This window comes from Gordionus sp. m RMFG-2023, chromosome 2 (genome assembly GCF_954871325.1).
Source record: "Gordionus sp. m RMFG-2023 chromosome 2, tfGorSpeb1-WG-v2, whole genome shotgun sequence".
In the NCBI taxonomy this organism is placed as follows: domain Eukaryota; kingdom Metazoa; phylum Nematomorpha; class Gordioida; order Chordodea; family Parachordodidae; genus Gordionus; species Gordionus sp. m RMFG-2023.
This window is the reverse complement of record NC_088776.1, coordinates 33,460,791-33,532,879: the sequence shown is the minus strand read 5'-3', so window position 1 is coordinate 33,532,879 and position 72,089 is coordinate 33,460,791. Positions and strand designations below refer to the sequence as shown.

The 72,089-nt window shown below is 27.3% G+C and overlaps 3 protein-coding genes across 4 annotated transcripts; 2 read left to right on the top strand and 1 right to left on the bottom strand.

Annotated features, from left to right (window-relative positions):
- Nucleotides 1-12,215: 12,215 nt before the first annotated feature.
- LOC135924273 (uncharacterized) lies at nucleotides 12,216-13,043 on the top strand. The gene has a single exon (XM_065459327.1). The coding sequence runs from the start codon at nucleotides 12,216-12,218 to the stop codon at nucleotides 13,041-13,043; it is 828 nt and encodes a 275-aa protein (XP_065315399.1).
- An 11,612-nt stretch (nucleotides 13,044-24,655) lies between these two features.
- Nucleotides 24,656-45,090, top strand: LOC135925594 (ras-related C3 botulinum toxin substrate 1-like). Of its 2 annotated transcripts, none has more exons than XM_065461006.1 (6): nucleotides 24,656-24,801; nucleotides 32,870-33,025; nucleotides 35,849-35,963; nucleotides 41,370-41,487; nucleotides 42,810-42,970; nucleotides 44,484-45,087. In XM_065461006.1, the coding sequence occupies exons 1-6, from the start codon at nucleotides 24,758-24,760 to the stop codon at nucleotides 44,562-44,564; spliced, it is 675 nt and encodes a 224-aa protein (XP_065317078.1). In that variant the 5' UTR covers nucleotides 24,656-24,757; the 3' UTR covers nucleotides 44,565-45,087. The 2 variants fall into 2 exon arrangements, with proteins under 2 accessions (XP_065317078.1, XP_065317079.1); XM_065461007.1 differs by lacking the exon at nucleotides 24,656-24,801 and adding an exon at nucleotides 29,571-29,675 and having other exon boundaries at nucleotides 44,484-45,090.
- A 459-nt stretch (nucleotides 45,091-45,549) lies between these two features.
- On the bottom strand, nucleotides 45,550-58,802 carry LOC135924272 (uncharacterized). Its single transcript, XM_065459326.1, has 3 exons — nucleotides 58,788-58,802; nucleotides 49,380-49,633; nucleotides 45,550-46,339 (listed from the first exon to the last, which is right to left on the bottom strand). Exons 1-3 carry the CDS (start codon nucleotides 58,800-58,802, stop codon nucleotides 45,595-45,597), a joined length of 1,014 nt encoding a protein of 337 aa, XP_065315398.1. The 3' UTR covers nucleotides 45,550-45,594.
- Between the last annotated feature and the right edge of the window lie 13,287 nt (nucleotides 58,803-72,089).

Genomic DNA, 72,089 nt, shown 5'->3' with positions numbered 1-72,089 from the left:
TTTTGTTAAAATAATATACCTTTCTTAATTAAGCGAGATATTTTGTCCTAAATAGTAAGTATGTTAAATAAAAGATAAATTTTTAAGAACTAGTATTCAATGCTTGCAGAGTCTTGCTAAGACTTTTCGAGGCCTGCGTGAAAATTTATTGGCTCTAGATATTTCTTATACCCCACCCATACTCTTTTGCATGGACCTGAGTGTTTATTTACAACAAAACTGTATACTCCTATTGATTGATTAACTAGTAGATTTGTGCTCAATAATAGTATTTTTGATTAATTCCTCTAAAAAAATCACATCACTCAAAATCAAAATTGTTTCTCAAATTAGTTTAGAATTTAGATCAATAGGCTTTCAAATTAAACAAGGTATAATGTAGTTAATATCTGGCTGAGCACATAAAGGAGATTAATTTATGATAATTAGTTGAAATGACACTGCATGAAACTGATTATTATTGATGATTTAATAATCCGTTTCAATAGGTCACTTTATTGGAATATTTAATTATATATATATATAAACCTTCGCTTTCAGCTATTGAAGCAGAGTCAGGGGTCTTAGTAGGGGTCCTACCACCTTTAGTAGGAGTTCTAACTTTGGAAGTTCTAGATTTAGTAGGACTTGATGATTTAGGGATTTTTATAGATGAACGATCCTCTTTTATAGATGTCTTATTTTCGATAGGCGGAGTAGGAGAGCCGGAGGTTAGGAGAATAGAACTTTCAGAGTTCTCCTGGTTTAGGCCTTCTGTGGGCAGGGGCGTGTTAGCTTTGGTGTGCGGAGTTGCTACCTCTGTAGGGTCAGGTGTTGCATGTAGTTGGGAAGTGGGTGCTTCGACAGGTGGGACAATTCCAGCAGGAGCAACGGGTGCTATCGGTTCTACGGCTGCAGGAGGTGCAATTGGTGCGATGGGGGCTACGGCTGCAGTAGGTATAACGGGTGCAGTAGATGTTGTGCCTGCCATAGGAGAAACTGGTAGAGTAGCTGGTGCAGGCGGAATATCTGCTCCTATTTTTTCTGCATGAGGTTGAAGAGAGGAAGGGATAGGAGCATCGTAACGTTTATGATCCTCGGGTACGGCGTTATTGAGTAAGGTTTTACCGTTGTCGCTAGCCTTGACACCTTCTTTGTCAACGCAAAGGGCTTGTAAGTGAGGCATACCCATCGCTTGTCCTGCCGCCCAAAGTCTTTCGGCGTTAGAAGAATTTATATCCACATCGAGAGTGTAGATAAATTTTAACAAAAGAGTAAAAATATCGGCGGTTAAAGCTGTGTGGGGACCTAAGATGATTTCCTCATCCATCGTATCCTTATCTTGCCAAAAGGTTTCGGCTAACGATGGCCTCAGTATAGCATCGGGTCCTTTATAAGTATCACTGTTGGATAACAATGTATGGAAAAATTTTGAATGGCACGCCAATACAAATTTGTGGGCCTTATATTTGGTGTTGTCCTTACTTAAATGTATTACAATATCATACCCTGGTGTGCAATCATTTTTATACAGGTGTTTTAAAAAATTTGGAAAATTTTTTTTGTTCTCCACCAAATCTTGCGGTGTGTACCATTTATCCGCAGCCATATTTGAAAAGAGAAAATGATGAGGAATTAAGAGTTTTTAGAGAGAAAATTAAACGAAAATGAATTATAAAAGAATAAATATAATGTAAGAAATACGAAATCTTGATTATATCAAAGTTGATAACCAATTTACGTAATATATGATTAGAATTGATGTCATATGAATCGCTTAAAACGAATAGAAAATGTCTCATTGATACGATAGCTTCATTAGTAAGTTTTAAATGATATATTTTTTGACAACTCTGGGCATGCCAAAAATAATTAAAGAGTGGGCAAGAAAACTAGCTGAAATATAAAAAATTAAAAAACCAAATCTACTCACTATTACCTACTACTCTCCTCTGATCTTGCTTTATAACCCCCCCCCCCCACCACCACCCCCGGTTGCTGGTTCAAATCTTGTCTAAATTTTGAGATCCCCATCAACTTTTTGAAAAAATATTTTTAAAAAATTGGTTTCTTAACATTTTTAGATTTTAAGTGCCCATTGAGTCCCTACAAAATAAAAGGTCAAGTGGCATCTGGCTGAGTACGCTTTCTACTTCCCTAGCAACTGCAAGTTGTCATGGATGTATCATGCCAATCCAACTTCTTGCATGATTAATTTCAATATAAAATTTTATTTTGTCTTAACAATTATATTTGTTTTATATCAAAACTTCTAATTCACAATGAGTATTGCTAAATTATATATTTTAAAAAGGAATTACAAAACAATTTCTGAAGGAAACCCCCTATTTATTATTGAATCAAATTTTACTACTTTAATTAGTTTAATTTATAGTGTAAAGTGATTATCAATTAAAATGATGTATCAAATCTAATTATATTGTATAAGATCTTTTTTGATTAATTATTCATTATTCCATTAACTATTTAATGCTATTTAAAAACCACTTTAAAAAAATATAACTAAATATAAGTTCATTTTAACAAAACTTCTTAGTAAATGGATTTAGGCGTGATCATGAAACATAAATAATTTATAATAGTTTATCTAAATTCGTAGAAATTCATAATGTGCTACGTATGAAAAATATATGCAAATTCACATAATATAATTAAAGGTTATATTTGTGCTTTTTTATATTATAATGTTAACTTTTAAATTATGATTTAATTTTTTTCGGTTTAATTTTGTTATATAAATATCACTCTATTTATCATCTACTAAAAAAGAGGGTATTTTATAACTCCCTATTCTAATCAAATTTATCAATAATGTCAGAAGTCTGGGTGTGTCCCAGAGATAAATCTCAGAAATTATGTTTCAACGATTTCCTAAAATATTTATGGAAAATGGACCGGAAACCAGTAAACGACATCATAGTCTATTTGTGGAAAGATGGTGCCAAATTTGAAGCCCACAAGGTTATATTAGCTTGCCACTCTAAATATTTTGAGCGAGCTTTTGCTATGGAACTAGGAAAGTCAGAAAAAGAATTAATGGCGAATCAAGAGTTAGTGCAGTTAAGAAAACCTCATCTAGCTGAATTCTTCTGGATTAATAACACTAATGAGGCCGACGGAATCATTCTTGGAGAGCACACTGGATTGACTACTGATTCTTTCTCTAAAATCTTAAAGTTCATGTACACCATAGATTTAGAAGGAGCAATAACAACGGATACTTCATGGGCGCGATTATGGGCTGGAGCCACTGCATTAGAAATGCCACACTTGGCCAAACTCTGCTTAGAACGAGACCCTAAAGCTGAAACGGATGGTGGAGAATTGCTTAAAAACTGTGTTCCAGTCGATAAAAAGACTTACGTTGTAATACCTCCTAAAGTTCCTACCCCTCCTCCACCACCACCAGTTGCTCCACCAGCTGCCCCTGTTACCGCTGAAGCACCTCCAGTTCCTCCACCACCTCCTGCTACTACTGAGGCACCTCCTATAACAGCCCCACCTCCACCCCCACCTCCGGATCAACCAGCGCCTACCCTTCAGGCCCCTGCCCCATCTCCTAAGCCATCAGCTTCACCTAAACCTCCAGCTTCACCTAAACCTCCAGCTTCCCCTAAACCACCGAGTTCTCCTATGCCCAAATCCCCCAAACCTGGTACTCCTGCCACAGAAGAATCAGTAGATGATACTGTCTCTGTAACCACTACTGAAACGGCGGAAACTAGCGAAGCAGAAGTCAAGACGGAGACTAAAGCTGGAAAAAAAGGAGCGGCCAAAAAAGATACTAAGGACACCAAGAAAAAAGATTCAGATGGCGCCAAAAAGGATGCAGCTGGAGCGAAAAAGGATGCAGGTAAAAAAGAGCCAGCTGCAGGCAAAAAAGATGAGGCTGCTAAAAAAGATGATGGTGGCAAAAAAGAAGGAGCTGCTAAAAAGGAAAAAGCAGGAGCAGCAGACAAAAAAGGAGCTGACAAAGAAAAGGCGGGTGCTAAGAAAAAGAAAAAATAAATGAACAAAAATTTATTGTATAAATATATACTATTTTAATTTTTACTAATATTTGTTTCTTATAATGATTTTAGATATTGCAAATAAATTATTATTTTTATTTTATTCCTATTATGTTAAACACATTTGAAGCATGCAAAGTTGTATCTTTTTTGATAATTTTATTATTTATTTTTTAAGCAAAAAAATTTAGGTGCCAAATTAAAAAATGTTAGTTTTTCTACTTTTGAAAAGTAATTATATATTTTTTTTACATTCTTAAAAAGGTAATTGGTTACACTTACTAGTTACATTATTTTAAAAGTAACTAGTTATTAGTTTCAGTTAATTTATAAATAAATTATATAACACATCATTTTTAGTATTTTGTTTTATAAAATTTTTACAAATTTTAATCAAAGAAAATCAATTAAAAACACAATTTTGACGGTATAATAAGTGATTGACCCGTAGAGGTTGTTAAGGCTTGAGCATAATGAAAAATTGATGATTGAGCAGTGATTCTAAATATATTTTTTTATTTAATTAAAATTTGTATATATTGTTGGGAAAACCTGATAAGCAAGGATTCAAAATAGATTTTTTATTAAATCATAATAATTTGTAAAAATTATTTTATTAATCTAGAATCGAAGTATATAAAAATTTTATATAATTAAAAATAATAATGTTGTTAAATAATAAATAAAGGTTTATAAGATAATATGGTAAGTTAATCAAGTAAAAGTTATATAAACGAAATTAAATCATTTAATTTGTAATTAATTAACTTAAATCTAAATTTTGAATTGAAATATATTTATATATGTTAAATGACAATATGTATAAAATTGTTTCCTTATTGTAACTAAAATCCATATGTTGCATTATTGGATAAATCAATGTTTCTGATATTAGTAGTGTTGTTAAACAGCTCTTTTTGAGCTAATTTTTAAAAACGACTAACTCAATATTTTATCCAGAAAAATATTGGGCAAGCCTTAATTTTTTGCTTATAGACGGCACATAATTTTGTATGTCTATTAACAAAATCTCCTGAATCGAATCATTAAACCAATAAAACCGGTATTTTTTATCTAACCTAAACCGAATCTAAACCACTAAAAAATTTTCAATCGAACCTGATCCGAACCGCTAAAATTCTCCTAAACCGGTTCGAGCCTCATGATTTTATGCTTATAAAATAATGAGTAAGTTATTGTATGTTGCTTAATTATGTTCGAAGTGTTTGAAAGATTATTATCAATCACATATAAGTGATAAGTGTCAGTCATAATTTTTATAAACTTTAGTATATTGCTATTTTACAACATTTTTTAAATATCTTTAGCTTATAAATTATAATGCCAAGAGAAAAATTAAATCAAATACATATATAAATTTTTTACATATAGTATTATAAATGACACATCAAAACGTAATAATACTGATTATCAAATAAACATGAAAGGCCATCATGGAGCAAATCTCGAGCGTCACATAAAAGAGACCACCCTCTAGAATTCAATAAAATTAACAAAATATCAGAACAAAATCCTAATAAAATAAGTAAGTTTAAGATGTCATCAAGCCATCAGACGTTAGAAAAGCATTAAAAGAATAAACAATATCATTAAAACTAAATAAAAATAATAATAATCGATGCTTTTACTGAATTGATCACTTTTAATAGCAGACCATTCAAATTAATCGATGATAGCAGTTTTAAAAAAATTATTGATCCTATATTAGAAGGCATGGGTAATATTAAAATTAATTGTCAAAATATTCAATCAAATATGCAGAATTAGCCTTAAGTATTCGGCAAAATATAATCAAAGAAATAAATGGTATGTTATTATCTTTACAAATTGACTGTGTTACTCGTATAGACAGGTCCATTATTGGGATTAATCTTCAGTATATTCAAAAAGCAAAAATTGTTCTGAGAACACTAGCAATGAAAGAAAATTTTGAACGGCCCACTGCAGAAATTTAAAAATACTTTTAATAAAAGTATTAAACGATTATGAAATCAAAACATCACAAATATACACTATAACAATTGACAATGGGGCCAATCTTATTAAAATGGTAAAATTATTTATGGAGGATAGTGATGATGAGATGTCTGAAAATGATGAAGAACAAATACAAAATATAGATAATCTGAATGATATTTTTACTACTTTCACAAATGTACCTGATGAATTGAAAATCATTCTTAATGATTCTCAATATAATATTATAAATATAAGATGTGCTTCTCATACCTTACAACTTGTGGTATATCATGCATTAAAAAATTGCTCAGTTTCTTATATTATTATTAAAGTCGTACTGACTGCAAGAAGCTAAGGACAAAATCGATATCAATCATATTAAAATAAACTTAAAAAAACTTGTATTGGATTATCACAGATGGTTATCAACCTATGTATGACATGAGAGAGATTGAATAAATTAAAAAATATGTGTGAGGAATTATAAGTATCATACAGTGAACTTTACAACTTTGGGACAGGAAGCAATTATAGGGTGATCCTAAAACCAATTAAAGTAGCTACCAAGAACTTACAACTTGAGCAGCTAACTTTAGGGAATATGGCATATGGTTAAAAGCAAAATAAGAAATTTCTATTTTTACTTCACCCTTTGCTGGTTCAATAATAGATGCTATTATTTTTAGAGAGAAACGAATTTTAAATAACAATGCCTTTTTGTCATACCTAGAGAACTGCACGGGCTGTCCGTAGCCCGACCCGAGCCTCGGGCTTGGGTTCGGACATCAAAAAAAAATTTCTCAGGTTCGGGCTCGGGTCGAGTTGTAAAAGTCCGACCCGAAAACCCGACCCGAAAATAAATAATAATATTAATATCTTAAATAGTCAGTATAATTTATAATATTAATTATAAAATCATATTATTTAATATTTATCACATTTTAGGTTTAAAATGTCAATCATATTAACATGTCATGTCATTATTAATTATTATTTTATAAACCTAACAACCGGATACCAAACTATTTTATCACTAAATTGTGTGTTTCCCGTGAATTACAAGATAAGACATATTTTATGTACTAAAGATAAGTTTTATTCATTATTTATCTAGCCTATACATTGTCTTTTTTAACATTTGTTTTAAAAAATTTCCATATAAAATTTAAGATTGGGATTTGATTCAGGGGAACTTATTTCTATAATTTAAATTTCACTACCATAAATGTTAATCATCCTAGAAATTAAAAAATATTATATAAAATTGGTAATGATATTCTAAGTTACATTTATATATAAAATATAATCTTTACTTATTTCGTTTTGGTATTATTATTTTTTTATCTATCTACCTTAATATGAGTTGTAAATTTTCCAGCTAATTTTGATTGTCAATATTTTAAAATATGGCAGAAAAAAATTAGGAAATTAATACAAGATTTTCAAAAAAAATAAGATGTATACTGTGATATGTAAAATTTAAAACATGAATATTAAAAAGAATCTGTATCTGTATCTTTTGTCAAGAAAATGAAAAGGACACAAGATTCTTTTCAGAATTAAGGATCTTAGATACAGATATTAGTATCTTATTAAAAATGTCAAAATATACTGAGTACAAGATATAAAGGGATCTTGTATCATGTATCTTAGATACAAGTATTCGCAGTACTGCCCAACTCTGTTTATTTCAATCTAATTGATTAAAGTCATTTTAAATATTTTTTTTAGATTTTAGACACAGCCATATTAAAAAAATTATCTCAATGGATGCAAAACTAAAAAGAATTGGTGAAAAAATTAAGACAAAAGAGTATGAAGTAAGGGAGAATCTTAATGAAAAATCTGATGTATGGAAGAAATTTTCATTTATATATGATGAAAATAAAGAAAAGCTTAATTATGTCATTTGTATTATATGAAAATTTATTTATGTATATAATTCAATAACAACAGGTTAGATATTTATATATAAAATATGATCTTATTAAATTATTTTAGGCACAAATCAACTTAAAAGACATAAATGTGTATATACAAATACAAGTACAACAGCAGAGAGTAAAAAGACAAAGTCTTTTTGGTAATGATCCGAAAAAACTCAAAAGTTGTACAAAATTGAAAAAAGAGTGGACAAAGGTGCTTACTATGTTTTTTGGACGTGATTTGAGATCATTTGATACAATTCATGGGGAAGGCTTTGTTGATTGTTGCCAATATTTTGCCAAAATTGGTTCAATATATGGAAATATTGATGTTAAAAGCATCATTCCAAATCCTACGACAATTTCTAGAAATTTAGTAGATACTGCTGATGGTATCCGCAATAAATTATTTCCTATATTAAACTCATATATGAAAAGGGTCGATGTGCTGGTAACAAATTTATGAAAATATGGTTAAATTATTAATAATTTTTTATAGCCACGACAGACCTTTGGACAGATGATTATAAAAAAATATCATATGTAACTCTAACAATTCATTTTATAAATGATTCCTGGAAACTAAATAAAATTGTATTGTTTACATGCAAATTTGAAGAAGAAAAAAAGACAGGGGAAAATATAAAAAAAAAATTATTAGAAATTTCACCTTGTTAGGTATTGATTTCATTAAAAATATTTATAAAAATCCATGTATTCTTTGTATCAGGATAGAGCAGGGCCTATTTATCGGAAATTCCAATTATTACCGACCAAGGAGCTAATATGATTAAAGCTTTTGAAAATCATAAGCGTTTAAATTGTGCTTCTCATCTATTAAATACAGTATTGAGAAATACTTTTGATAACAAAAATATTGAATCTTGTTCGGAGATAAATCAATGTTTTAATGATTGTAAAAGTTTAGTAACGTATATGAAACAGAGTGGGTATGTTAAATTAACTTTTTATTAAAATATATCATTACATTTTAGATTAGTTAATCGCCTCGATAAAACTCTCCACATGTGTGTTGAGACTAGGTGGAATAGTAGGTTGAATATGATTGAATCGATCTTAAATCAATTTAATGACATATTGGAAATCCTCAATTTCAGAGGAGAGTCGATTAGACTTGAAAATATTGATTTTGAAATGATGAGGGATCTGATCAAGTTTCTGACGCCTTTTAAAATTGCGAGTGATGAACTTGAGAGTGATTTAAAACCTACTATTCACAAAGTTATTTTATGTTATCATAAAATATTGAGTTTTTTAGCTAATCCTAGCTTAAACTATCAGCTAAACCAGCTTTCATTAAGATCCCGGTATTGGTGGATAAATTTAAAATAGATTTATTCCACCAAATTTCGACGTTTTTGTGCCTAAAATTTCAAATTTTATCCCGGGAACATTATAAAGATTTGTGTCAACATATCAACACGTTGATTAATGCAGAGAAAATCAACAGAGATGTGATTGAGCAAAAGTCTTTATACAACTCACCATCTAACTCGTGCTCAACCGATAGAGTAGTAAATAAAGGTTTATTAAATTTATAATAAAATTATTTATTAAAAAATAATAAAGTAAATATATATCAATATTATTAATCAATATTTTTTTCTTAAGAAACTACAGAGGTGGTAGATACGTTTTTGGACTTCTCTTTATGGGAGGCTGACAATGCGTATTCTGATGCTAGCGCCGAAGTTGACGAGCTAAAAAAAATACCTAGATCCGAAATTATGTATTGATGACGATAATATTTTAAAATGGTGGAAAACAAACCATTATGAGTTTCCAAATTTAAGTATTTTAGCTCTTAAATTCCTGGCTATCCCTGCTTCGTCGGCTAGCAGTGAAAGGGCGTTTTCAGCTGCTGGTAGGGCCTTTGAGGAGAGAAGGACTCGTTTAAAGCCAGATAAACTGGACGCCTCTTTATTTATATATCGTAATTATTCACTTTGTGATAATTTTGATAATGATATTGATGAGGTCAATATAATATAATATGTTCATTATATTTTTTATATATTTATTAACTTTTATATCATATCTATATTCGCATAAATGATGCTTATTGTATTATATAATCGTTATAATTTTTAAATTCGCTTGTATATTAATCGTTTTATAATATTTTTTACAAATTTAATAAAATGCAACTTAATATATATCTTGAATAGATTATGGCCGTCACATAAACTTTTATTTAAGGTGGCTGAACTGAATAAATACAGGTTAATGATGCTTGGTACCTTTTGCAAAATTTTATTCGGGTCGGGCTCGGGTCGGGTTGGACTAAAAAATGTGTGCTCGGGCTCGGGTCGGGCTCGGACAAAATAATTTTTAAATTCGGGCTCGGGTTGCGAAAAATTACTTTGCAGTTCTCTAGTCATACCTATATCTAGATTTAAGGTATGTTTTAAATATTATATTATATCTTATATAAATTTAATTAATAATTTTATTTTACTTTATATTTTTTTTCCATTCATAAAAAAATAATAAAATTTTTCTAATGATATTTTTAATTTTTATTATATCAAGCAGGGTTGGCATGTCGGTCAAATACGGTCAAATACTCTAAAATATTAATGGCGAATAAATATTTTGATATAATTAACTAGTATGCATTAAAAGCATGTTTATCAATCTTATTAGGTTACAATTATTTAAAAAATTATTTGTATCATGAATTGTTAAAAACAAAAGAATTTTTTTATTGTTAAAATATAAATATGTAATTTTTCTAAATATAGTAATATTTTTAGTTATTTTTTTGCCTAATCATTGCCGTTTCTCGCCTTCTTTATTTTTTTCAATTCATTTTTCTTAAAAAAAATAAAAATACCCGATTTATTATAATCATAATATAATTTTTTCATTCTTATTTTTTAATAAATTTAAATTTTATTTAATATTTAGCCGAGTATAAATTATATTAATTCTCATTTGTTTTACTTACACTTGCTATATTTGGTTTTTAAAATTAATTTTCATTTTAATTGTTCTGGTCAGATTTACGGAATATTATTCAATTCTGGTAAAAAGTCATATATATTATATTATATTTATAATATTAAGAAATTATTGGAATAATTGGTCGATAATTATAAAATAGTTAAGATTGATTAACTTTACAATAATCAAAATCATTTTTTGTTAAATTTTAATATATTAGGGATTATGGTCAAACCAAAGCATCATGTTTGGAAACATTTTCAAGAAGTACGCGATGGTAAATCAGTTAAAGCGGTGTGCAAGTTTTGCAAGATGTCCTATATCACCCACGTTGATAGAATGGTCAAACATTTATTAAGCAGCTGTACTATGTGCCCTGTTATAATTAAGGAAAAATTTTATTCAAATTCCAAAATATCAACCTCTACAAAAAATATCACAAATGTAACTTGTAATACTTCTAAGTCTAACTCTAATGAAGAATTGGGTGAAATTAGTGAGAATGATTATCAAATGAACAATATTTTGTCTTGTGACTCAGGAGAATTTGATTCCATTATTTCTAATCAATCTACAAGCAAGGCGATTAAATATAAATCTCAATCTTGTATAACCGGTTTCATAGATAGAATTAAAGAAAAAAATGAGCTGGATCAATTGTTTGCAAAGGCTGTATATGCGAGCAATTTACCTTTCCACATCACTGAAAATCCCTACATCCAAGAATTTTTTTAAAAAATACATCCTATTTACACATTACCCAGGAGAAGGCACTGGCTGGATATCTTCTAGATAAAGCGTCAGGTGATATGGAGGTGAGAGTTGCAGATATAATAGATAAAGCTCCTTACTTATCAATTGTATCAGATGGCTGGAGCAACATTAGAAACGAGAGTATTATTAATTTTATGGTGATGACGCCTGTTCCAGTGTTCTACAAATTTCTAAATACTGAGGAAAATCGCCATACGGCAGATTATATTGCCCAGGAATTTAAAAATGTAATTCATGAATTAAATCCGGTAAAAGTATATTCTTTAGTTACTGATATAAGCCGCTAACATGAAAGCAGCCTGGAGAATTCTAAAATCTGAATCTATTTATAATCATATAAAATGTTATGGTTGTGCAGCGCATACATTACAGTTATTCTTTCACGATTTTAAACGATTGAACGCCTTCAGTGACCATATTTCAATAATTAAAAAAATTGTTAAATTTTTCAAGAATAAACACATACCAGCTGCAGTATTTTCCCGTAATAAGAATCTTCATGGCATACCATCTACATTAAGTACAATTAGCCAAACAAGATGGGTCGTCAATAAAACGTATGGAGCAAATTCAAATATGCAAGAAAGCTCTAAAAGCATCAGTTGTTGAAGAAGCTGTTTGTGATATTTGTCCCATAGAAATTACCAATAATATATTAAACGAAGAATTTTGGACGAAAAATTTAAAATTTTTAGCTATACTCCAACCTTTAGCTACCTCATTGTTGAAAGTGCAAGGGGATAAATGTACTTTGGCCCAAGTAAAAAACGAGATGCTTAATTGGGAAAAACACATAATACAATCATGCCATGATTCTATATTTTCTCCATCTCAAGAAAAAAAAATTAAGGCTATGTTTGAAATGAGAAAAACTGATCTAAATACATGTGCTCACAATGCTGCTTATTTATTGGACCCCCAATATCAAGGGGAGCATCTTACTAATACTGAATTTGATGAAGCATGTAATATAATACAAGAATTGGGTATTTTACAAGGTGGTGATAATCAAAATATTTTGAGTAATATAGTAAATTTCAGAAGCAAAAGCGGTATATTTAATAGCCATAATATGTGGAAAGTTGTAACTTCCATAAGAAACAATCAAATTTCGGCCTCAAGTTGGTGGAATGCATTTTGCCCACCTTGCCCATTAAGAGAAGTCGCTAATATTTTACTAACATTTCCTAGTTCGACTTCTTCTTCTGAAAGAAATTGGTCGGTTTGGGGCAATATTCACACGAAAAACAGAAATAGATTAAAGGCTTCTACAGCAGGAAAATTAGTAAGAGTGTATCATAATTTAAGATTGATTAAAAATATTAAAGAAAATAATGATATTGAATATGAATCGGAACAAGACTCTGGCACGGAGGTGGAACATTGACTATAGAATGAATTAAAAAATATTATGATATTTATTATTATACATAGATTTATTATAATATTATATAAATGCAAAATAAAGTTAATATTGGTGTAAAAAACATTTATTTGAATTTGACCATATTTGACCGGTCAAATATCGGTCAATTGACCGAATTGTATTTGACCGGTCAAATGCACAACCCTGATATCAAGTGCTTTTGACTGAAGAAGAAAAAACTAAAGCTAGAAAACATATTATTAAAATATGTCATAACATAGAATTAAACTCTGTTATAAGAGTGGAGGATTATAGCGAAGGTGAATCAATCCGGTTAATGTATCTTTAAATGAAGAGGATTTAGTAAAAAGTCTTCTTTAAAAAAAGATGGTAACAAACAAAATCTGTTAACAAACAAAATCTCTTACAAAATTCGGAGAATACCTCTAAAACCTGGTTTGAACATTTTTTTAATCAACCCTACATTCGAACTATGTATAGAGAAGAATATTTTTTATTTCATCATTAAAATAAAAAACATAAACATTAACATAAAACCTTCAATTTTATTAATTGCACATTATAATAATATTTAATTTATAAATATAGCAAATAAATATCAATGATTAAACTTAATATGAACAATATTTAACTTAATTTACTTAAATTTTTTTTATTAAGCCGCACAATTAATATATTTTCAGAATTCGTCTCACTCAAATTACATCTATAAGGAGATAGTATAAATTTAATTGTTGAGAAACATCTTCACTATAGGTAGCTGGCACTTCTAGTATGATATCAGATTTGATATGTCATTTATAAAACTAGATGTAAATAATTTATATATTGGATTTAATCTTTCCCTTTTAAAAGATGTTGTAAAATGACAATATACTAAAGTTTATAAAAAATATGACTGACACTTATCAAACAAATGTGATTGATAATAATCTTCAAAACAATTCGATTATAATTAAAATGCTTACAATAAGTAATAACTTACACATTATTTTATAAGTATGAAATCATGAGGCTCGAACCGTTTCAGAGGCATTTTAACGGTTCAATTTAGGTTTGGTAAAAAATCCCGGTTCTTAGCGGTTTAATGGTTTGGTTCAGGTTCGGTTGATCCCTGTTTTTGTGCATTAATCTATATTTCTAATTTTTTTTGTATCAAATTTTATATGTTTAAAAAATTTACCCTTTTTACAATGTCCTTTTTAGAGACATTTATTTTCTATGATTCATACGCCGATTATATATCTTTAATATTGTATAATTAATTTATATTTGAATTTGTCTATTAGAAATTGTTAATATTTTACAGAGTTGTTAAAGTATCTAGATATAAAAATGTAGTATCTGTATCTAGATAGATTTTTTAGAGAGGTATCTGTATCTAGATATTTTTTAGAGGCACCTGTATCTGTTTTTAGATACTTTTTAAGATAGATTTTATATACCCCTTTTTTTATTATAAAAAAAATATTTGACTGTAAAATTTATTTTATTTCATATGAGCTTATGAAATAAATAAATATATATATATTATATATTAATATTTATTAATACTATAATAAAGAATTACATATACATAAAATATTAAAACTTATATATAAAAAATATATATAAATATTCATTAATTTAAATATTATGTCCGATTTTATCAATAAACCATACAAATTTTAATATTACAATATGGAAATGGTAAATTTTATTTTATAACTAAATTTTTAAGTTTATATATTTATTTAGATCTATATCGATGAAGAAGAGGAAGCAACAACAAGTTCTATTGCTTTACCATGACCTTTTCACAATATAATATTAATTTAGGTTTATGCAAACCTATAAGAGCATAATAAAAAATGTATCTGTATACAAAAATGTATCTGTATACAGATACATTTAAACATTATATCTATATCTTGATAACTTTTTAGACGCTGTATCTGTATCTGTATCTAGATCCATTTAAAAAGTATCTTTTAACAACTCTGATATTTTATAATTGCTAGTAATCTTGTTGAATGTCTCGATTTGAGCCAATTCTTTAAAACCGTTAACTTAAGATTTTAGCGACAAATATTTTGCCTAAGCCTTGAGATTTCATTAATAGATGTCCAAACCTTTGTGCCATCTATGATCAAAATATTCAGACTTACGTTATATTTTCTTGGATAAAATATTGAGTTCGCCGTAAATCGAGTAGTTCAACAACACTAGTCATTAGTTTTAATAAATCTATGCAACTTAAGTTATTCTTAAATGACTCCTAAAGCAATTTTTATAAATAAATTTAGATACCCCCCCCCCCCCACTTCATCACAGCGAATTCCTGCGTACATGCCTAAATTTGGAAAACAAATGGATAAAAATCTTTAAAAAATGTTTAAAAAATAGTGAACAAAAACAGGGAAGGATAAGGAAAGAAAGAAATCGTACGGAGGCATGAAGGATCGGAGGGGGAAATGAAACTAAAGCATTTTCAAGTATAGCATGAGATTTTTTAGGAAATTATTTTGCCAAGCTTTTTACGGCCTTTCCCAGATTTAGTAAAATATAGTTGCATATAACCCGTCACGTGATTAGCGAATCAGAATTTTCCACTTTATTTTGATTATGGATTTATCGGAACTTTCCTCTTTAGATAAGGTATGAATAAGATATTTCAAATTTTGATAAGAGATGATTCATAAATTTTATTTCAATTTTATAAAGCATGAGCAATATATATATTAAGTAGTGAAGGTCATCGGTATTTTATTCTAGGACAGGACATCGATTGATTGACCGCTTTTTTTTGAGAATCACAGCCCGGATAGGTCTTTTATTAATATAGTTTGCTTTACTTTCAATTAATATAATTTTTTACCTAATTTTCTTTTTATATTTTACTTTGTGTTATTTTATTAGAGAAGTTATTTAGTTTTTGTGAATTTTTGGTTCATTTTTATTTTGCGATATAAACATATATTTGTAAAGAAGCATTTTACTGTCCTAATAAATAAGAATCAAATTAGGTAAAAACAAATATATAAAATTGTTGTAATTGTTGAAAAAGAAGAAATAAATTTAATATAATACATAAAAAGTCAGTTATTTTCTGACAGGGAATTAAGTTTTCCTTGGGAAAAGAGGAAGAGAGGATGATCACGGGGTGTGTTTTATTGTTAGGAAAAACCCCTAGTTGAAGATTGGGAGATATTGGATAAGATGTCAGCTTTGGACCTTTGGGAGATGAAGAAATAGATAATTATGATTGATTATATTATAATATATTTTTCCTAATAGATTAGATTGTTTTATTATGGATAAATATAATTTTGAATAAATGGGTTATGTTAAATATGGATCGTCGTTAATGGTCAATGGTATTTATTTAATATTATTAGAAAGAATTATGTTGGATTGTTAAGTTATATAATTGAAAGTAAAAGCCATTTTTATTATATTTAAGTTAATTGTAATATTGTTGCCAGCTGACCAGGATCGAAAGAGTGGGTTGATTCGGTTTTAACGTAAAACAAAATTTTAGTTGTATACATATTACATAAGAGGAATTTTGACAAGACAATGTACTAAAAACTATACAAGAAGGGGTAGGTATAAGGATTTCTATACTTTTATATATTTAGGTTACAAAGATCACGATAGAGAGAAGGTAATAGGTATTAGGCAAGAATATGGAAATAAGATCAGGAATTTAAGACAGTAATATTTGGTATATTATCTTATGTCTAGATGTATATGGTACATCCAATTTTGATCATTATTTGGTATGCCTTAAAACTAATTGAATGGTGTTATAGGTATTCCGTCATAGGAAGCTACTCATGATCAGCAGGACAGAAAGGATTGCTAAATATTTGAAATTTATAAAAATATATATATAAGTGGACTTTTGGAATAGAGTGTATATTACAATTATGCATTTTGGGTTTTTAAAGGGATGGACAGGTGTGGGATAATTTATTAATAATTAATGGTAATATATGGTATCTGTAATTTAATTCCAATTAAGGTTGATATGTTATTAAGGGATCTATTGAGGGTGAGGTAATGTTGTTTATTTTGAAGTAATTAACCATTTTGATGAAATAGGGTGTAATGTGAATTACACATATGATATATTAAATTTTGTTTATTTTGAGGTAATTAAACATTTTTATGAAATAGGGTGTAAGGTGAATTACACATAAGATATATTAAATTATGAATGATAATTTGAAGGAATTGAGGTATGAGGAAGTCAGAATAATATCCATTGTTAGAGGTGGATAGTTATTTTGATTTAGTGTCTACATTTAGTATATATATATAAGTTGGATAAGAATTTATATGATATATTAGATGAGGTATAATATTTTTTTTTCCAAATTATGAAATCTTTATATTTAATATATATTTTGTTTTTAAATTATAAAATTTTATAAAAAGTTATATTGGCAATTATTATATTAGTTTTATGGTATGCAATGATGTGAAGGGAAAATATTTTTACAGATAAGGTCAGCCCGTGTTGATGGGTATGCCTTGAGGTGAGAATATTGTTTAGTTTGCATACTGGAGAAAGTTTTTTTTGGTGTAAATTTTTTTTTGTAAATTTATGCTGCATAATACATTTTCTTATCTTTGTAATAATTTTATAACACATCACATTTTACTATTTATTTATCAACTATTTTTTTTAAAGAAAAGACTCAAATTATTTTATATTGTGAAGGTATTATAAATTCTTTACGTATATACCCTATAGCCCATTATATTCTCAATTTTTGTTATTTGGCATTCTACATTTTTGTGAAATTTGTGCTAATTGTGATGACAGAGTTAGGTAGAAATGGTATATTTTTCTTAGGATACTGAGTAATTCCTAGATGGAGAATATTGTATTTTCTACATATTATATTTGTTCCTTCATATAAAATATTAAATGTATTGGTATATGTATGTATTGTAATTTTATTTATAATCTTTGTTCGGCAAAGTTTCGCAATTATTTTTAATACCTAAAGATGGATTTTTATATTCATTTTAGGAGATATTTATAAAGATGTAGCTTTGTTTTTTTTTCACATGACAGAGGGAAGACTACATGTGTTGAAATTGCATTTCACACACAGACAATATGTTCACATTACATTATTATATGTAAAATTATTATTTCTTAATTACCATGAATCATATCCAAATAATGTGTATTATAGCTCATATTTCCCAGATGTATTAAGATGAATGAAATTTTATGTTTTGCAGATATTACATTGTCCATATTTATGTTCCATAGATTATAAATGCAGATACCCCAATGTACAGGTCATTATTGATAATATGTGTTTTCGCGATTAAATATTGAAAGGTATCGGCGATATTATATTATAAATCATCATAAGGGAAGACGATTCGACAAATTCCCTGAACGTCTTTAAGGCGTCTCGATACAATTCAAAAAGGTGATTCGATACAATTCAAAGAGGTGATTCGATACAATTCAAAGGGGTGATTCGATACAATTCAAAGAGGTGATTGGATACAACACCACCACAGAGAGAGGGACGCTGGGCTTGTGAAGGGTGGGCGTGTTGTAATTGTTGAAAAAGAAGAAATAAATTTAATATAATACATAAAATGTCAGTTATTTTCTGACAGGGAAATAAGTTTTCCTTGGGAAAAGAGGAAGAGAGGATGATCACGGGGTGTGTTTTATTGTTAGGAAAAACCCCTAGTTGAAGATTGGGAGATATTGGATAAGATGTCAGCTTTGGACCTTTGGGAGATGAAGAAATAGATAATTATGATTGATTATATTATATTATATTTTTCCTAATAGATTAGATTGTTTTATTATGGATAAATATAATTTTGAATAAATGGGTTATGTTAAATATGGATCGTCGTTAATGGTCAATGGTATTTATTTAATATTATTAGAAAGAATTATGTTGGATTGTTAAGTTATATAAGTGAGAGTAAAAGCCATTTTTATTATATTTAAGTTAACTTGTAATAAAAATAACAACATAAAAAGACCGGTCTTTGACCAGCCTTATTTTAGGACCATGGTCAGGATCGATTTTTTTAAAAGATGGGGTTCGGTTCGGTCCGAACCTTTAATAATATTAAGTTCTTTCAACTATACTGAAATATTTTATTTAAAAATGGAAAAGATAAAAGATAAAAAAGATAAATATTTTTTGGTAAGTATAGAATTAATACCTGCAATATAGGATGTTACTCTAAAATATTTATCATATTTGGGCCATGGTAATGTTAATTCAACTCATTTTGAATTTTCAGAATCAGATAATCATGATGAAATAATAATATCCATGCTGCTAATCTATTAAATTGAAATATAAACAATAGTATCAAATTAATAAACTATAATGATGTGTTAAAAAAATTAAAGTGTGAAAAGGAAAAACAGTTGATTATATAATATAAGACTTTTTTCTTAAAAAATTCGGATTAATATTAAATTTTTCAAATAAATAAAAATAAAAGGTGTTTTTAAAATGAACTAACGTTAAATTCGAACGCGTTCGTCATAAAAAATAAACGCATTAACGTTTAAAGTTCGTCAAAATAAAAGGAACGCCGTTCACCATTTCCAAAAAAACGAACTTCGTTCACGAACGCGTTCAATAAACACGTTTGTTAACAACACTATAGATTATCAAGAGAAATTAAGAAATGAGTACCATGAAAATTAAGAATTGGGTATATCGCATCCTTTGAATTCCATACCTTTATAATAGTGTAAAAATTTCTAGAGATGTATTTGATAATAATATTATTTTTGTTATTTGATTAGCGATATTTTGGATTGTGAACTTTCATTTGAAGTATTTCTCTTTGATATGAAATAATTTTTTGATAGATTTCTTACAGTTATTTAGTTTTATAATTGATATTTAATTACATCATATCTTTTATAGTTTTATAGTATCATAATGATTTGTACTTTGTGTACTGTTTCCCTTTATATGTATAAAGTTATGGCACGATGTACTAGATTGTGATCAGAGTTTCTTATTTATGGGCTAGAAACTGAATTCGTCGTTTTTGAATGTTATCTTTTTTGGTATATGATTTGACCATAACTAAAGATTGATATTTGAGATGATATTTAGATAGAAGATACCATTTATGATTCGGAGGTAATTATTAATAAAGGATTGGAGTCGTCTATTTTCTGTTTTGTTTATTTCCCATATGTCGCCTCCATAGAGTAATATATGAATTATTGTCGAGTTGAAGATACGTAGTCTGTAGTCTGGTAAATACCAAGATCTCTTTGATTTTCCATTTCATATACATGTAAAAAGCATCTCTCGGTTTTGTATTTCAATTTTTCATTTCTTTTTTGCAACTGGAATGACCCCTAAGTACTAATTTTTATACTATTTATATTGTGTTATCTCCAACCCTAAAATTTTGGAGCAGAGGCGCGTTTGGGGAAGGGAGAATAACTGTTTTGATAAAATTTATTGTTAGCTCAACCTCTATAAGTTAAGGTTTCTAATAGGTAGAGTAAATATTTCGTTTCTTCTATATTTTTAGATATCACAACGATGTCATCTGCATATGATATTGTTCTATCTTCTGAACGTATCGTCTCGTTTGACCCTATATATATCTACTAGATCGGCCGCACCCAGTGCTTTTTTTATGATTCAATATTTTATGATATTAAAAGTGGCGATAGAGTATAACATTGTTTTACACCTTTTTTTTATTCTGAGGGTAGGGGATATTTTATTATTGACTTTGAAGCATACAGACAGTTTGGAATAGCGATTTTTTATGTTAGGTTCTATGCTACATTCTGACAGCTTTTCCCATAGAGCTTCATGATTAGCTTTGTCAAAAGCCCTATGAAATCCACGAATATGAAGTAGGAGGATATTTTATATTTGCTACATTTTTGCATAATTATTTTCAGGGCTAATATTGGCTCTAGTATATTTTTGTTTGGTTTGTACATGTATATGTATATGAGGAAAAAGTAAGGTGTGGATGATATGATTTTATTTTTTAAGATGACCATAAAATCTTTAAAACGCAGGATATGAGGGCTACGGCTAAACAGTAAATTTATGAGAGTCCTTGATTTTAGGAAAATTACATAAGAAGGATTTGTTTTATTCTACTGGAGTATTTCCGCGTTCCCATATTTTATTGACGAGGACTAGTAGGAAGGAAGATATTGTTAAAGGTGCAATTTTTAGATATTCCGCTGTGATATTATCCAGACCTAGAGCTTTGTTTTTTCCGTAGTTTTTAACTACATTTGCTATTTCAGTTATGGAGTAACCTGACGGCGGTGGAGCGGGGTTTATATATATATATATATTAGTAAGGGAAGAATTGCTTTTCGTGAGTTATAGACCATCATAAAATAATCTAGCCATAATGGCATTTGTTCGTCCTGGTCAATGAATACTTTTCCGTTTCCTATGACTATAGAGGGTAGTTTTCTAAAACTTTAAGGTTTACAGAAATATTTAAACTTCTTATAAGCGTCATATATTCTATTTTCCTTTATGTCTTTTCAATATCAAATTCTTTTTTTACTATCCATCTATCACTGGGTAGTAATCTCAGTCGCTTTTTGAGGCATTATTTACTCTTAGTTGATTTAATTCCTAAAAAAAAAACTTATATTAGGCAACATATGATTCTGCAAGATCGCTTTTAAAAAGTTTCCAGCATTCTTATACGTTTCCGTGCATCTCTTTTCCTGTTTAACGCCTGAACAAAATGTTTTACATTTTTAGGTGTTTGCAATTTACTAGTTTACGAGTAAAATTAGTTTTCAAATGCTTTGTACTATGCCTAGTTGAGTTTTATCTAAATCTGTTGTAATAGTCCAATATATATCTAACAGTTATTTTAGCTATAAGCATCCTATGATCGGTAAGATTTATATTAGTTAAGGCCTTAACGTCATCAAACCACCTATGAATATTAGAGATGAAGAAATCAATTTAGAATTTCTGGCGAGTTCTCACGAAGATGTATGTATTTATTTCTCTTTGGCAAAAAAAGGTTTTTTGATAAGTTCTTATTTCTGAAGAAATCAAGAAATTTCTTACTGTCCTCGCTATTTGGTTGTTGTATGGTGGCATACCAGTGACATTACTACGAATTGATTCGGTACTTTCTCCGCTTTTAACGTCTTTAAAAGAACCACTAATTTGTTTTTCATTCCATTTATATTAAGGGATGCAATGTAACTTGTCTGTGAATTTTTTCTCCATTTGATTATATTAACTTGAATCTGGGAAAAATTTTATAAAAATATGTGAGACATTATACGAAATTATATTTAATTAAGATTAGAAGTTTGAAAATAAAAAAAAAGTAAAAAGGAAAATTTAGGTTTTCCGTAGTATAAATAATATTCATTTACTTAAGGTATAAAATAATAACGCAGTAAAATAATAACGTAGTAAAAATAATATTTATTTTTTTAAATATGACATATTTCGTTTAATGTAACATAAAGATTATATTTATTTTATTAAGAATTCTTTTAACCCTTTAAAGTCCTGTGAGCTAATTTGACAACATCAATATTATATTTTCCTGATTATATTTCTCTAGCCTGTATCAGCCCGTATAAATTTAATAATGATATTCTAAATCAATTTTATTTTTAAACCATGTTGCTGCAAAATCAAGCAGGTATGCTATTTTGCTAGGCCGCATGGTTATAAGTAGTGTTGTTAATTGGTTGGTTGTATAGAGCCCAGACCCGAGTTTTGGGTCTAAAATATAGACTAAACCAGCTCTGAGCACGAACCCCGAGCACAGACCTGGGGTTTAGACCCGGGGTCCAGACCCGGAGTTCAGGCCCGGGGTTTAGACCCAAGGTTCAGACTCGGGGTTCAGACCCTAGGTTCAGACCCCTTTTATATATCATACATAATGAAGGTATAATTAAAATTGCTAAATAATGAACTTTGTATAAATATTGTCAAATTTAAACTTGTTATAATATTTAATTTTTATAATAACGCAAAATTTTATTTAATTAAAATTAGGTCATTTGACGTTTATTTATAAAACTTAAAAGATAAACTCATTCATACAATTAGTTATAATCAAAACCTTGTTTTAACATTTTATTTTAACTTGATTTACTATTAATATTATTTATTATTTATATAAAATATAATTTGTTTTGCTAGTTACTTTTAGTTTTTATAAAATATAATATTTATTTTAGTATCAAGTCCCAGCCTACCTTTTCAAAACTCTTTCAGATGATTATTGTCATATATCCTATTTATATTTTATTTATCATATTATATCACTTCACATAAAAAAATTATATTTTTTAGATTTTGAAAATGTTGTTGTATATATATAAAATTTATTATAATAAATGGAATATTATATTATATACATTAATATTTTTAAGTTTATAAATCTTATTTGTATAAATAATATATAAAACAAATTTAGTAGAAATATGTAAATTATCCCTAAAATAAAACAAATTTTTTATTATTCACAATTTATAAAAAATCAAAATAATATGTAAAATCAAAATAATTTGTTGATTATATACTATCAGTTTAATAAGTAATAAACCTTTTCTTGGAAATAATTATAAATATTCATGATAAAAATTAAAATTTCAATAAATATTTATATTCTAACAGGTTGAAGTAAATAATCCTAAAATAAAACAAACAAGCATCAGTTCCATACAAGCTTGAAAAGATATTGGTAAAGCACCGCCAAACTTTTTAGTTTTCAAATTTAACGCAGTTAAGCTAAGATTTGATTGGATTAAAGTTCAACTCTAAATTTTTCCTTACCAATGTAAACATTGTAAAACCAGCCTACATAGCAAGGGTAGAATTTCCTCTATTGGCTTTTGTCGAGGCAGTTTCCCACAGCACACCAAATGTTACGACATCATCTTGCGAACACTTAAATCTGCAGTGATTCTCTTTAGACATAAATCAACTGACTGATTTAGAACCTGTGGAAAATAATCTTATGGGATGTCCTTAATTCCTTGGGAGCCAATTTCTGGGTTAAACTACACCTACACTGACCCAAACGCATCAGCAACCACAACTTCGCAGCCGCCCTTGGAGATATCTGAAAGCTCACCAAATCAGCTCCATCGATCCTTCTTACTCATTTATACCCATCGCCTGCTCCATTAAAGAGTTGGGGAGACATACTTGCACCCTGAGGAATCTCTTTTTTTACAGCATTCGTTTCGTTTTAACTACCTAAGTTTCATTTCATCCATCGAATAATCGTCAATGCCTCACTACATTTTCTTTCTTCCTTTAACTTCCTAGTTTTTGTTTACTATTTTTTAGACATCTTTTATTTAGATTTTATCCTTTTATTCTCCTAAATTATTTATCTATATTTATCGCCTTTATTAATTTTTTCATAGAAAATAGTTATATTCCTTTCCTCCTATATATAATATACTATTTCGTTTTATTTCCTTAAATAAAGAAACAAATGGGGAAAAAAATGTTATAGGGATATAAAGATTTTAAAAAATATTTAAGCACATCTTAGAGAAAAAAAATCAAAATATTTTTTCTAGTTTTTGACGATGATTGACATCGAAGATTTAGGAATTTAGGTAATTTAAGGTTTACCCAAAAAATATGATATCATATGACAAATAATCTATCCATGATACTATTTTTTACTTTTAAAATCTTATCTTATAAATCAATGAGATGAATAATAAAAATGGTTCCTTACAAAAAGATACTCATTTTTTGTAAGTTGATATTTCAACATTTATTGCTAATATAATTTTATTTTTAATGGCAATAATTTTTTATTTTTCTCACCCAAACCCAAAATAACATTCTTAAAACAATTTAACAAAAATGTAGAAAGTTAAAAATAATTGCATGTTATAATTAGAGATATAGTGAATATAATATTGCAACATTTAATAGATATAAGATTTACTCTTTTTCATATATTAGATATAATTTATAATTGTACACTGAAAAGAATTACATATGAAATATATTAATTTCCCTGCTATAAATTCATCCATAATTATATAACAATTTAGGAACTATATTTTATTATCTATAGGATTATAAGCTATTTTTTATAACATTTTGGATAATTTACTCATATCCTGTTAAATAGAAAGAAAGAAAAAAATAACTCCCCCTAATTTTTTTTTATGGAAAATTATCTTCCATTTAATTGAAATTGTTTTTATTATTTTTTTAAGCCATTTAATTTAAAAAAAGATAATATTTTAAAGATAAGAATTATATTTTTATTGTATGATCAGCATTATTGGCCTTTTTAAGTTGAAGAGATTTACCAAAATATAGGAGTACAAAAAGGTAATCCTATCCAAAAGCTTTAAAAATTAATTAATAAAATGATTACACCACATGCACTCTCTCCCTCAAAGACCAATGACTGTTTTTTTTGTCCAAGGCTACCTATGGCAAAAAATTTCAAACCCAGACCTGGATTCTGGCTCATAAGGAAGAATTTTTAAACTCAAAATATTTCTTTAGTTATTGACATGTATTAAATTTAAATAATCAATTATTAAATAACTAAAATAAGGAAGAAAATTAGAGGGTTAGGTTGATTAAAATTTGAATCTAGGTTTGGGAAGAAGATCAACTTTGTTAATTTAAAGATGTTTATAGTTCATTCCATGACAAATATGCCACGATTCAACTAACCCCCTTTATTTAAAATTTGGTAAGCAAAGAAAGGTTAATTTTAACTAAGAATTCATCAAAATTTATTTATCTTAACATTTATATTCTTGGAGATGTTAGGGTTCAAAAAGTGACAAAAATGATATACATTTAAGCTGCCATCATTCAATTAAGAATATCTTAAAATTACATCCTAAATAACAAATTCAATATCAAAATTGCATTATTTTTAGCTAAAAATAATTTTCTTTTGATTATTTCAAGAAAAAAGATTTTTTGGGTTTCAATTTTTATTAGTAGATATTGCCAAATTCTTTCTTTATATTTATAAAAAAAATCGGTTTAGTAAGAGGTTAGCTTCCTTTTCAAAATCAATAAAAATGAGAAAAGTATAAATATTTTCCCAGAAGGGGGTGTCTTTGTATAAAATATATTAATCAGTTTTTAATAGTTTTTCTTGAGCTATGTGATATAATTTAAAGGATTATTCATTCTTTATGTCAAAATAACAATAAATGGGGGTTTCAATCAATTATAGAAATTGTCTATCGATAAAAGAAATTCAATTACATTATATATAATTTATTTAAAATTATTTGCCCATATAACTTATATTTATTGAATATTAATAAATACGTCCAAAAAAATTTTCTGATTCTTAAATATATGAATCAAAATCTTGTGCATTTCATATATGGCGCCCTAAATATTAAAAATAATTGATAAAAATCTAATATATATAACTCACTTTTAAAAGGTTCTAATTTTTCTGTAGCGCATTTACCTCTTGTAACGTCAATGTATAACAATGTCCAGTAGCAGTTAACGGTGAAACTAATGTTGATTTTGGCAAGTAAAGAGTGTCGTCTATACTTGAAAATGTAAATGAATTAGAAGGTCCGGATGGGTGTAAAAACTTTATACATATCTTTCTGCTTTTGATTTTTCCCTAAAACATAGGCTAACCTCCAATTAGAATCGTAAATACACGTTATGTATCCTGATATTTCCAACAAGATTATACTTTCTTCATTATATGATAAATATTTTATAGTGATATCTATTGAATTCGAATACATTTTACTACTAAATAGATGTAGACCTGTCAGAATCACGGTGTGAATTTTTTGTGTTCCAGGTATCGGTCTAGTTTTGATAATCTTTCTCTGAATAATAGTTCTTCATCATAATTTTTTGGGCCATGTATTCAAAATATATGCTATTAATATTACCTTTAACTTGAAACTTGTTCTAGCCGCCAATCTTTTAACAGTGCCACAAATCCCATCAAATACTTTTCCCTTGTGCTGTAGCAAATAATATCATTCCTCCTGTACCCCATCCATTTCATGATGGCAAATATCAATAAAATTTTTACGATTTTTATACTGTGCAGCGGATCCATGATAATAAAATTTTTATTTGGCATACAAAATTTATTAATTAAAAATTTGCCTTTTTTTGGAAATAATGTTTTGCTATTATGTTGTGTTGCAAAGATTCGGATATCATTACAATTTAGGAAACAAATATTGGGAAAATTATCTTTATAATATATAACAAAAGGGTGAACAGTGAAATGGCCTCTATTCCAATGATCACTTTGTATTTCATCTGAAGTTATAATTTTCTGAAAAATCACATAAAATTTATTATTGGCCTTCGTCTAAGTTAAATTTTAGATGGTTTTAATACAACGATTGTGGTGTTGAGATAAAAGAATAAGGGTAATAAAGATTCAATTTTTTTCAAAAAAGGCATTGATATATTTATCTACTGGCTTGGTGATTGTTTCAAAAGTAGATCAATCTACGGATAGTGATTGTTTTAAGAGTAGTTCTATCTACGAATAGCCAATGTTTGTGTGTTATAAATTCAATACTTTTAGAACAAAACAATATTTCTATTTGTTCGCGTAAATGTACAAAACAATATTTCCATTTATTCGCGTAAATGTTTTGACCCTGGACAATGATCACATTTGCCCATATAACAGGATGGTTGAGGCTGATTACAATTTATTAAGGGCAAAATATCATAGCATCTTTGGTTAAATTGGGTAAATTTGATCCAATGATCATTAATTTTAAATTCTGATGGTAGTACAAACATATACATTATGTGTACCATTACCTCCTACTAGTATACATTTTTTTAGGCGAATGCTTGCAAATTTCCAAAAACCCATTTAACATTTTGGCGCCATATTTGAAATACACAAGAATTTATATATTCAAGAACTCATATGGGCAAATTTTATAATAAAATATAAATAATGTAATAAATTGAATTTCTTTTATCGATAAACAATTTCTATAATTGATTGGAACTCCCCATTTATTATTTTCGCTTACAAGATGAATAATATTTTTTTTATCTAAAAATCTTTTTTCCAATTATTTATTTTTTTACCTCGCTCTTTTTTTTTGTCAAAAAGTATAATGAATGTAACTTAAACATGAAAATTTAAATATAATATCATAATTAATTATAATTTTTATGATTCATTATTTAATATTGAAATTTATATTTTCAATTTGTATTTTTTATTATAAACTAAATCATCTGGTATAAATTATTTAAAATGCCATCACAAATGGGTATCAAAATTGATGTAATTGAGTCTTTTTTATTTTGAAGAATGTTCATGCCAGCAATTTTAAAGAGATATAAAAACATCTTAATAATTTTGGTATAGGAGACTACATCCAAAAAAAAATCCAATTCAATTCAAACTAAATTGCTTAATAATATAATATTTCTCAAAAACTGGTTGATAAAGTCAATGTCGATTTTATAATTGATACAGTTTAGACATATCATTAGCTGATAATCCATCATTTACCATGGTGATTAAAACTATCCCTGGTACAACTTATTGTCGCCAGACATGGATGATTAATATGCACATAACTTTGAAGTAATGAAAGATGCTAAAGATCAACATAATAGGCTCATGGTAAAGCTGAATAATCTACAAAGATCCTTAGTTAGAACCACAAAAACGACGTCAACTGATAATTTTTTTAAAATAAAGGATAATAGAATCCTATTTTTGATAATTTTTCTTATATTAAAAATATGTATATGAAATAAAATATGCCGTAAGTGTTAGCTAGTGTTGAGAGATTATTTAGTAAGGCGAAACTTATACTTTCTGATCGTCGCTCTAGACTTGAGGATGACAGATTTTATTATTAAAATGCAACAAAATTAATAAAAAAAATGAATATTACCATTAAATAGTTATTTTTATTACATTAATTTTAGGCACTTAACATTAAATTTTTTATAATCAATAACTAAACAAATTATTTCTAAATTTTTTTTATAAAAAGTAGCCGACGCTACTTTAAAAAAATAGTAGCTAATAGCGCGCTACCCTTTTTGATGGGTAGGGATAGCAAGAGCGCGCTGTCTTTTTTGACAAATAGCATTAGCAGTAGCGCGCTACATTTAAAAGTAGGGATTAACAACTCTGTTTAAAAGTATAATCCTTATATGTAATTTTGATATTAAAGTTGGTACTTAACAATTATGTTTGAACTCTCTTCAAAAATAGAAATGTTAAGAGGCTAAAATTTTTAACTATTTTTTTAATTACACTAACATTTATTTGCTTACCAATTTAAAAAAAAATCTAAAGGGGTCGACCGAAAATCTCATTTTTTTGCTCATTTGACATGGAATGACCCTTATATATTTATTTAAAATACTTTAAAAAAATAAAAAGTAAATATTTCCATATCTTCTTATTTTTAAAACTTTTCTTATTTTTTTTAAATTCATTTTATAATTGTGAAATTAAAGGACAAAAGCTCCAAGTTTGGATGATATACTTTTGGTTTTGGCTACAAATCGCGAATTAGCCTTTTTAAAAATCGGCGAAATCAAGCGTTTAACACACTAGCTATTTAAATTTTCCAAAATAATAGTGCTACAAATGAAAGTCTGCTTATATTTATTAGTATATTTATTTGCATTGGTATAAATTAATTAGATACTCAAATTAAATAAGTGATATCAAAAAGCCAATATTGCAATTCGTTTGAGATGATATATTCTGCGCCTTGTTTTTTTTATAATCTGCATAAAGCATATCTTGACTTAGTTTTTTATTTAAAGTTTTATCTGTTACTTTTTAAATTCATACATTTATTTTTAAATGTCATATTTAATAAAGAAATAAAATTTAACAAGCAATAATAATCATCCCATCACTCATTTTCTTTCACCAATAAGAGTATAAGTTTTTTATTACACAAGACAAGAATTAGTTCATCCTTGTAACACCTCTAAAAGTAACAACCTTATCCAAAAAAAAGTCAAATTAGCAAATCCCTAAATATTATTATACTTTTTCAATAATAACTTCACTACTCGCTGGTTCATATTGCTTAAGAATACTAGTTTTATCAAATGGCTTCATTTAGCCAATATATAAAAAGAGCTAAATTAAGATTTTAGACGAGTCCACCAATAGATGTCCAACCCTTTCTGCCATCTAGTAGAGAAATTTTCAGGCCTGGATAATATTTTTCAATCTTTTGTTAGCCGTTTTAAAAAATCGGCAAAATTTGACAACACTAAGGGTTACTAAAAAGTTAACCTCCTAATATTGATTTTGGAGTTCTCTAACGCGTCTCTCAAATCGGAAAATCATTAAGCGTTTTCTAATTAAATCTCAGGCGTTTTAATCATACTCTTACCCTTTGCTACGACGCCACCCAATTTTTATTTATTTAGTGTATTTGATATTTTTTTATATAATATACCCCATTATAATCTAAAAGAGTAACCTTTTTGTCATATGAAAGAAATGCAATTTATTGGAAAATTTTCAATAATAAAAATAAAGTATATGCTATTGGTTAAATTATTTAAATTTTACAAGGGCAGTCACGTCCAAATATAATTGGGTAATGCCTAAATGTCAATTAATTCGGCTCAATTTCTTACCCGTGCCGGAGAAAATCCGTTAACATTAGGCGTTTTAATTTATATTCGTTTCTTTCAAATTTGGCCGCTATATTTTAAGGAAAATCATTAGGCCAAAGTGATAGTTTTCGGTTATAAACTAGGTTTCGCTGACTAAGAATTGGCTTAAACGGCAAAAAATATAGTAATTACCCAACTATACAGCCAAATCATTTAATTAATATTAACTGGCTTGTACATTAGTTTTGATTATTTCTTTAAAAAATAGATCGATTTCCATTATTTGTATCATTTTTAGGTTATAAATAAAAATTAAATATTTTCGTTTAATCATAAGGTTAGGTTAAATAAATATGAAATAACATCCGGTTGCTAGCCATAACCATAGATATCAGCAAGCGAAAATATTTTTTAAAAAGTTTCCTCAATTTTTTTAAAAATTCCCAATGCTTATACACCATTCATTTATGCAGGCATCACATACTATTTTATTAACATAAACATATTGTATAAATTATAGAGTGGGAGTGCATTATTTATATTAAAACCGATCAAGTTACAAATATGAATAATTTTAAAAAACGAAAGAGTATTTATTATAAATGTTATTTTAATAATTACGTAGGTAATTTAAATATTAAAAATGGTGTCTTGTCTTATACTATAAAAAAAATAGAGTTAAATACGCATTTTTAATTGAGGAGCCTGACCCTTTTCAAAAATATTAATCATAATATTTATTTTTGTAAAATGGCTTTCTAATATATCTTGCTAGCAATTTTATTTGTAAAGTATAGGCTTATTTTTTTTATGATATTAACTAAGTCTGAACCGTTATATAAAAAGTTACTGTTCGGGTACGGTTTTATTCAGGAAAGCCCTTAGTAAATTCCTCAGAGAAAAATAAAATACCTCAATTTTCAAAAAAAAATTGTTTTAAATATATAGAAATTTGCTAGTAAATTATAACGGCTCGGTTAACTCCCCTATATATCCATTTATAATTAGTTTTCAAATTCTTTTCTATTTAGGAATTATTTCGAAATTAAAAGATTAAATCGTAACCTAGAATAATGCAAACGGCTCCGAATTTAAGAAAATTCGGCCTAAATTTTTTAAAAATTGGGCAGGGATCGGGCTTGTAACAGTAATTTTTTCATTTAACTTAATAAAAAGCATTAATTGAGATTTTTGGGCTTAATATCGATATAAAATATAAGGAAATAAAATATGTTTGCAGATTGATTATACTATACAATATAAGTCTTAAATTATAAAAGTATTTATTAACAACTTACAATTATGCAATATGCCAAATATGATTGGTTTTTTATTATTATAATTAAATTTTATGGGGTAGGCTAATTTTGTTCCCGAACCAGGAGAAGGAGAAATAACTTATGAATATCAGACTTGTTAAAAGACACTTTTCAAATGTATTTAGACCCAAATAAATAACAAGTTTTTTCAAGATATAATTAAGATACATTTTTTTATTATAATCATATAAGTTGAGCATACTTGTCAAAATTAAAAATCTATTATTAAAACTCAAATTGTGTAGTGAACTAAACATTCTTTATTCAGTTTAATATTATATTTATATTTTATAATTAGATCATTATAAAATATTATTGTTAACTTTTTTATTATTAAAAATTCTCAAAGTTTTTATCACTGAGACATAGCTATCCATCTACACATTTTTAGTTACGCTAAAAAGCTTTTCATGAATAATACCTTGTCAGGCGCCTAGCCAGGAATTTTCTAAGGAGGGGAGGGGCTGTAATATTATGAATATTGAAATAACAATTTTTGGAACATTAAAAATTTATAAGTTCTAATCATATTTTAAAAAATAAAAATTTCCCACACAAATGATAAAATATTGGAAATGCAAAATATTTGAGAGCGAATATTTAAGAAATATTATAGCTTTCTAACACGGTATGTTAAGAACAATAAAATATAGAATTTTTAAAAAAATTAAGCAAAATATCATTGATAAATAGAGATTTAATCTTCTTTGCGATTACGCCAATTTTTCAGTAATTTATTTTGTAACTGAGGATTAAATCTCTATGTAATATATATATAAAGCTAATCCATTCAAGCGATTAGGACTAATTTTAATTTACTTTTTTTTTTTTACTATTTCATTTACTATAATTCTTTAAAATAAAAATTGATCAATGATTTTTCTAGAAGGAAAGGTGACAAGCTAGACAATAACAAAATAACCGTCATGCATACTGGACGACCCATCAAATGCGTCGTGGTCGGGGACGGAACGGTCGGCAAAACATGTATGCTAATATCCTATACCACCGATAGTTTCCCGTTGGAATACGTACCTACCGTGTAAATATAAATCGTGTTTCTTATAAATATATATGAGTTTATTCATACATGAGTGTTGGTTTAATCATCAAAGCGCTATTATTTTAAAATTTTTAAGATAGCAAAATATAAAATCGATAAAAGGTATTTATATTTAGTAGGCTTTGTAAATTGTTTGCCAAAATAAGAGGGTTATAAATTATAATTATTTGTCATTGGGTCGTCTACGGTTAGATTTAAATTTTTGCAAAATTCTCCCGTAAAACTCGGATCGGGGATAAAAAATTTGATGATTAAAAAAACGGATGGGACCCGATAAGATGGATAAAATAATTTTTAGAAAACTATGAAATTTTTTTCTTTATGATTTTTCAGGGCTATAAGCTAATTTAATAACAAATTTTAAACATGTTTCTAATTTTGTTTGGCTACAATAAAAAATTTAATTTATTTATACATAAATATAAAAAACATCTATATAAATTTTCACCTTCGTTTTATTTTGTCCTAGAGAAATGACATGGAACTTTTATGTTCCATAAATTTCTGTGAATTTTCATATGATTATACCATAAAGTGACCGAATTAGAGGTCTGCAATAGGCGGGCGAGCTAAAAGATTTTAAACATTGGTGGGTGAGCGGGCGGTTTAAAAAAAAATTTTTGAATTTAGAATATTTTTCGGGCCAAATGAGTAATCATTTTTTTTATTTCATAATTTTGCATATTATAAGTTTGTAAAAATACATTTAAATAAATAAAGAGCCAAACCAACCATTAAAATATTTTTTAAACAACAGACCGGTGAGTTAAACAAAGTTTTTTAAATAAATAGGCTTGCGGATAGTTTAAAAAAACATTTTCGTGAGGGACGAGCTGGTTAATTTAAACAATAGGCGGGCAGGCGCTCGAGATAAAACCCGCTCATTGCAGACTGAATCACGGACAGAAGTGTCTTTAACAAAAATATATGGAATGCTGGACACAAATATTTCAATTTTTAAGCATTTAAACAAATTTTAAAATTGGGGTATTTTTGTCCGTGATTCAAATGGGCAACCTTGTCCCACATTTCAAATATTTTTGTAGAAATGATTAAATTTATGATTTTTATTTATAATTTTTAAAAACGATGATATATTTATGTATAAATTATACTTACCATAAATTTAACGAATCTTACCTAGCATTGTTAAATCACTAGACCAACTCCATTACTAGGCTTTTGGTCTAAAAAACGACTTCACACTCTAAGTTGAAATTCAACCTAAAAAGGGGGACGAATTATTTAGCAAATAAAAACTTATCCAAGCGGTTTCGAATTTGACTATAGATAAGTGATTTAACAAAACTTAAAATAAATGTTAGCGTCATATCAGATCTCATATCACTGCTTAACCTAGTTACTTATAAATAAATAAAATAACATCTTTCTTTGGCAATTTTTGGTATTTGGAATATACAGATTTACTTTTGTCAGATCGAAGATAATTATTAAGTTATATAATATTTGACATTACCCTAGCTTAATTATTTCCCGAGAAATTTAAATTCAAACCTTCAAAATGAGAGTTTTTCGCATTGCCTTTGTTTTTAAGTAAAGAATTTAAAGATATCTCGTCCCTTCTGAGAAATTTATTAATTCAAATATTTGTGGAATTTTTATATGAATGTTATTTAAATTAGAATCAAAACTTTCTCTGCATCATTGCAATTGCAAAATCGGCTCATCCTCGAGGCTCTGACCTAAATAAATCTGCTAAGTCAAGTCTTAAAGCATCGAATTGTTTTTGCCTTAATCCTTAAGATTGAGCCATTTTTCAAGTTATAACTTGAAGTTGATCTATTTTGGAGTCGGTTTAAATTTAATGAGCTATCGATAACATCAGTATGAACAACGCTATACCATTTGAAATGCATTATTTATAATCAAACGAAACGCAAAAAAATTTTATTTTATATATTCAATAATCAATTTTAAAATGATCATTATTTTTTCGAATAATTTAAAAACAAAACTCTGCTTTTTGTTTTTTTTAATATTTTTCCAGCAAAAAGTATAAAATCTTGGATAAAATAAATATTCATTAAAACTTCATGGAATAAATATTTGATGATGGGACTTTAATTTTTTTAATATATAAATTTTTATTTACACACCAATAGTTAGATAAAAATTTATATTATTTTCAATCGAAATTCCGTTAATATTTTTTATCGATTTTCAAAGAATTTTATTTATATAGCGTTAATGTTAATACATGAGAAATATGAGAATAAATATTTTTGAATTGGTAATCTAATTTTGCCATTAATATAAAAATATATTATATTATATTGTTATTCAGAAAAAGGAAGGAAGGAAGGAAGGAAGGAAAAAAAGAAAGAATATAATACAATAACCAATTATTTTTAACAAGCTGATTGTATTTATATAGTGATTTGCATTGGGCCTAATTTTTCAAGCCTCAATTCTGAACAAATTTTTTTTCTTTGCTCCGAAACCCCCAACCGAAATAAAAATTATTTGTCGGCGCTGCCACTGTTTATAATAAATTAATTATTTTTTTCAATATAGTTTTTTATTTTTACATTAAACATGTAGATATAATTTATTGGTTAAAAGATTATATCACAAAATGTTTAGTAGCTGGAAATAAGATAATATATAAGGATTGAAAAAATATTTGCTGGATAAAGTTTTTACACTTAGAAAGCTCTTATATTTAAATTATTAAGCAAATTGTGATGCATAAGCTTCTATTTTAATAGGTAGTCACATACTTCTTCAGTTATGTAGATCAATTTTTTATTTGTATAATTTATCATATAATAAATACATAAGATTTGACAATTATACAGCCGCCATGATCGTCGGAGGCGTTCCGGTAAACTTAGGTTTATGGGACACGGCCGGACAAGAAGATTACGATAGACTACGGCCTTTATCATATCCCCAAGTAATAGATATTTTTTTATATTTTTCCCAATATCGATCCTGTAAGGTTGTATTTTGCCGATATAAATTTGATATAAGCCGCACTGTTAACATATTTATTTTTTAATAGCATTGTGAAAAAATGTCAAGTGAAATAAATCAAAAAGGGTAAAATAAGTATAAACAGGTATATAAACAATGTATTATCCCAACATTTTAGCATTGTATTATACACAATTATTAGCCGGTAATCCCATATTCTATAAGAAAAATGAATTGACCCCATCCTGTTATTATTTAATATAAATAAAATTGATATAATATATTATTATCACCAAGGTTCAATTGTAAGGACTTTTTATATTTATTGAGATCGGCGATTCCCGCATGATCGACTAACTTACCCTCTAAAAAGATAATTCTGATTGAATGGGGCTTAATGTACAGTTAAAATGTTAAATTGACTCTCCCCTCATTGGTTTAATTATATCCTCAATAAAGTGAACGCATCTTTTTACTGATATAGTTAGTAGAGAGGCCAACGGAAACGTTTAATTTATTGAACAGGTGGCGAAATAAATCCTGATTAATAATAACCCTTACCTAAATCCTGATTAATAATAACCCTTACCTCTTTGGACTCAACATATCATCATCCATTTTAAGAGCAAGTTGATTGTCATACTTCTTACTGTCCGATTTTTTGGGTGTCTAATGAACCTCATATCGGGTTTTTTATATTGACGAACTCATATTACGTCCTTTTTACCTTTTTTGGGACGAAGGAATCTTTGTATTTTTCTGCGATATTTATTTCAACAAACTGTGGTTGAATTATCAATATCTTGGCGGTTGATTCTTATATAAACCACAACTATTTTAAAAGGTTCCATGTCAATTCAGCTAAACTTATCGCAAATCCATAATAGCGAATACAATATCGTGAATTTTTTATAGCGAAGTTATTATCGCGAATACAATATAGCGACAATTATTTCGCCAAACATATATTGCGAATAAATTATTGCTAATTTAATATCGCGATAATTGCTAATAATTACTAATTTATTTTGAAACATTTTTTTTATAATTCACGGCCCGGCCCGGATTAAAATATTTTCGGCCCGGCCCGGTTTTTTTCAAAAATTTATTACTGTCCGGCCCGACCCGGGTTTAAAAATTAAAAAAAAAATATTTTTAGGCCCGGCTCGGAATTTTTTAAAATTATATTCGACCTGGTATATACAAAAAATTCACCTATTCCGTATTTTTTCATATTTTTCGGCGAGTATTATTATTTAATAAGCAAGCATATTAGCTAATGTTGTTAAACGGCTCGTTTTGAGTCTATTTATAAAAACGGCTAACTCAATATTTTCCCTAGAAAAATATTGACTAAGCCTCGAAATTTCGATACTATATGTATAGACCTTTGCTCCTTCTATGAGCAAAATTTTCAGGGTTGCACTGAGTTAGCCGTTTTTAAAAATCGGCTCAAAAAGCCGTTTAACAACACTAATTTATTTTTTTTATATTCTAAACAGATATTTAGTATATTACAAATTGATACTATAAAAAATTTGTTTAAATAATAATTTGAGAATATACTATATTAATTGTATTTATAAAAAAAATAAAACTGATATGTTAATTAATAAAAAATATAACATATAGTATTTAATAATGTATTTAATCCTTTGCGTATTAATTCCATGGCAGGAAAACTATAATTATATTATGTAATAGATACTATGAGTGTTAGCTAGTGTTAACTTTCACCAAACATTATATTAATCATTTATAATCATTATAAACATATCTAATTGACGAATATAATAATTCATGTTGTATAAATTGGGTATATTTTAAAATACGGCCCGATCCTGCCGGGTCTGCAGGTCTCTGATAATTATATTAATTGAATAATATTTTTTAAAAAATAGGTGGAAGATTGATTCATGAAAGAGTTTGTAATTTTCTTTTAACCTAAATAAATTTATATAATGATTAATGAACTTAGATCTGGTATATGAAGTTAGTTATTGGAATATACTTTTTTGCGATCCTGTCCTATGCTTTTCTTCGATGTTCATATTTTATAAAAATTGCGCGCAAGGAACTCAGCTTTATCAATATATTAATCATTGAGTTTATTAGTTAAATTGATATCTGAGTACCATTAATGTTTATTGTCTGATGATTTAATATTTATATATTTATCAATCAGTTTTGGCCAGGGTTGGCAAGTCGGTCAATTTACCAGTTAAATGACTGAATTTGACCGGTCAATTGAACGAGGGAATATTTGACCTGGTCAAATATTCTAAAAAATCTGAAGATAAAAATATGTTTGAAAAAGAAAAAACGATATAAATACATGTGATCTGATCACAATTCTGTTATTTATTGAATTCCTAATATTAAAGGGAGCATCTTACTCATAGTGAATTTAATGAAGTATGTGATATAATACAGGAATTAGGCATACAAGGTGGTGATTAAAATATTTCAAGTTATATCATAAATTTAGGAAATAAAAGCGGCACACTTAAATATGGCAGATATGGCCGGGCCTAAAAAATTTTGCAATTACAAAATGAGAAAATTGAATAAGACATATATTTAATCTGGAATTAAAATCATAGCCACTTTTTATAATTATTTTTTATTATCCTTTATTAAATACTCTTGTCAAAATTTAGAAAATATTTTTAACCCCCCCCCCCCCACCCTTGTCGTGACCTAGATCTGAGGTAATGTGACGATTTAGCGCTCAGTTTTAAATTATCTCATTTGATATTTATGCCTATATAGAACTCTTATGCTGAAAGATATTTATAGGCCTGCCCCCTTATCTAACAAAAATAGTGTAAATGTAAGAGTAAATAATTAAACACTTAACTTATTTTGCCCCGGTTTCCCGATATATCTTTATTTACTTGATTTGTAACATTTTCTATTTATTTTCAAAAAATTCTGATTTATTTTAATTCCATTTATTAAAAAAATGAGTAAAAGTGCTTACAAATTACGTAGAAGCGTTTAGCGGTGTTTTCCTAAAAACGCTGTTATTTAAATTGAACTGCAACTGGTATTATTTTTAAAAAATGGTGAAAACTATTTAACGTCTTTTAATTTTTTTATATTGTTTTGTTGGACTTGTGAAATCAGCAAAAATAAATAACTAAAAGAACTGAAGATCAGATGATTTATTTCCATAATTCATAAACATAACAAATTTGTCTAATATTTTTTTTTGATTAATCATAACTTTGCAGTTATTTCTATTTATTGAAATGCGGAAAGAAGAAAAAGGGGAGGTCAACATATTTAAATTTACTTTTAATGACATAAAGCACATTTTAAAAATTTATGTTGGGGGTAGGGGTTAACTTATTCTGGTAAAAACTTAACCCAAAATATCCTCCGTACTTACAACCATGAGTGAGTGAGACCAGAACACATTAGATAATGGTTTCATGCTTACTAAATAAACAATAAGCAAATATTCTTAAAATATTCACGTTATGATTTAAGGAACTTTGGTTGGTAAATTGATATTGAATATATTGTTTTCATTTAAATAAATGAATTTGCAATTTTCGCGGTCATGCGCTCGCTATAATGATTTCGCGCAAATACATTCACGGTAGAAAATTTGCTATAAAGGGTTCGCGATAAAAGCTTCGCTATAACGAGTTCGCGATCAAAGTTTCGCTAAAATGTATTCGCGGGTTAGGTTTCGCGGAAATAAATTCGCGATATTGTCTTCGCTAAAATATATTCTCTATAAAGTATTCGCGGTTAAGGTTTCTCGGAAATAAATTCGCGATAATGAGTTCGCGATATTGTCTTCTGAATTGACCTGATACTATTTTAAAATACTAGGCCTCATCCTAGCTCGATTTAATTGTTATTTTTAATATGGATTTTGACGATATCCCTAAAATATCTTTATAGGTATACTTTTTATAAGTCTACAAGCCCGGTCCTCTTCGGCCAATAGAAATTTTTGCGCAAGTAGTCTAGGGCATGAAATTTTTATTGCGAGGCCCGGCCCGTTATAGTTTTTTAGAAATTTAGCCAGCTAGGTATAAATTTTAGAAAAGTTTGGCTGGCCCCTTAAAGTTTTACGAAAAGTCCGCCCCAACCTTAAATTTTTTGTTCGAATTTTCCGGCCATCACATTTTTGATATCTGTGTATAAATTTTTTCTCAATATAAATTAAGAATCTTATATCTCTCCTCTATGGTTATCTATTTTACAACAACCCTTTTATAAATTAATTGTGATACTATAACATTTATAATTGGATCATCATAAATAACTTGTTTATTTTTTTGTGAATTTGCTATATTATATATAGATTTAGTATTTTAATTTGACAGCTTTTAAAATACAAAGAAATAAGCATAAATTAATTTATTTTCAAATAGTATCAATCAAAATAAATAGCTTACACTATTGGTTGTCTGAATAAATGAAATATATTCTAAAAAAACACAATTGAATTTTATTACAGTATTGGTTATCCGCTTTAATAAATGAAATATATCCAAAAAATTCTCAATCGAATTTTATTAAAATCAACGGGAAAAATGAATAATCATTTCAATGACAATCTTCCCCTTTTATAGGGGAACCCATAATTATAAAAAAAATAATTATAATAAATATTTAAATTAGAGATCTGCAAAAGTAGGACCTAATAATTTTTAAAAAATTCGGGCCGGGTCGGGCCTTGGAATTTTTTTTAAATATATCGAATTTTATCAATTTTATGTTGAATTTTTTATGTAAATAAAAGATTTTATTTTATTTATAGAAACTAGACCGCATATGATATATATCTTTTATTTTGAGTAATTATAATTTTTAAAAAAAATTAATTTCTATAATTTTATAAATTCGGTAAACTTTTTTTTAAAAAATATGGCCGGCTTGAAAAATTAGGCCCGATGCAGATCACTAATTTTAATAGTAAAAATAAATGAGAATCACAACGACTCTGCTAAAATGTAAAATAATTCTTTTATGCACATAGTTTAAAAATAAATCTTTTTTCAAATTAATGTTTTAACTCTTGGTGACTCACGACAGAAATTCTGTAAAATATATCAAAATCAGGCTGTCCCATTAAAATTTTAGAAAAATCAGAGATTTGCGAAGCCCTCCCAGTATTTTTTATATAAATTGTCAGACCCGACCAGAAAATTGTTTATATACAAATTGCTCAGCCCAGGCCGTTTTTTTACCCGGCCTGTTTTAATTTTTTTATCATTTTTCCCGGGGGATTTCCAGACCTCTAATACTTATTTCTATTTTTTAAATCTAAAAAATACTATTCAGAAAAGTTATTTGAAATTTTAATAGAAAAAAGATGTGTCATAACGCAGCATGTTTATTTGTGTTTTTCTCTTATAAACAGACAGACGTATTCATAGTATGCTTTAGCGTGGTGAGCCATTCTTCCTACGATAATGTGCTTAACAAGTGGGTCCCAGAAGTACGCCATCATTGCCCCCACGTTCCAATCATCATCGTAGGTATATATGGATGGATGCACCATTTCTTTAAGGAAGAAATTAAATATAAGGGACAAAAATATAGTATTCGGAAAATAAGCCAATAATTACGAAATATTTGCAATAGTTAGTATAGTTATAATATATTTTGTATGCCGAAATATGATTGGTTTTTTTAAAAAACGCATTCATGCACCTTTTAATTTGAAAGTATTTACTATTATAACATTTTTAATTGTTCAATTTAAATATTATTGGTGCAAAAAAAAAATAAAATTTATGAATACTATTAGAGATACCCGAGCTGTTACTATTTTTAGCCGAATCTTAATCGGTTCTTTTTTTAATCGACGTTATTTATTAATTTTTAAATAGTATAGCTATGACGGTGGAGGCATTAATCATATTGGTAAAACTAATTAAACTTCAATAGGTGAGGATGTTGGTAAAATGTTATTGAAATTAAAAAATGTTCTATGTTTTTATAATCATTCAGAATATAAATATTATATCGGTTGTCTTTTGAATAATTGAATACCTCTCTAATTCCGCATTATTTGTAGCATTGTTCGATGTACGTGGGTAGCCTATAACCCACCTATAACTTATAGGTTACTTTTACTAAGCCTCATTTTTATCGATATTTGATAATAAAGGTATTTAAACCTAGTAAACGTTATTTGGAGGCAACACGGAGGCTCCCAAGCCCCTGAAAACTCAACATTCGAAAAAATTTAAGATTTTTATTTTCTTTCTTTGCTTTAGATAGGATTACTTTTTTGGTTGCTATAATTTTAGGAATTTTTTATGACCAGTAGAAATTAAACTTGAAATGCTTAATCTTGAGTCGATAAAAGCAGCAAGAAAGAGGAAAGATGGAAGACGGAAACCAATCCGCCATTTTTGCATGGAAGAGAGGCCTGGAGTCACGATTGTAAATTTTATATTGACGATAGCCTCCATCATTGTGCGGATATGTAACTCAGGCTTGAATTTGTAATGAAAGATTGGGGCTGATCTCATAGCATAGATCCTGGGAAAATAATTTTTAAGTCGAAAGAACGTCTGATGGGCTGGTAATTCATTTAAAATTGTTAGTATTTCTACTACATTAGAATAGGTTATGTCTTAAAAGGTTTTAATCGCAGTGACACCACCAATTGGAGAATCAATATGAATAAGCTGAAAATGTTAAAAGATAAACCGGTAATTGACATAAGATTATTAATAATGTTCGGAATGGTTTGTATTAAAGAGATGTCACTGGCTATGAAGCCATAAAATACGTATTGAAGTCAAAATGTGTTTATTATAACATTTTATATGTTAAAATTTTTAAAAAGGAACAAAAATAGATCTACGAGAGGATAAAGATATGCTAAATTTGCTCGCTTCTCAATTGAAGGAACCCCTCAAGCGAGAAAACGGCATCAAATTGTTCCAAAGATGTAAAGCTTTATGTTATCTTGAATGCTCAGCCCTAACACAAAAAGGATTGCCTCAAGTTTTTTCATATTATATAGTAGATGCATAAATATTTTACAATTTCATCATGTTTAATATTAGTAAAAATACCGTTTTTCTTAGCACAAATTGACTATTTAGGTAAACATCTAGAGCAGTTATTCAGGGCATCATTCGATCTTATTTTACATGTTGATTGGGAGAATACCCTTTCTCTATATTAGTTATAAGTGGCACTATTAAATGCTTATTATAATAGAATATAGAGCTTTATAATATAATGTTAAAAAATATTATCGACAGTTTTTCTGACACCAAAAATGGTTACAATATATTTGTTCTACCAACTATTACCTTATTATTTGCGTGATAAGCTAGTTTCTACATTTGTTATTATTGTGTCACATGAGGATTTTTTTAAACAAAATTATATAATATTTACCCACTAACCCTAAATTGAATTTAAACTCAAATTACCGCCAATGAGTTTAAGTTATCACTGAAATATGTTGGAAGAAAGACAATCATCGCCTCCCATCTCTTATCTGATCCATACATCCCAGATTCCCCTCTTTGCTGACCCCTTGTTAGCCGAAGCCCAAACCATTTGGAGCACTTACGTAGCCCCAAACACTACGACCCACCTCGTGTTACATGTGATATCCCACTCAATATAGGCTCCGTCTCTTATCTAAAATCGAGCTTTCATAATGACGATCTCACAATTTTATTTCTGGGAGCCATACCCTCCAAATGCCTCAATTTGCTGCTTTCTGCAGAAGAACTAAGACTTTGTATTACGACTCAGCTGCAAAATTGTTTTACCTCATCAATGTAAGCATTGTTAAACCAGCGTACATAGCAAGAGTTCATTAGCATTATGCTTTTGTCGAGGCCATTTCCCGCCGCATACCAAATGTAACGATATCATTTTGCGATACCAAATGTAACGATATCATTTTGCGGACTTGAACCAACTGGCATATTTAAAATCGATGGGAAACTTCCGGATAATTTTTTGGCCAAGGGGTCAGCCTCTAGTTTGGGACTTCACTTGCATTGATCCAAATGCAATAACCACAACGTCGATGCTCTCGCATTTGCAAAAACCCAGAAAATCATCAAACATAGCTCCATCAATCCATCTTATTTATTCAAACCCATCGCCTGCTACATTCTTACCATTTTCGGCAGCAAAACTATACTTTTTTAAAGAATTAGAGTGACGGATTCGAGAAAAGACACATCAGTCTAAGGATCTTTTTTTAGCTTGCTCCCACGATTATTAGTTCTTACTACCTAAATTTTATTTCTTCCATCAAATATTCCATGCCTCCTTATACTTTCTTTCATTCTCCTTCTTAGTTTCTCTTTACTATTTTCTTTTTTTAAAATCTTTTTCCTTTTCTTCTCATTTGTCGCCTTTATTAATTTTGAAAAAATAGTTATATGCTTTTCCTTTTTTATAATAATTATATTAGTTATATTTACTTAAATAAAGAAACAATTGAACATTTTTTAATACATTAATTTTTACCCTAATTTATATACAGGTTTTTGAAGAGGCCATTTTATCTGTCATCAAACCTAGACCAATTAAATACAAGGAACCTAACAAATGTATCATCATATGAGAGAAAAAACTAAATAATTTTTTTAAAAATGTAAAATCTTAACTTTTATATTACTTAAAATTCGTTATACAAAATTTTGCCGTAAACCTAAAAAATTCATCGCTCAAAAATTTTCCCCTTTCCTTTTATAGCGCCCTTGCAAGATACAGTTATTATCTTCTTTCCTAGCAATAAATGAAAATCGTGATATTCTTAAAAGTAGAAAATTATGTAAATTGTTAGAAATTATTGACAAAAATGCATTTTAAAAAAATCCTCTATTTTCTTTATTGAAAAAAATTATATTGGCTTGTTTTTTTTTCCTTTTAATTAGAAATATAATGGTCTAATTCTTTACTTGCAGAATTTCTCTAAAACTTATTAAACATAAACAAAACAAAATTTATATGATCATAAACTGTAAATTTTAAGATTTCTGAGACTCAAAATAAAACGAGAAAATGTTATTGGCATGATATGATATTATATCTTTTAACAAAATCAAAAAACTACATTTTTATAATAAAAATTTTTTTTATTAAACCATTTGTCTTATAAAAACACTCATATACAAACAAACATATTCATATTTATTTTGTATAATATTCAATAAAATATTCATATAATATATATTCAGAAATGTAATAAATTATTCGAAAAAATTATTCTTTTTTTCACTGCAAATATATTGCTAAACTATATAATATTTTATAATAAATATAAGTATGATAATTTTTTGGGTTGGGGTTTTTTATTAATTTTTTTAAAAAGGTTATTTATTAGGCAAAAAATATTGTTAAAATAAATAAAATTTTATTTATAACATAAGAATAATAAAAAAATATATTTTGGAAATTGAGCTAGAATTTATGGAAATGTTATACTAAATTCTAAACGTCAAATAATCATGTTAAAATTTAAGATAAAATTTTATATATATTTAAAAAAAGTTTTTTAATAAAATCCAATAAGAATAAAATTTAGGAAGAATTGTGATTAAAAAAAATTAAATATGTTAAATTGCCCAAATAAAATTTTAATAGCATTGAGATCATCGGAAAAAGATGGGCAAGAAACCAGAATCTCCTTTAAGGCCGAAATCTATCGTAGGTATATCATAGTTATTATTAATTTTCGGAGAACCATTATCAGACTTATCTCCTTCTAAGGAGAAATCACCTTGGATTTCTAATTTAGAACTGGGATTCGGGTCATAATCGGATTTTTGTTCTTGACCGTCTCCCTCTTCATTTCTCAAAAAATTTTCCTCATCTTTTTCTCTTGATTTCGGAGATTTCTGGCCTTCTTTTATCTCTTCTGTATCATTACCCCTTCCTTCCAAATCTGAACCGTAACTCAACCCGGCCGCTTTAATTTGCGAAAAATTAGAATTTCTCGATGGTTTTATTAGTTCTTCTTTCTCTCTTTCCTTAAACTTCTTTTCCATGTAGTCATCATTGTACCCCATTCCACTCGATTTCTTAGCCTTCGTATTATGAATTCCCGAATTTTGGCTATTTTTAAGCTCTTCAGCCTCTTTTTGCCTTATAATCAGTTTTTTGAGGGTGGGAAAATTATTTTTTTCGGTATCAACAGCCACATCGTCCTTTCCTTTTTGATAAGATATTCCGTTAAATATATCATGCCCGTGTTTGGATGGATGGTGGTTGTGATATCCAGCCCCTACACCTGCTACCTTTTTGATGATCACGTATTTAATTTTGACGTTATCCGTTGTGGTTGTCGAACTGCTTGTCGACGAACTGGAAGAAGTATAATAATGCTTTTTATAGGACCTATATTGTTTATAAGGAAAATAAATTTATCATTATTTCATAATTTAAAGTGTTTTGTGAGTTGACTTTAGATTTCTACTATTCTAAATTGTCTAATTTTAGCATTGAAATGTTTTAACAATATTTAAAAATAAGTTCAAAATCGACAGATTTAATGAATGTATAGTACAGACACTTGCATAAACCCCTACATCAATATCTACTACCCGCCGTCCCTCGATCTAAAGAACAGAAATCAAAATTAGCAAAACCATATTATAACCTTTAGTAAAGTTAATTTCACATAGATAATAATCAGTGTTGTTAAACGCTACTTTTAAAAGTAGCGCGCTATCGCTACCGCTATCGTTTTCAAATGAGTAGCGCGCTATTAGCTACTTTTAAAAAAAGGTAGCTAAAGCTACTTTTTACGCTACTTTGATTTTTTTTTTAAATATTTTTTTTTACGTAACTTTATTTCCACAAATAAAATATTGATATAAAAACATGACTATAATTTGTTACATATATATATAATTTATTTATTATTGCACTTTAATAATAATAACATTTCGGTACTGTCATCCCCAAGTCTAGAGCGACGATTAGAAAGTATAAGCTTTGCCATACTAAATAATCGTTCAGCACTAGCACTTGAGGGCAACGCAGTATTAAATTTAATAAACAAACTTTTTATATGTAAAAAATCATCAAAAATATTTAAATTAGTATTTTTAGATTTAAAAAAAGCATTTAGAGGTTAATTAAAAATACTTCAGTATATTCTTTAATAAAGGTATGCTACTCCACATTAAAATACTGTATTCCCATTTGATCCAATATATAATTCATTTCCATTTTTTTCTCATCTAGAAACAATGCTAAAAGTTTCATAGCATTGTAAACACTATTCCATCTTGTAGTGTTTGGTGTCAATAAATAACGTCCTAATTTTTTTTTTTGAAAATATCAGACGTCTTTGATGACTTATTTTGTTTATTCCAAAGAGCTTGGCATTTAGAAAATGTAGATCTTGATACTCTTTTAAAATCCTCATTTAATAATGCTTCTTCAGCATCCACTGTCGCAACTAAATTTAGGTAGGTTGTGGCAGGAAGAACGATGATGGCTAGGTAACGTAGAAGACTTTATTGAAGATCCTAAATATTATAAATTTTATTTTATATTGGTGAAAAATTAAATATAAAATAATTTAAAACCAAGGATGTCATGAACATCAATTATCTCAAACTCCATTTCATCATCCTCTTCTTGTTCTCCATCTTCAATATTTTTTTCAGGAATATTACTAGTATTGTTATTATTATTATCCTCCCCAAATATTCCATATTATTTATATCATATTATAAAAAAATTATAATAAATTTAAAACCTGAAGGCCTTTAGGAAATTAGACCCATTATCCGTAATCATCTTACAAACCTTGTTTTGAATTTTGTAAGACCTATGGATTTCTGCAATAATATTGGCTAGAATGTCATAAGTCTGACAACCAATTATTCTCTTTAGAGCTTACAGATTTTCGTTTAAGATTTTTAGGATCAATTCAATGTGCAGAGCTCTAAAAATATGACATATTATAAATCAGAAAATAAACATTTTTACCTTTTATTGTGAGTCCAGCAATCTGCCATTGTACAGACGTAGGAGACATCTGATAGATTTAATATCAAAGATTCTTTCATTTCCTTAAAGCTCTCCAAAATTCTTGCCATCAATGTCTGCCGGCAAAATATCTTGGTCCGTGGAGAAAAAGTGTTTGTCATCTTTATAAAAGAATCATTATCCACCAAGGATAATGGTTGAACTGTATCTATTATCAAGTTTATAATGACTTTGTCAGCCAATTTTTGGGATACACCAGGTGTTGATGAATCCAAATTGGTTAATTTTGTTTGTATTAAATTTGATTTGGAAGTGGGTTTATCTTCTTCCATTACCCCAAAACTTTTGAGATATTTTTCAATCTCTTAATAATTTGAAGTGTGCACAGTCTAAAATTATAAAATACTTAGAATAAAAATTATGTAGGAGATAAGTACATAAAAATGATTGAAATAACTATTTTAAAATGTTTTAGATAAAATGTATGAATATATTAAAAAAATAATTTTTGATTTTAATTTATTTTAAAAATTAAAGATTAGCCTACACATTGATATTAAATTTGTTTAATATATTACCTTTAAATGTTTTTTCAAACTAAAGCTGCTCGTATGATTTGAAGAGATAATTTTGCGGCACATCTTGCACCGAAACCGATATCCAGTTATAATTTTTTCTTCAAGGTTAAAGTATTTCTTGAATTTTGGGAAAGGATCATCTATATTTTGCTCATTTTCCAAAGAAATTTCAATATCTTCAACAATCTCACACATAACAAGATTTATAATGCTTAATATAAAATGTAAAATGAAATATAAAATAAGATAAAAGTAAGGACATACCAATAACGGAATTTCAAAAATATATAATTTAATGAATGCGCGAAATATAAATTAAATACAGATTGCTATTTAACAACTGTTTATATCTAATATATAACAATAATGTATATTTTTAAATATAAATATAAATTTCAAAATTAAATTGAATTAAATAAAAGGATTATAATTTTAGATTTTATAAAAAATATATTTTAATAATTTTTAGATGTATTTATTATGTAAAATTGAAAGTAGCGAAGTAGCGCGCTACTTCGCTACTTTCTAAATTAGTAGCGAGCTACCGCTATCGCTATTTTTTTTAAAAGTAGCGCGCTATAGCTATCGCTACTGAAAAAAGTAGCGCGCTATTTTAACAACACTGATAATAATAAAGTTCATTAAACATTGGAAAAGCTATTACCATTTATTATTACAATTGTCATATATCACAAAAAAAATATTTATTTTTAAAATCCATAAAATGTTAATCATTACATATCTCTAACCCCTTTCCTACCTATTTTATTTTAATAACGATCTTACGGCATACCACTCCGCCCCCCCCCGTGGTAGCGGTAGAAGTGTCTGATATAGTATAATATGAACAAACATACCCTTTCTTTCCATTATAAACATGACCTTTTTTTGTATTGTAGGGTCTATGTTGGTTGAATATGGATTGCCCTTTCTTCGCATTGTACGGTTTATATTGATTGAATATGGGTATTTGCAACGCCTTTTTGTTGATTACTTTATAAGGAAGAATAGGCGCTGAATGATAGGTAGAATATGACCACTCAATATTTAACAAAACCACCACCGATAGACATAGCAGATGCAAGGATGATGAGATGTATGAACGATGAACCTGAGAGAAATTGTGTTTTTAAGAATAAATACAATTTTTCTTACTATTAATGGCTTTAAAAAATTATTGATATTTTATAACGTTATTTTTTTAGATTATTTAAATATGAAAAACTAAATTATATATTAATCTGATGAATAAATAGGACATAAGAAATTTGAATCTATTTTAAATGATCGATTCGCCCCAAATGAATATAAATTGTCCATACGCGTACGCAGGAATTTGGTCTGGGGGGGGGATAATAAATTTTTAAGAAATATTATTGTTTTTTAAAAATATCAAGCATAAATTTATTAGGACTAATAACTATTTCTAATACACAATTTTAAATTAATGTGAATTATAAAAAAATTATATGTAAAGAATCACTTAAATGACCCAAAATAAAAATTTGAATTTTTTGAGCTTTAAAATTTATATAAAAACTATAAAAAATTTAAATGTTAGAAATATAAATTAATACACAAAAAGCTTAGGGAATAATTGTATTTTGTATATTATATAATGTAAAATCCAATCTTCTTTGGGATTGAGCTAATTTTTCAATTATCTCATCCTTGCTTGTTGTCAAATGCCTATGAATATTCAAAAGATCCAAACCTTTCAATCTACTTTCTAAAGTTGTACTTCTTGGTATGTTTTTCAGAGACCTGCAGGCCCCCGAAATTTTTTTAAAAAAACACCCGGGCTAGCCTGAATTTTTAAAAAAAAACATCTAGGCCGGGCCTGAAAATTTTTTTTAAAAAAATATCCGGGCCGGACTGTATATAATAAAACAGCCTATATTTGAAATCGTTATTATTACCTATAAAAATCAAAAATAAATATAATTTATTTTAAAAAAATTAGGGTCGGGCCTGAAAATTGATCTTAGCCGTAAAAATCTTTAAAAAATTCCGGGTCGTGCCCTGCAAATGGTACCTCTGCAGGCTGTTATTCTTCTTAAAAAAGAGAATGTTCTCTCATTAGTTTACTATTGGGAAGAGTTGCTAATATATATAAACCCTTTTAATACATAGAAAATATAATCTAAAATGTGTTTGAAATAATGCAGAGCATCCATAGCATTTTTTGGGACTGTATCAACCATAGTTAATCTTATAAACATAGTTATTCAGCTAATAAGGCATCATAAGATACTTTAACATCTTCATGATAAAAATCCAACAAATATTTTTTTTCTATCACCATCTGAAAAAGGTTGGGAAGGCTTTTATGGAAATAATATTTTCAGATTGGTAAGTGCTGCATAATGAATTAAAAACCATTCATTTATTTGGTTTATAAATGTATTTGTATCTAAGATATACTCTTCTACTGATCCTATATTAATGTTTTAACTATGAGCATGCCTTGCTGCAAGTCGAGTGAGACAAATATTAAACACGTATAGCTCTGCTTTTGACTTAACAATAACATATAAAACATGAAATTCTTCATAAACATTAGCCCTAATTTCCTTGAATTCTATAAAATGCTCTCCGCTATTCTCATCTTCTTAATCAAGTCATCATGTTTTTGAAAAATAATACATAAAATAGTTGTACATTCTAATGAGAAAAAAAATTTGGAATAAGCATTGAATCCAATAATTTTCTTGCTTCTAAGGAAAAATTTCTTTCAGGCCATTGTGATATGTCAGTAATAGCAAATAATCGGCTCTTCTAACTCCATAAAAGCTGTTACTGCTTGATGGCGGAGACTCTATCTCGTAGGACAAGGTTGCAATTTCTTTCTCCCTGTTGGACAATTTCAGAATAATTATTATTTGACTAGAAATTTAAAAATGGTAGATAAATATTACGCCACTAAAAATTTGAAAATAATAAGATAATATTACGCCGGAAAACTTGAAATCGAAATTAATTGATAAACTTAGTTATGAATGTGATAGTAAATGTAATTAAATATATATTTAATATGAGATAGGAATAAATATTAACAAATATAAATTAATATGTGCTGTGTAAATTTAATTCAAAACATTTCCATATTTATTAATTTATTTGAAAATAAAATTATTTGACTTGTAAAAAGTTGTTAAAATAACATATTTATATATTCTTATCAATTTTTACAAGTTAAAATTTTTATTTACAAACGAATTAAAAAATATGGAAATGTTTAAATCAAATCTGCACAACACTCTAAACAAAAATATTTTTGAAAAATATATCCGGCATCTGCATTTTTTGGCTTTGGGGGGGGGGGGGGGGGGGGGGGGGATTTGCCCCCCCCCGCTGCGTACGCCAATGAAATTGTCCATTTTTATCATATTTTACATTTAGTATTTTATTATTTTTAAAGTTTTTCTTATAATCTGATTTAGAAAGGATAGTTTTACAACCTTTAGGCACCTGGATTACTGGAATGCCCTACCCAAAAATGAGTTAACTATGTTATATAATGATTTTATATGGGTATATAATTATAGATAAAAAAAAATTAATTATTAGCAACAGAGAATCACTAGCTTTGTGAATTTAGCGTTTAAAAGCCAAATTTTTAATTATTCTGTACCCATCAAAGGAATTTAAAAAAAGGCTAGACTAATTCATTTATTTAATAAGTTCTAATAAATGTTTTAGCCAGTACCATCTATCCCCCCCCCCCACTTAATACAAGCCTATAGTGCTGTAAACATTTCTAAAAAAATCGAACGCGTTCAAGTTCACTTTCAGAAAAAGGAACACCTTCACGAACGCGTTCACGTTCATAAACCGTTCAAAATTTTATAAATATTTTTTAAAATTTAATTTAATATAAATAAACTAATATTTTTAATACAATATATTAGCCATGTTAAAAAATAATATATTATTTTGATAATATAATTATAAATATAATAATATAATATAGCAAATAAAAAGATATTTTTATTATAAAAAATTTTTCTTATTAAATTTTAATAACAATTGTTTTCAAAATATTTATCTGATAGACAGGAACACTTGGCAGTTAATACGGCATTAGCTATACTAAAAACGCTCTCTACAGGGGCAGATGAGGGGATTGCGGTATTATACTTAATAAACAGCTCTTTTAACGTGGAGAATTAATTAAAAACATTTATTGTTTTGTTATTTGCTTCAAAAAATTGAGATAAGTTATTCTCCTTTAATTCATTCTCTACTTCCTCGACAAAAAAAAGGATATTTCGAAATTAACAGTTCTCAAGGGTTTTCAAAGCATTTTTTTCAATAACGCTATAAGTTTATTATTAAAGGGTTCGTTTTTTGAATGCTGGATGTATAATTGCAGAAAGATATTGATCTTTATATATATGTTCAAATCTTTAAAAAAATAAAATCTATGTAATTAATTGAGAGTAGGTTTAATACATCTTTTATTAATCCCATTTAATACGGCGTCTATCAATGGTTGACCATATTTGAGGCCACTAATTTTTTTTAATTTTAAAATAACTATCGTTATTGTTGGGATCAAATATCCCAAATGCATTATTTCTTCAAATTTAAGGATTTTACTTAGTTATATAAATTAAAATAATTAATATTACAATCAAATGTCGTTTTAAATTGGAACCTGAAGATTTTGACAATATAATACTTTTTGGCCACATTTTACACTTGGTAAGCATTGAATTAGTTCCTTCAATATAGGATGTTACTGTAAAACATTTTTCATATTTGGCCATGGTAATAATCCAAAATCAGATGATGAGGTTAAAATAATAATATCCATGCTTATTCTAATCTATTAAATTAAAATATAAACAATAGTATTCAAATTAATAAACTATGTGTTAAAAAAATTGAAATGTGAAAAGGAAATACACAGCCGATTAAAAAATATAAATATTACTTTTTAAAAAAAAATTGGAAATATTAAATTTTTCAAATAAATAAAAATAAAAAGTAATTTTAAAAATGAACGAAAGTTAAATTCGAACGCGTTCGTCATAAAAAATGAATGGTTCACGTTCATTGTTCGTCAAAAATAAAAGGAACGCCGTTCATCATTTTTTTCAAAAAAACGAACTTATTTTGAACGCGTTCGTTTACAACACTATAAGCCGATGATGCTGAGACCCCTATAATAGAGGAGTACCATAGGATGCAAATACTCCACTTCTAAAAAGGTTAAGCCAGATTTTAAATACTATAAACCTTTAAATTTTACATAAAAACATTATCAATCACTCACTATCATGCAATATAACACCATTATTGATAATTTCTTTATTAAATATAATTAAGAAAATGAGAAAAACAATGAACTAATTTTGAATTACCAAATTTATATTTTCTGATAATAGAAATGGTTAAATATAAAAGAAATATATAAGACAGAAATATGCTGGGAGCAAATTCCGGCCCGGGTATACAAACCGCGTCATATAACATTTTAAAAATTATAAACCGCGTCGGGCTTGAAATTTTTTCTTTCACCAATCTTCCCTGGCCGAAAAATGTTTTTTCTATGAACCCGGGCTAGGCTAAAAATTTATATTATATATAATAAACTAATTCTGTTTTTTAGATAACATTATCTAAAATTACCTCTTTTTTTAGATAACATTATCCTAAATTACCTTATTTTTTAGAAAACTTACCTTTTTTTTAGTAGTATAAAAATATTTCAAAATTTTGAGGGGCATTTCAAGTTATTCAGGATGCTCGAGCCCCTGCGCCCCCCCCCTATTCCGTGACGCTACTGAATTTGATTATGTTATTGTAAATGTATATGGGATCATGTGATATAACAAAACGTAAAATAAAAGTATTAGTAAATTATTATTTATATAATTAATATTAATTAGAAACTTTTAAATTTTACAGATACTTTTTATTCTTTACAATGATTACAAAATTTTCTCGTTTTTACACTAATTACCGGCAACTTGTTACTTTACGTTAACAACAATAGGTAAAATACCTATCATATGGCAGTTAATTTGAAATTTAAAATTTTCTAAAAGGTAAAAAAATTAAAATTATTACTTAAGGGTGGCAGATAATATAGGGACGGCACTGCTCTCGATTAAATCAGCCATACTTGTTTCCTCAGAGAACCTTAAAAAGTGATTTTGATTTTTTTCCATAAATCCTATTACCAGTCATTCTCTGCCATAAAATTTTATTTTCAATATTCTTGAAATATTTTCTTCAAATTAACTGCCCTGCCATATGGTAGGCTAGTAATTTTTTATACTGTTGTTAAAGTAATGCAATTAATTGCTGCTAATTTTTTATAAAAAAGGACCTAAACTAGATTTTTAGAAAAACACATTATATATATTCACAGGCGCGTACCTAGGAAATTGGTCTGGGGAGGGGGATAATAAAATTTTTTAAGAAATATTATTGTTTTTTAAAAATATCAAGCATAAATTTATTAGGACTAATAACTATTTCTAATACACAATTTTAAATTAATGTTTAGGAATAATTGCATTTTGTATGTTATATATTTACAATGCAAAATCCAATCTTCGTTGTGATTGAGCTAATTTTTCAATTATCTCATCCTTGCTTGTCGTCAAATGCCTATGAATATTCAAAAGATCCAAACCTTTCAATCGACTTTCAGATGTTGTATTTCTTGGTATGTTTTTCAGAGACCTGCAGGCCCGGCACCCGGGCCGGACAGTATTTTAATTTTTTTTACCCAGGCCGGGCCCGAAATTTTTTAAAAAACACCCAATCCGGGTTGTATTTTTTAAAACAGCCTATATTTGAATCGTTATTATTAAAAAATCAAAAATAAATATAATTTATTTTTAAAAAATCCGGGCCAGGCCTGAAAATTTTATTTTAAAAAAATCCGAGTTGGGCCTAAAAATTTTTTAAAAAAAGCCGGGCCTGGCCTGAAAATTTTTTTTAAAAAACCCCAGGCCGGGCCGTAAAAAATCTTTAAAAAAAATCCGGGCCGTGCCCTGCAAATGGTACTTCTGCAGGCCTCTGTTATTCTTCTTAAAAAAGAGAATGTTCTCTCATAAGTTTACTAATAGGAAGAGTTTAAACCCTTTTAATACATTGGGAATTTAATCTAAAATGTGTTTGAAATAATGCAGAGCATCCATAGCATTTGGGACTATATCAACCATTGTTAATCTTATAAACATAGTTATTCAGCTAAGGCATCATAAGATACTTAAACATCTTCATAATAAAAATCTAACAAATATTTTTTTTCTATCACCATCTGAAAAAGGTTGAGAAGGCTTTTGTGAAAGTAATATTTGCAGATTAGTAAGTGCTGCATGATGAATTAAAAATTCATTTATTTGGGTTATAAATGTATCTGTATTTAAGATATACTCTTCTACTGATCCTATATTATGTTTTAACGATGAGCTTGCCTTGATACAAGTCGAGGGAGACAAATATTAAACACGTATAGCTCTGCTTTTGACTCAACAATAAAATATGAAATTCTTAATCAACATTAGCCCTAATTTCCTTGAGTTCTGATAAAATGCTCTCCGCTATTCTCATCTTCTTAATCAAGTCAATGTCATGATTTTAAAAAGTAATACTTAAAATAATTGTATAATTAAATAATACATTCTAATGAGAAATAAAATTTGGAATAAGCATTGAATCCAATAATTTTCTTGCTTCTGAGCAAATATTTCTTTCAGGCCATTGTGATATTTCAGTAATAGCAAATAATTGGCTCTTCTAACTCCTTAAAAGCTGTTACTGCTTGATTGCAGAGACTCTATCTCGGACAAGGTTGCAATTTATTTTTCCCTGTTTTACAAGAAGTTTCAGAAATAATTATTATTTGACTAGAAATTTGAAAATGGTAGATAAATTACGCCACTAAAAATTTGAAAATAATAAGTAAATATTACGCCGGAAAACTTGAAATCGAAATTAATTGATAAAATAACTTAGTAGATAAATGTGATAATAAATATAATAAAATATATATTTAAAATGAGATACGAATAAATATTAACAAATATAAATTAATATAAACAATAATATTTTTGAAAAATATATCCGGCATCTGCATTTTTTGGCTTTGGGGGGGGGGGAGGATTTGTCTCCCTGCCCCCCCCCCGCTGCGTACGCCAATGTATACTCATTTAATTTCTTTTAAATGATAATTTAATTATTGATTTGCCACAATTTTTGGTGCTGTTTTTAGACAATTTCTAACAAAGGTAAGCCTATTGATAGTCCGGATATTAAAAGTATATTAAGTGAATTTATTAAATAATTGTTAGATCTTAGATATTTAATAATTAGGAATAAGATAATGGTTAATTAGAATATGTGACAACCTCATATTTTACATCAATTCTATTCCCCATCAAATTTTATATATCATAATTGCAAAATCTTGATAAGTCCTAATTAATTATAATTTAATTTCTAAATGAAGGTATCCAGGGAAAATATTATAATCTATTATCTTCCATTTCCTTTGTAATTAAAATGGTTTGTCCTTAGCAGTAGCACCCATTAGATTGATAAATGGCTAAAAATCATGTGGAATATTTCTCACAAATCCAAATAAATTCCAAAAAGAAACAGCATGTTCAAACTTTGGCAAACTATATATCCAAAATGTCTATTAAAATAAACAAAATTATGTTTATAATTAGCCTTAATTTAATTGTATACCGATATTTTGAACAATAAAATTACTCTACAAATAATATGATTATTAAATAGATAAAATTTCAATTTATTAGAACCCAAATAAGCCAATGATTTAGGAAACTTCATGAAAGAGCTTTCCTGGCGGAACTTGAGCAAAATTTTCACTTCTATAAACAAAAACAAAATCTAAAAATATGACTAAAAATGTTAGTTTAATAAAGCACCTTAGAGTACAGTTATAGGTATAGCAGCACCCAAAAAATAAATAAATTATAGCCGATTTTGAACAAATCGATTCGATCAACCCCGGCCTCCTTATTTTTGAAGTTTCAAATTCTATTTCCTCATTTTAAATTTTATTTGGAAGCTTTAGATAAATACAAAGAGCATATATTTTATCCAATATAAATAAGAATAAATATATTGTTGAATTTACCATTATTTTCCTCTTTCGGAATCAAATATCAATGTATTTTTTAATTTACAAAATTATGTGATGATATTAAATAATATTTTTAATTGATTTATAAAAAAATAAATATATATTTACATTAAAAATTGGATCATTTTTATTACCAATTTAACCGACCCCGACACATTTTTTTTAAAAAAAGGAATATATTTTAATCAAAAATTAATCATATATTTATTTATTTTAAAAAGGTAAAAGTCCATTTGAGCACATAAAAATTTTAAATTTCACATGCATTTGAAATTTTTTCCCATGAATTTTAATCTTTCCTTCTTTATATACATTTATAATTCAACTTAATTTTTTTTTAAACGCCCTAACCAAACCTATAGGTGTAAATATCTAATTTTAATATATACTAAAAATTTGCCCCATTTTCTATAAATTTAAACTTTTAAAAATATAAATTTATAATTTAAAAAATTTTTATGTTCCATCTGCGGAAATCAATATCTTAAATATGTATTGTTTACGAAATAAAATAAAATAAAATTTATATACCAAAGTATTTTATGCTTTGTAAACTCTTTTAAAAGTGATCACAAATGTTTGTATAAAAAAATACTCATATATTATATAATAGATTTCATTAAGTGATTTGGTTGATTTAATACCAGTAAAAATAATTGACCATATCGAGAAAATTGCCGTGAAATGAGGTTTAGGTTTGATAAGCTTTACTCTTTTTTTGATTCCAACAGGTAATAATCAATTTTTATATCTCTTTAAATAAATATAAAAAAATACTAATTATACATAAATAAACCAAGGATATTTATGGTAGATAATCATTAAGATGTTTTACATGTTTAAACGTTATCAAAAAAATATCAGACTTTTCAAGAAGAAAATTTTGAAAGTGTTAATATTAATGATGATGATGATTGATATTAACTGAACTGAGAAGAGAAAATAAATCGCAATATTTAGTTGGAATGGAGGAAAATTGGAGATATAAATTAACAATGTAAATTTTATATGCAAAAGCGTAAAAATTGTATGTACAAAATTAAGGATATGAATGTTTTAAGTCTTTTATAATTAACCATCAAAGATTTATTCCTTTAAAAACGAATATCTATATTATTAAAGATTATACCAGAGTTTCTTCCATGAAGATTTGGAAAATTCAAAGACTGATGCCTCTAATGTTTTATTTTAAGCAAGAGATTTTAACGAATATTGTAATTTGCTATGGATCTAGATTCTAAAATAAAAGAATATAACGATGAACCATTTATTAGCCACCTAGAAGCGTGAGATTAAAATTTATTATAAATATTTTTTAAATTTTAAGAAAATGAAGCCAAAAATGCCATTATTTAATCTACAAAATTTCACCGAACCTTTGGATAAATTGAACATTTATTGGAATATTCTGGATAGCAAATAAAAACCCAACCTATCTTTTTTATCCGTTAATCATATTATCTCCTATTCTCTATATTCTTAAAGTACAAATCATTTATATTATATGTAAATCGTATAAATATTAACATGTAATAAATAGATCGTTGATGTGCCTGATAATAAATGAAATTAAATTAAAACTTATGTTTTAAAGTTAACTTTTTAAAAATTCTTAATGAAATGCGGTCATAATTGGAATACAAGATGAATCTGATTAATATATATTTTAGTTAAATAGTTATATAGTGGTTGAGTCATACCACCTTAACTTAATATTTATTAAATAAATCTGTCCAAATATTGGTCAAAATTATATTTATGACTTGTCCTTATATTAGAGATCTGCAAAAGTAGGCCCGGCCCGAATAATATTAGGAAAATTTGGGCATGGTCGGGTCGGGTCTTAGAAATTTTTAAAAATATATCTAAATTATTTATCAATTTTATGTTATTCTTTATGTAAAATAAAAATATATGATTTTATTTATAGAAAGTAGACGCCAAATAACATATATAGTTTATTTTGAGTAATTACAAAAATTAATATATTTATTTAAATAAATTTGTTTATTGATTATATAGATTAGCCCAATAAAGTAATATTTAAGAAAATTGCTTTAGTACCTCTTTCAACTCAAATGTGTTTCTATATTTTTTGTCTAGAAAAAAATTTACATAATCAAATTACTAATGTTTTATATAAATATGATCTAAAGACCTTTAGTATAATTCACAAAAATATTTGGAACTTAAAGGTCGTATTTGATTTTAAAATAATGTTGAGTAGCCATAGCAAACTTATTCATCCATAGTTTTAATAAGAGAATACATATGAAATCTTTAAAACTTCTTAATCTCTTAAATTATTTAATTGCACCTTATTTTAATATCTTGTACCATAAATTTATCCCAAACCTCATTTGTCTTTATTAAATCCTAAATTAAATCTCTTATACTTTAAAAGATAAGGAATGAATATAGAAAATGCTAAATGCAATATTTTCAATATTAACATGCAATATAAATGGCATGTAAAATGCTTAAAATATTCATCATAATGTTAAAAGACCCAAGATCAAACAATCCAAGAAACCCACTTCATTGACAATATTAAAGTTACACATCAAAAATAACTGGGGAGACGTTGTGTCAACTGTTAAAAATAATTAATTTTTTATGAATTTCAACCCTATATCTGAAAGAATGTACTCTTACCTTATATCTCAATAGTCAACACCGCGTACAACACCCCCCCCCCACCGCCAATAATATAAAATATATGCTCCTGCATGTATCAAAGATAGAATAAAATTCTTCGAAGATCACCAATTAAATACTCTACCTAAAAGATACAATTTAGTAGTAAACTCGGAAATTTGAATATATAAATTGGACGAAAAATATCAACAAAATAATAGGTGCTGCTACTTTCATAATCAAATTTAGAGGTAGTAATAAACTTTACAAGTATGTTCTAATCATGATCTCGGAATCGAAAATAATTCCTTTAAACCCCGCCATCTTATGCCAATTGCTTAAGAGACAACCACTCATCCCAGATTGTTGATTTTATTCTAGCTAACTTTTTTTACACTGATACAAAATTATTTTGTTTGATATATTAATTTTTAACTATTTTATTTGGCATAAAACAAATCATGGCCATTTATCCCAGATCCCCCCTAAATAATATGAATAGTTTCAATTTCAAAAAAGAAATTTAACGGGATCAACTAAAGTATAGATGGCACTTTAGAGTTGATTGATCCCTTCATGTAAATTAATATAGTCTCTTGAATTTTAGGAATGGTAATGTGAGCGTATCTTTCTAATATGAAGTTTGTATATTCAGTAAGCATTTAAAGAAATGAAGAACAAAAAGACTCCTATTTTCCAATTATAAATCTTTTCATTTTATATTTTTAAAATCTGTTGATAGGGATTTAATCCAACAAGATTATAATTTATATTAAATGTATATAATATTAATATATAACTTAACTTTTATAACATAAAGAGATAATCATGGCCCGGCCCGAACTCGGATCCGGGTTTAAATTTTTAAATATGATATTATTACATTTTGTCTAATAAATCAATATATTTTTAAATTCTTGAAAGAAACAAGGCGCTAATATTTTATATTTGTAGATTACAATTTTTAAAAAAATTTAAATATTTCTGTAATTTTTATTTCTAGTCGGGCTTTTCAGGACAAATAAAAAAAAGTATTTCGTTCGGGATCAGACCGGGCAAGAAAAATTTTTGAAAAAAAATTTAGGCACGGCTAAGCTTAAATAGGCTTGATGCAGATCACTACTTTGAACCCTCTTTTATAATTTGAAAAGGTTTATAGAGATATATAGTGGCTAGACATATTTTAATCATGATTATAAAATAATAAATATATATTTTAACTATATTATTTTGTGGATTACTTTTATCAAATTTTTAGTGGCGCCAATATCTTCCTAATCTAAAACCAAAATATCTCTATCAAAAATATGCCGCAGTCTTATTTATCAATTCCCCCCCCCCTTCTTCCCCCTTTAACACTTGAAAACATTCGTCGGGTGCATGCGGATCCTATAAATTTTAAAAGTTTCATATCAATTCAGTGGAACTTTAACCGCGAATCAATCTTTCGTAAAACTTTTACTGCAAATGGATTTTATAGCTAAGGCTATATCACAAATATAATATCACGAATTTTTTGTAGTAAAACCCTTACCGTAAACTTTTTGGAGTGGATACATAACCTCAAAACTTCTATCACGAATCAATATATAATAAAATTTTATCGCGAAACCTAAATTTCTAAAACAATATAGTGAAATTTTACAAATATATATGGATTCGAATTAAAAAAATATTTCTTAAATTTTTGAAAGTTTATAAGGGTTCATATAATTATTTTTATAATATTACTTTTTATTAGTCTTCATTTCATTTATAGTTTATATATTTTTTTGACGAATGTTTTTGATCCACTCTCCTTCTTATGACAGACGTGATGACTTAGCATGATGTATAATTGGCTTATTATTGGCTTTAATTTAATATCGTTATCTATATAAAACTATTTATCTAAAAATATATTACAGGCTTGACCCACTCCTAAGGTCCCAATTCAGCAGTAAAAATGTGCATAAATGATGTTAGGTAAGTAATAAAAATAAATGCTTAAACTAAATTCACTTAAAAAGAAAAAAGATTTAAAATGCCAAAAATTTCTAAATGATTTACTATTTGTTTCTGGGATTCTAAAATAAAAATTATAAAATAATCCAAACCAAATCATCTTAGATTTTTTTAAAAAATTTGAATAAATCAGTTAAAATTCTTCACTTTTAATATTTTTAATCCTGAGAAAGTTGGGAAAAAAATTCTAAACGTTTCAGTTTTTAATCCGACCATAAATTTGTTTAGCATTCGTATTAATTAAGGAATATTCGGCATATTATAATCATAATCTAAATTTAGAATGACTAATCAATGTAGGCTAGGTCTGGGGGATAGGGAAAATATTTTAAAATTAAATATAGTTATCAAATGAAAGCTAATTTAAATATATTTTAACTCAAGTTATAGTATTCACTCTTGGTCATGAGTGCGACTTGGTCTTGAATGGGGGGTTTTAGAGGGTAAGGGCATAAAAATTATATTTGTATCAAATAAAAGGTTAATAAAATATATTTTGACTATAATGTTAAGTATCAATTAAGTGGGCAGGTCTAGAGATAGACTTGCCAAAAGTTAAACATGAAAATAAATGCAAATACATCTCAAAATTGTTTTAATTTGATTATTAAAAATTTTAATAGAATAGAGTGTCATTTATGAATTATGTAGATGAGATTGAATTTAATCTGTTAGGACTATTATATCTGGTGGAAATTTATAGATAATAGACCCTAACTATCTTATTGAATATCACCATAATACATTAACAAGTGTTTTGCTTCAAATAATAAATTAAAAAGAGTTCAGTACGAAAACTATTACTTTGACCTCGGGGCTTTTCTTAAAAGTAAAGCAGCTCAAATTTCAAATAAATTAAAACGCCTTAATGTTAACGGATTTTCTTCGGAACGCTCTTGTAGATAGAGCCGAATTCGCCGACTTTTTTTCTAGTGGTTTTGTGTATCTCATCATTTTATGGGCTTTTGTCATTTTGCGTCGTTTAGTAATTATTTTTGACCACTTTTGAAATTTTCTATACTTTTTGCGCTATTTTAAGAAATATAAATCATATTAATTTTTTTTTATTCAATCTGTTAAACCCAATTTTTTTAAAAAATATTAAATAAACTGAAGTTTCAATTAAAACATCTTTTAAAAAATTTAAGAGGTGTGAAATATCATCCTAATATATTATATGGTATAATGTATACTTCCCATTTTAAATAAAACAAATATCGTAAGTTTTCTCGTTCGTGATTATCTTATTCAATGATGTTTTGAAAAATAAATTATATATAATTTATGTAGATAAAAGTTTTGCAGGTGATTAAAGGTAAGGACATAGGTGAAAATTATTTATACTTCCTTAAAACTTATCAAATTACAATTTCCTTTTTAAATAAAAATTTTAAACGATAATGTATTCATATTCATAATAATATTACTTAATTTATTTATTTTTTCATATGGAAATAAAGTAAAAAGTATTAAATTTTAATGAGAATGATGATGCGACAATGATTCGATAAATTAGATTATATTTTTACACGAGTAATAATTTATTTTAAATAATAAAAATATAAAAAGTTGTTAAAATATAAAGGAAAAGAAAAGATTTAAAATAAAAATATTGACTTTATAAGGCATTTTAGTAAAAAAAAAATGATAAGTTAAAATTATTTTAAAATGATTTAATAGCTTTATAAAAATTTTTAGTGATTCATTTTATGCAAACCTCATTGGGTTATATTTAACATATTTATCTTTTTGAGGGAAATTGGACAGGTGTATTAATTCTCAATAAAACCTAAACGAAGGTCAGTTTTGAAATAATATAAAAATTAATAATATTTGAGATTAAATTTTTTTTAATGAGGGTCTAATATTAAAGCTATATAAGTTTATTTTGTTTTAATAATTGTTTTGATAGCAAGAGACGAAATAAATGATTAATTTCATATGAACTAGCACTTCTAGATATTCCACACTTTATTGTGAAACATTCTCTAATAGTTATTCTAAAAACATTTTGATTTTTCTTTATATCTGGAACTGGAAGAATGTTCGCAAACTTAAATAATTTATAGCTATTTGTCACATATATATTGATCGTCAGATATTTAAAACTTTTTTTAACATGATATGATTCAAAAATACCAGGGCGAATAATATATGCTAAGAAATATTAATGAATTCCAATTATTTCTAGAATATATGTATTTTAAGAAAGATTAAATTATATAATATTTTATTACTCTCTGTTTCCTATTCTTCAAATAAGATTTTTAAGAATCAAATTAAAATATAAACTAATAAATATATTAGAGACCTGCAGTCCCAGGAAAGCCCGATTTTTTAAATAAACCCCGGCCGGGGGTAAAAAAAAGTTTCAACAACCCGGACTGGCTCGAATTTTTTTTATATAAACCTGGGCCGGGATGAAGATTTAAAACTCAACTATTATCAATCACATATAATAATAAAATATATATAATTAAAAAAGGTATCATAGAATGCTATTTTCACATTCATTCTCTCCAAATTTCTAATTTTTATTTTTAATAAAAAATTACATATCATATTAGAAAGAATGAGTAACTATTAATATTTAAACAATTACAATATAATATAAATATAATAACCAATTTCTTCGTATTGATTATAAAATTTATGCTTAGAACATAATTTACAATATATTCGGCCTCATTTTAATTTGTACCTAGGCGTAGCCATGAGATATGGGAGCAAGGGGAAATTCTCCTTCTGAAATTCGCCTGTTCTCATAAAGATTATATTTTAGGCTAATAAAAATTTTCTCCCCACACACTCCTACCTCCCTCTCTTCCAAAAATGGATACAAGATATTTATAAAGAATAATTTAAAAGAAAAATTAGTAAAAGTTGATAAATTTTTAAAATAACAACTATCATTTAAAATTTTTTTAAAAAAGTGAAATTATCTAAATAATTTTTATAAAAATCTAATATAGCCAAAGGCCTAAAATAAGTGGACCTAAAGGCCTCTATTAAAATTTATGAGGAAAAAATCCCCCCAGTGCTTCTGCCCCCCCCCTTACCAAAATACTGGTTACGCTTATGATTTGTGCCTATCCACTTTATTATATACTAGGTTAAAAAAATTAGTCATCTTTATAATTATTATAATTTATATATTGAGTCAATCAATCAGGCAACATTATTAAAGAAAATAGATTTTTCCAAATATCAATATATAAATGTACCTTTTTTTGTATTAAATGAAAAATAATCTTCATTTTAGTTTTAAATATTAAATAATTTCATATCATCTTAAAAAAGAATCGTATTTTTTAATCACGTGCCGTAAAATTATTTTATACACCCGGGCCGGAATATTTAAAATCAAAAATAATAAAGGCCAGGCAGTGACTAAAAATATAAAACCCAGGGGGACGAAATGTTTTTTAAAATGATCCGATCCGGGCCGAAATTTTTTATTAACAAACGCGGGCTGGGCCGTGCAATTGGTACCTCTATGGGTCTCTGAAATATATTAAGTTTTAAATCCAGACACTAGTTGACATCATATTATTTAACGAATAACGAAAAAGACTAATAAATAATTTGTATATTTAATATTTTAGAGTTTACAATGAAATTCATTCATATAAAATCGTTAAACTACATCGTGCTGATATTGGCTATAATATTCTATAGCCTATCAAGTAAAAAAGCAACTCACTCCTCGCGAACAACCACATATGAATCTACCACCACAAGTATTTCTAGTAATCTCTGGACCACTCCAAAGCCTGTTGAAACGACGTATCTAACAGATGCTAGCAATGCACCTCTAAAGTTAAATACTGAAACTACTCATATTGCCCGGACCAAATATTCTTACCCTTCAGTCTCGACATCATATTATACCTCAACTCAATATAGCCCTTCGGAATCTTCTATATCAACGACAAAGGAATGTAGCACCCCATTTTTTTCCTTCATAAAAGGTCACAAATATTTGGACAGGCATTACGAAGGTAGAGCTTTGTCGGAAGGTCGGGATTCAAACTTTTACTATGAAAATGATATCTCCAAAAGAGATTATTATCTGTGGAATCTAAAAAATTCTCGGGACAGGGTATCTAGTTTGTTGGGGGATAAAGATTCCAATTATGCTAGACCATTAATTAATATGAATAAACAAGGAAGAGATTTTTATAGACCAATGTCTTCACCTTTACATAGTTCAGTTATGAAATTAGATTTAAGAAATGGAAGAATTAAAGTTGCCAAAAAGCCAAAAAATTATAGGGATGGTTATAAAAGCATTTCTTTCCAAATGTTGATGGTCAAAGCAGCTAAAATGAGAAAGAGGGGTGAAATTAAATCGAATTATCGCTCGGATTACGACAAGAAAAAATTTAACTACCGTCCTTTATCCAGATTAGATCAAGACACCTACGCCGTATTAACAGGTGGGAACGAAAAAGTATACAATTTTAAAAGAAAAGCTTTAAATGATATCATGAAGCAAGGCAAAAATAAATTTTCTAACTCACTAAACACCGAAAAAAGTTTTGAAGTTCCCCGCATAGACTTTTACAGAGTCATAAAAAACAATGCCTTATTGACCTCCGAGATATCCAAAAATTTGAGAAAACATCACAAAATTAAAAACACTAATGAAAACTCAAATTTCACTAAATATAGGAACGCCGGAAGAGTAAAAAAAGATTTTAGAATGGACTCACCTTTTGATTACCTCTTTAGAAAGAGGGTAAACTGGATCCCCACATCATTTAACAACGCTAGCTTGATTAACAACATAACGATTGAAGATAAAAAATTAAATTATTCATTAAATTTTAAAAAAGGCCTAAGGCGTAAAACATTTGCTAAAAGAACAGCCACTCGTAATGAATTGAAAGTCAGTGACTCCTCGAGATCACATGAAATCAGCAATGACCCCAATGTTCAATCAAGGCGTTTGGAAAAACAGTTTTCCTCGGAGAGAAAATACGAAGACAAAACTAAAGATGGATACAGGAAGGGTTATCAAGTTAAGAAAATAGTGCAAAAATCCGATCATCAATCCAAGGCTACCCAAATTCATCGCAAGGATAAACATGGGTCTTATAAGGCCACTGCTATTAAATCATCATCTTCTATGCATTTTGGAACTAGTCAAGAACACAAAGAGAATTGGTTAAAATATTGGTGAAAAAAATTTAACAAAATTTCTATTATCAAATTGATTAAATTTAACGATAAATATTTTGTAGATATATCATTGTTATTATTCATATATTTGTAAAAAATATATTTCTTTTAATAAAAAAAAAACGTTATCTTGGTAATGCAAACCCTTAATTAATGATTTATATATGACGTACGGGTTTAGCGAATTTGTTTTTTCTGGAAACTTATAAAAATCAAATCATTTATTGTTAGCGCGTTTTTTAAATATTATTTTGGAATTTTATTCCAGAATTTAGTGAAGGTCAGTGGTCCACTCCTATCGGTTATAGATCGATAGGATTTTTTCTGTCCGGACTATGATCCGCGGTATTTTATTAATATTTATACCAAATATTAATGTATAAATAGCAACAGTATTTAAAATGATTTAAATTTATTCTAAAAATTATGGTACCTTAAGCAGACATTTGAAACATCAAATTTGTATCTTTCATAATAAAATCAGAGTTGTTAAGGAGCGCCGCTACATTTTTTCAAAAACAAATTGGGAAGCGGGAGCTAGCTCCTTTCAGGGCTGGAGTGGAAGAGCGCCGCTCCTTTAAATTTAATGTATAAATTAAATTATTTTTTAAATATTAATAATATTTATTAATTAAAATTCAATAAAAATGAAATTTAATTTAAATTTATCCACTATTAAATGTTTAGCCAAGTTTTATATTGGTTTTTCATCTAATCATTTTAAATATTAAACATCTAGTTTTTCCTTTTTATATTGAAAATTTTTTGGGAAATCTTGTAAGTCATATTAATAATCATTTTATAGATATATAATAAAAATAGTTTTAGATATTATGAATTTAGAGATCATAGATGAAGAAATCGAATTTCCATCATACAAAAAATATTTTAAACTTCTAAAAGATGTTGATCTAAATGATCAAACAAATTTAAGGGCAAAATGTCTTTTGTGTTTAAATAAAACTATTTAATTTTCAAAAGTGAGCAGCTTCAATCTAAAAAAGCATCTAAAAGTAAAAAATCTTTCTTTCAAATACAAATTAATTTGGAAGATTTTTTTGGATTCCATGAAATTGATCATCAGGAAGATAATATGGACAAATATTTTATAAATAATGATACCAAAATTACTATTTTTGATAAATTCCCTGAATTAAAAAATATCTTTATAAAATACAATACCCTGTTCCCTCTAGTGCTCCTGTGGAGTGCCTATTTAGTATTGTAAAACAGGTGGAGAAGCGTGGATGTTTGTTAGATTCTAATTTAGAAAATTTATTACTTTTAAAGGCTAATAAAAGGTTATAAATATTTTGATAGATCATTTAATATAAATAAAGCTTTTTGATAAAAATAATATGATTTTGTTTCGTATACCTTCTAAAAAAATGAAAATCAAAGGAGTGGTTATGGAGTGGCACTCCATTACTTGGACCGCGAGCTAGCTCCTTTTAAAAATTTAGTAGCGGGAGCGGGAGCTAGCTCCTTTTGAGAAGGTAGGAGCTGGAGCGGGAGCTAGCTACTTTTAAAGAGCGTTATCAACTCTGATTATAATTATATTATTGTGGTTCATAATTTTTATATAGACTCATACAATGCTATTCAGTTTCATACATATTAAAAAAATAAATAAATATTATATTTCATAAAAATATCTAGATGAAAATACCTTAAAAATCCAATTTACTCTTGATTTTAATGTGGCACCCACGTATATGAAGTTACTTTCAATACCATTAAATAAATATCATGTATTAACAAAATAATATTTAAATGATTTATAATAGACAAAATATAGATCAATCACCTCCATTATCCCGCTTCTAATTCCTTCTAGCTCAGTTCTACAAACAAAGATATTAGTATTTAATTAAATTGTATATTTATATTCTTTAATATTTTATTCTAATTAGATCTGATTTGTTAGCATAAAATATTTTTATATTTAATAAAAATTGTTCATATTTTTTATTTATATTAATTATGAAATAAGAAAAAATTATTTTTGGTAAACAATAATTAAATTAATTAACAATGAAAATATTTTTAAAATAATATTAAAATAAAAAGACAGGTCTTTTTATTTAGGACCACGGTCTAGACCTGTATTTTTTGAGGACTGTGATCGCCTGTATTTATAGGTGTGATTCGCGCCTTAACCTTCCCAATTAGCATGTATAACCTAGGAATCAGGTAATTTTGCCATGAACATTTGAACTATCCTTAATTTTTATACATGGGTTTTTGATAAAAGCTTAAAAAATATATATAATTCATGGCATTCTAAAATCTCTAGAGTGTAGTATGCTGGAATACTATTCCGACAAAATCAGGAATTTCAAATCGAATAAAACGAGATAATAATTTAAGTCTGTTACATCTGAATATTTATCATTGTAAAGGTTAAGATATATTTTAAAAGGTCACGTTATATATTTTAAAAGGAAACTTTCCGACATGTAATATTATATTATCGAGGTTAATCAAATTGCATATTATTAGAAGTTAAATTGGATAATTATATAAATGTATATATACAAAAGAATTACAAATAAAATTCATTATCGTTTTTAAACTTTAATCGATTTAATAAGACCCTACGACATATATAATTCATTAATTGCACAAACACATTAAGTGCAAAAAGCATTCTGGTATTCAAAAAATTTATGAATATAATTTCAAGCAGGGGTCTAGACCAAACCGAAACTTTTATTTACCGCATTTTTAAACTCTACGAATGTAGTACTATATAAAAATTACAGCGAATGCAATTTTACATCTTACGAGATATAACCAGTAGCGTCACTAGGGGAAAAGCGCGCAGTGGCTCGAGTCCCCTGAAAACTTAAAAAAAGGTCATTTTGAAAATGTTGGCTTAAAAAAATGTCATTTTGAAAATTTAAAAAAAATTTTTTTGAGCCCTCTTAGTGATGCCATTGGGTATAACTATAATATACGAGATGGCTACAATTAGGTTAATAATAATATTAATAAGTTTAAATATTTTGCTTAAATATAAAGTAGAATGGATAAGGGCTAGGTATCTACAAAACCTGGCCCGTTTATTTTTACAAAAATCAATCCATGCCCGATAAAATTTTACGAAAAGTCCGAATTTTTTTGTACGAATTTTTCGCCTATTACATTTTTAATATCTATATCTAATTTTTTTTTTCCAACATCAATTTCCTCATGGCTATCTATTTCTTTCTACATTAACCGTTTTATGAATAAAATGTGTCTGGTATTTGTAATCTGATCATATAAATAAATAACTTGTTTTATTTTTGTGAGTTTACTATATTATTTATGGATTTAGTATTTTAGTTAAACAGCTCTTAACAAAGAAATAAGAATATTGTAATTTATTTTCAAATACTATTAATCAAAATATAAGCTTGAAATTCAAAAAAAAGACATCAAATAATGCTCATTTGCAGATGCAGTCAAAAATTATATTAAAATATTGGCTATGTAAATAAATATAATTTTTACCTGATTTTACTTAAAAACTTGTGATATAAAAGCATAACAGGCCTAGGGTTATTAAATATAAATAATGAGATGGATAAATAGAGTTAGATTATAATACCTTAATAGATATAATATTTTTAATGAAAAAAAATCAGGGTTTAGAACCCGAACCCTCGATATTTCGCTGAACCCAAACCATTTTTTTTTTAATTTAGGGTTCAGGGTTCAAGCTTTTTTTTAAAAAAATTTTTTTATTATAATCGTGTAAGTCGATATTAGGATAATTCGACTAAATAGAAATTTTGAAATAGAAATATAACATTATTTTTTAAATTGTAATATTATATTATATATAAATTAAATATATTGTAATTATAATGATAAATTATTTTTATGGCAATACTAATTAAAATAAAAATTTTTTAAAAAATAATGTTTCTGTTATTTTAACTAATTTTTATAAGTCATTATTTCTCTGGTGGAACCCTGAACCCGAGCCGGGTTAAGAGATTTTTCACTGAATCAAAACCCAAATCCATTTTTTTAAAAGGAGGGTTCACAACCCTGTAAAAATTGATTATAAGTTTTTCGTCATAATGTGGGTAATTCATTCAAGGTAATATTTTTTGCGATAAAATGTGTTTTTACGGTAATAAATTGGGCTTGGGCTTTCTTACAATATACTTTCTAAAAAATTACGACTTACAAAGCTCTGCCTCGACCGAATCCATTAATCAAAAAATCCGTATAGCGAAAAGGTTTATCGATTGTCTTAAATTAATGTAACAAGGGGGAATATAATCTTTTCTATACTGTTCATTCATTCTTTGATTCAAAAAAATATTAGTATTAATATAAAATATTGAGAAGTCATGTAAATATTTTATTGACTAAAAAAAATTATATAGCGTTTTGTCCGGCGGAAATACATTATTATTACAATTGATATTTATATTAATTAAAATTTGGTTAAAAATATACTATATGTTATGTATCATATTATAATAAAAAATAAATATTCAAAAAATGAGTTTAGCGGTGAGGTGAAATAATTGTGTAAAATTTTTTATATAGAAAATTTGGATTTAAGGTTCTGATACATTTCTTAACAAATTATTTATTCATATTT

Bases quoted from the DNA above. Each gene is read 5' to 3' on its own strand.
- LOC135924272 (XM_065459326.1), bottom strand. The intron at 46,340-49,379 runs GTATGTTTGTTC...TAAACAATATAG, and splicing joins GTTTATAATGGAAAGAAAGG to GTCCTATAAAAAGCATTATT.
- LOC135924273 (XM_065459327.1), top strand. From the start codon at position 12,216: ATGGAGCAAATTCAAATATGCAAGAAAGCTCTAAAAGCATCAGTTGTT.
- LOC135925594 (XM_065461006.1), top strand. From the start codon at position 24,758: ATGAATAATAAAAATGGTTCCTTACAAAAAGATACTCATTTTTT. The intron at 24,802-32,869 runs GTAAGTTGATAT...TGATTTTTCTAG, and splicing joins CAAAAAGATACTCATTTTTT to AAGGAAAGGTGACAAGCTAG. The intron at 33,026-35,848 runs GTAAATATAAAT...TAAATACATAAG, and splicing joins TTGGAATACGTACCTACCGT to ATTTGACAATTATACAGCCG.